We start from the raw sequence: 72,089 nt of genomic DNA, 5'->3' as shown, positions 1-72,089 counted from the left end.
CTTAGAAATTTTTGGATATTACATCTATTCCCCCTTAAAAAAAATCATCCTCGAAATTTGGTTAACATTACGTACCGAAAAAGTGTGGATAATTAGCTCTCATATCGGCCTCGGGCTCCCAAGAACACTCCTCCAGCCCGTGGTGCTGCCATCGTACTTTAACAAGTGGAATTGACTTATGTCGCAACACTTTTTCACGTCGATCTACTATCTCTACCGGTCGTTCCTGAAACGTGAGATCTCTTTGAACCTCGACCTCGTCATACTGAATAACATGAGTAAGATCTGGTACATATTTCCTCAACATTAACACATGGAAAACATCGTGGATGTTGGAGAACTGAAGGGGAAGTGCCAATCTATACGCGGTGCCTCCTATCCTCTCGAGGATGAGGAACGGTCCTACATACCTCGGACTCAATTTCCCTTTCTTGCCGAACCGAAATATGCTCTTGGTTGGTGATACTTTGACAAACACATGATTACCAACCTCAAAAGAAACCTCTCACCTCTTTGGATCTGCATAACTTTTCTGACGACTCTGCGCTGTTAAAAGCCTCTTACGAATCAACTGTACTTGATCCGTATAATGCTGCAAAACTATAGGCAATTCAACAGTTCGATCACCTACCTCGCTCCAACAAACAGGGGATCTACAAGGTCGCCCGTACAATGCCTCATATGGAGCCATGCCGATACTCGAATGATAATTGTTATTGTAGGTAAACTCAGCTAACTTTAGGTGCTTACTCAAGTCACCTTTCCACTCCAATGCACACGTTCGCAACATATCCTCGAGTGTCTGAATAGTTCTCTCTGACTGACCATCCGTCTGGGGGTGAAAAGTTGTACTAAACTTAAGCTTCGTCCCCAAAGCTTTCTGAAGTTGTCCCCAAAACTTTGACGTGAATCTAGGATCCCTGACTGAGATAATCGAAATAGGTACCCCATGTAATCTGACAATCTCGTCGACATGTAAATCTGCCAAACTCTCCAAGGTTTGATTCGCCCTAGTCGGTAAGAAGTGTGCCGACTTTGTAAGGCGATCCACAATCACCCAAATGGTGTCATACTATTGGCGTGTCTTGGGTAGACCTACCACAAAGTCCATGGTAATGTCTTCCCACTTCCACTGCGGAATCTCAATCGACTGCATCATATCACCTGGTCTCTGGTGCTCTATCTTGACATGCTGGCAGATTAAGCATCTTGACACGTATTCAGCGACATCCCTCTTCATGTCGGGCCACAAGTAATTCCTCTGAAGATCCTTATACATCTTGGTGCTTCCGGGATGTATAGTGAATCTGGTACGATGTGCCTCATCCAATAACTCTTTCCTCAACTGGGGATCTGCGGGCACTCAGAGCCTCTGGTCGTACCAGATGCTTCCATCCTCCTCTAAGTGCAATGTTGACTGGTCTTGCTTGCATGCTACAATCATCTTATTGAATTCGGGATTATCCTTATGTTGGGTGATGATCTGATCCATGAGTTCTGTCCGCACTGCCGTGCTAGCGATCTGAATCTGACCCGATTCTGCTTCAAAGGGCTTCTAATCTATCAGGTCTTCGAGTAATTTCCATTTACTGTTGATAAAACTCGCAAGGCTCCCAGCCTTTCTACTTAAAGCATCAGTCACTACATTGGCTTTGCCTGGATGATAAGAAATGGAGAAGTCGTAATCTTTTAGAAATTCTAACCACCGTCTCTGCCTCATGTTCAAATCCTTCTGTGAGAAGATATACTTGAGGCTCTTATGATCTGAGAAGACCTCAAATTGCTCACCGTACAAATAATGTCGCCATACCTTTAGTGAAAAGACTACTGCAGCAAGCTCCAAGTCGTGAGTGGGGTAGTTTCGCTCATGCACCTTCAGCTGACGTGATACGTAGGCGATCACCTTGTCGTGCTGCATCAAAACGTATCTCAAACCAGTACCTGATGCATCATTATAAATCACAAAGCCTCCTTGCCCAAAAGGCAATGTGAATATAAGGGTTGTAGTAAGCCTCTTCTTCAGCTCTTGAAATCTTTCTTCGCATTGCTGGGTCCAGACAAACTTAATTCCTTTACGAAGTAGTTTCGTCATAGGTGAAGCGATCTTCAAAAAATCCTGAATGAAACGACGATAATAGCCTGCAAGCTCGAAAAAACTACGTATATCTGAGACGCTCTTAGGTTGTCTCCAATCTATGACTGCTTCCACCTTGGCAGGGTCGACTGATGGTTTAGAGATTACGTGACCCAAGAACATAACTCGATTCACCCAAAACTCGCACTTCGAGAACTTAGCATATAGCTGATGTTGTCAAAGTGCTTCGAGGACAATTCTTAGATGCTCCCTATGATCTTCCTCGCTCTCGGAGTAAATTAGGATATTGTCTATAAATACGATCACGAAAAGGTCTAGGTAAGGCCGAAAGATCTGATTCATCAGGTCCATAAATGCCGCAGGGGCATTTGTTAACCCAAAAGGCATCACCAAAAACTCGTAATGGCCATATCGCGTCCTGAATGATGTCTTTTGCACGTCAAATTCTTTGATCTTCAGTTGATGGTACCCTGATCGAAGATCAATCTTGGAGAAGACCTTGGCCTCTCGAAGTTGATCAAACAAATCATCGATCCTGGGAAGAGGATATTTGTTTTTTATTGTTACCTGATTCAATATCCTATAGTCAATGCACATACACATTAACCCATCCTTCTTTTTGACGAACAATACTGGAGCTCCCCATGGTGAAACACTAGGCCGAATAAAGCCTTTATCCATCAATTCTTGCAGCTGCTTCTTTAGCTCCTCTAACTCTGTTGGGGTCATACGATAGGGTGCTTTAGATATCGGGGTCATTCCAGGCACCAACTCTATCGCAAAGTCCACCTCTCTAGCAGGTCGCACCAACGCGAAGGGGCAGGGCGCTACAGTCCAGCGCCTGCCGCAAGGGTGCCAACGCGTCCAAGCCATCCCGGGTAGAGGGCTGGCCGACAAAATCAACACACACCCAGGTTTGCCCCGAGCGGACAGGGACCTCGGGGGTATGGGGTTTCTGAGCAGACCCTGGGGCGCTGGGCTACACAAAACCTAGCCAAGGCTGCACCCAACTCAGCCCAACCGAGTGGGTGCGCCAGCCAAGGAAAGGCACCCAAGCAAACACACATCAGCCAAAGCGGAAGGGCGGTTAGGTCTTGTTCGAATGGGCCAGACCAAAAGCTAGGTGACCCTAGTTATCAAACCAGGTCTGAACCACGAGTTCAGACCCTGATTAGGGCTATTACACAGACACCAAGAGAAACCTAAAAGACGAAGTGTGAGCAGCCAAATGTCTTGAACACATAGAAAAATTTTGGAAACAAGCATGAGTGTGTGTGCGCGCATGGTACATGTCACATAATGAAACATGGAATAAAGCATGAGTCTAATCCACCAAATCCATCATGCAACGCAAAATATATGTGTGGTGGAATGTCGGTTTCATGGAAGAGTCAAAATGCTATACTTTCAAAAGACGCCACACAATGGAAGAAAACTCACATGTACATACATTTTTGATAAAAAAAAAAATCGTAGACATGCAAAAACAATTGGAAGGTGGGAAGAAACCTCACCTCCGAAGGCTTTCAACTAGCGTAGAGGAAGCTCCGGTTGAGAGGTTTGGGGAGCTTCAACGTGAATGGTGCTTGGCACCCACACTCACACACCCACGGTTTGGGAGAGTGAGAGGAGAAGGAGAGGGAGTGGAGGAGAGAGAGGGGAGAGCAAGAGAGGAGAGAGACAGGAAAATCACCCATTAGGATTCTCCTCCTTTCTCTAAGGATCAAGTAGGTAGGGTTTTTAATCGAATGGCTAAGATTAGCCTAGGAAAGATGGAGGGCTGGGGTGCTCTACGCCCCCCATAGCCTCCCACTCCACCTATCAAAAACCTCTTTTCAAAACTTTCAAAAGGACTTTCAAAAATGCAACTCCTTGAGGTTTTAAAATGCCATAAAAGTTTTGGCAAAATTACAGGAAGAGCCCCAAGGTTGCCGCCACTTACAACCAATGCATGTGCACCCTTTTGGCTGCACTAAAATCCTTTCAAAACTGTCATGGGTTGCCGCCCACTTGGCCAACCCACGACTGGGATTCAAATGAAAGTTGGGGTTTTTACACTCCTGCCACCGCCCAGCTGGTCAACCATTGACCAACTGGTCCTCTAGGACCAAAAATGTCCACCAGAGGGGTGCCATATGGGTATGGGTCATCCCATGGGTCTGGGCCATCTCCAGATCCAAAAATGATAATTAAATATTATAAAAAAATGCTTATTTAATGCTTTAAAAATAAAAGTTGTCTTCATCACATAATATATTCATTTTCAAATTCCCAATCACCACATAATTTTCAAAGCTTTATAGAGAAATTTTTCATCGTTTGCGAGAAATGCTCTCGTTACTATTCATGTACTATCAATATGAAATTCCAGTAATTCACATGCACTAACGAAGTTTTTTCGTCGTATAGGTCCCAAATTTGAAGACAAACTAAATACATATATTATGAACTTACCCTTAAATTTTCAAACGTTAATTCGTCCAGAATTGAGCTCTTCTAACTCACATACTGCACTTACGTGATTTCAAACCTCGCTTATTATGAACCGAAATTCAAGCATAATTCACATAATATCTAATCATGCGTGCTACAACCTCATAAACATACTAAAGTATACACCTCAAAATCATGCAAACATTGAATTCCTCAGAAAAAATCGTGGGTCGTACATTTTTTGCTCATCATTTTTTTTGCACCACTGATCAGGCTCACAATCAACCGTGCAAAACCATTCGACTTGTGTTGCGCTTTTTGGGTATTTTACACTAAACCCTACTCTCTCTATACATATACACGCACACACACACAAGCTCTCCCAAGCTAAGCCAAGCCGAACACCCTATGTTTGAGCTCGCTCTGTTTATGCTAAATGAGCTGCTCATGGCTCGACTTGCTAATTATGCTAATTGATCACAAACAAGTTTGTGACAAGCCAAATTGAGCAGTTCATTTACGAGTCTTACAAGGGGTTTGGGTAACAGGCTCCACGTTCTGACTTTCCTAGCCTGCTTTACGGGTTAAACCTTGACCTTCTGAGCTGAACCACAAGCAGCTCATCTCATTTCGGGGGATAGTGCAAGAGTTGTCAAAGGAGAAATAAGTGGCTCTTGAGGAATTGATATAAACATTCTATATCTGATCTCAAAGTCTTTTGCACATGTTAGTTCAGGAAAGCCATGATTTTTTTTTTTTTGGGGGGGGGGGGGGGGGATAATCCAAGAAAATAACCCCTCATCACCGACTGCACATTGGCTGGCCTCCAGTTAGTGAAACCCTTGAGGTCGTCTTTGCCCACCGGAGACTACACCCAGTTTCTACCTTACTGCAAATGATGCCACCCATGGGTTTCCAACTTGTGACATCCCATCAACTTGGTGACATTTCACAAGTTACCCTGCCATATGGGCAAAAGCTAACCGCGGGATTGGCCTAAGGAATGAGAAGATCATCAACTTCTGGGCCCCCGCGATCGCTGCAATTGCGTCGGCCAGACGCTCTTTTCTTCTTCGTTAAGAGATATCATAATACTACAACGTGAAATTAAATGATGGCTTACCACTATTGCAACACCTTTTTGCATTTGTTGTAAAAAAGGCATCTGACTTGCTCTGTCTGCTGCACCACTTTAGCACAAAAAATGAACGTAATCTCCTCGTTTCACGCCTTAATTGGTGGTGGGTTATCACGCTACCCCATGATATGTCATTTTTTTAGCTGACTTCATTGCATTTATAAAGAGACTGTCAAAGTTAGAAAGTATCCATTGCCTCCTTGTAAAGTTTACCTTATAGTTGGCAATGGCATCTTTGGCCTTGGAGGAGTTTTTTTTTTCATTCTTTTTTTTGTGAGCTTTAAGTAAAAAAAAAATTATTGCAGGATGACAACAGTTCGGGTTTGAGTGGGATATCCAAATGAATCTGAATCCATTTTCAGCAAAGTAAACAACTTGGATTTAGTATGGAGTTTTACATCCCAACCGCAAACTCACGTAAGGCTGGGTGGCCTATTAAGTAGCTTGGTTCTAGGTGAGGGTTTTCCTTCATCATAATACACACACGTATATATATATATATATATATATATATATATATATATATATATATATATATATATATATATATATATATATATATATATAGATATAGATAGATAGATAGATAGATAGATAGACTAATGGGTCCATGCTAAACCCATTTGGTGCTAAACAGGCTAAATGGATTTTTGGGGCTTTTTTCATTTTATTTTTAAATTTTGACATACATATGTGATCTATGTACTTGATTTGATTTTTTAGGGATCAGCTCTTGAAGAGTTCGATTCCAACACATAGGTGGGTTTTTATAAAGTTTGAAAAATCAACGGTCCAAAATCTTTGTAAATTTTTGAAGCTCCAAACATTATTTTTTTCATCGAAAATGCATGATCCAAGTATGGATTCTTAGTAAATCCACCATGACCAACACATTTATGGGGCCATAACCGCACAAAAAGCACCAAAGAAGCCCGAAAAACCCATTTAGCACGTGGTTTAGCACCAAGTAGGTTTAACATGGACCCATTTTCCTATATATATATATATATATATATATATATATATATATATATATATATATATATATATATATATATATATATATATATATATATATAGTTACTAGAATATGAGAACTAAAAATATGGGCATTTTCAACACTTTTTTGCAAATCCAACCGCCTGGATGTGCTTGGCATGATGAATTTGCTAGGAATCAACCATTGGACTGTGTATTTTCGATAAAAATTTGTGATTTTTGAATGCTTCAATATTTATGAAGTTATGAGCCATTGATTTTAAATCCTTAAAAAAATCTCGTTTGTGAATCAAAATTGGATGATTCAAGAGTGGATTCTTATAAAACCAAGCACATGTAGATCACGTACAGTTAGATTCAAGAGAAAAGAACAAAAAATCCATGAAAGTGGTTCACACCTTAGTTCTCATATTCTAATGACTTATATATATACATATGAACAGAGTCATATTGCATGTAAAGGCTATATTCGTGTTACTATTTAAACTAGAAAAATCCAGATTTTATATTAGGTTTTTCTATTTGAATGCTAACTACTAAACTAATTAGGTCAGATTCAGTAAAATGCTTACATCAAAACCGGACCCACCCTTTTGATATCCCTAATTAGTAGGGGTGGAAATGGGTTGGTTCTGGGAGATTTTTAATATGAATCACTTGCCTTTTCTGGAATACATGTTGAAAAGTATGATCCATTGCAGATCCATTTCGGATTGGATTCAAATGTATTTAAACGGGCGACATCTGGATCCATATCTGATACAGATTGACTGGATCAAGCAGCCCATTTTATTTTTTTCATGTAAGAGCCGTTATTTAATTTGGACCAGTGTTCACTTTTTCCTTTATACAACAAAAAAACTGAATCCATATCCAAATCAGTTGTGGATTAAATTTTATATAATAATGTGGAACTTAATCAGGACTATGGTAGGAACAAGGTTTGGTATAAAGTAGTTCCATTTTCTAATGGATCTCAAGGGTCCAACCCAGTTAGTTAGTGGGACCTCTTTTTTGTTGTCAAACCCTGACTCTACTGGATCAGATACGGGTTTAGATCAGCTCATACCCGACCCAATGTCACCCATAGATGAGGATAGTGTGGCTGAAGGAGGGTAGTTTCGTCACTTGGTGGAACTTGAGACTTGAAGACATCCCTCTACTGCACCGAATAGGAAAAGCATTGCACGTTCAGCCATGATTAGGGTTCCAAATCGGGTACACCGCGTGATCCATGGGCCCATACTCATGGTAGAGTCAGAATATCCTCCGACTCTAATCAAAACTTATGTGACTCGGCATGAGCTCAAGAACTTAATTTAGAGTATCTCGGACCAACTTAGCAGTGGCCAATAAGGAGTACAAAGGACTCGGATTAGGGCCAGATCCAGATCCGATTATGAAATGCAAACAGTAAATCCAATTCTGATTAGAGATCCAAATTATATCTGACGAGGTAAGGCCGAATCTGGGTTCAACATATATGTGGCAATACTGTATCCGGTGAAAAAGATTAACAATAATCTCTTTACACGTAAAAGAAAAACGAATTTTGATGCAAAACCAAATTAAATCCAACCTAAAATGTTGATTGGAATCCGAAAACAGTCAGATTAAGCAAATCTGAATCATGAAGTAATGTCAGATTTGGATCAGATATCTGACCATATCCGGTCATTTTGGACCCAAATTGCAGCAAGTGGGTCTACTTCGTGCTGTACCAACGTGAGCTGTGATGAACCGGACTTGACAAACTATCCGATCCGATTTGATGGCCCCCAACGTGCGTGCCACGAAACCAATCGATTGGGAAAATTTGCCTTGGCCACTGAAATGACAAAATTACCCCTGTATTAATATTGGTCAAAACAATCTAAATACATGGTTTTTACCCGGCATTTACAGCCAATTAGGGTTGGCAAATAGATCAAGCCGTTCATAACTCAGCTTGGTTTGGTTCGGCAATAAGCTCGTTAAAGCTCACGCATAAAAACTCATACTGGGCTCGGTATGAACTTGGTTTGGTTCGGCAAGATTGCATGAGGATTGTGCGGCTTGTAGGCTGGTAAAAGAACCGAACAGGTCATGTTCAGGCTCAGCTCGTTTACTAATGGATTGAGCTCATGGCTAGGCTCGTGTTCATGTTCATGTTTAGCAGCGCTGAGCTCGAGCTCAGCTCGTCCCTGAATGAGATGAGACGAACACGAGCTGGCTCTTGTAAAAACATTTCATGTTATTTATACATAGTATGTATATTTCTATATATTATATTTGAAAATATATATAACTTTTTATAAATTACATTTAATAGTTCATATTTTATTTATATATTTTTCATTCATCCTTTTTTATATATATAGTTTATGCATTCTTTCTTTTATATATTACACAAAATATATATTATTTATAAAAAAAAAATATTTTTTTAGAACTATCGAGCTGAGCTGAGCCAAGCTGAATACCTTGTGTTAGAACTCAACTCATTTAAGCTAAACGAGCTGCTCATGGCTAGACTCAGCAACTATACCAACTGAACACAAACAAGTTTGTGAAGAGCTGAACCGAGCCCAGTCATGAGCTGCTCGGTTTATTTGCCAGCCCTAGCGGCTTGACCAGGCGTGTGTAAGGCCATAAAGGCTCAGCCTGTCTCGTTAAGGGTGACCGTAATTTGACACCTACGTGGGACAATCATGGTTCGAAACCACAGTAGGGGACTCATGTCACAGGGTCGAAGCTGACTCAAGGGTTTTATCAACTGCACATTAATGACCAATGAGGGGTTTTCTCTTAATCTATCAAAAAAAAAAAGATATATGCATATTTTACCGTATACATGTTACGTATAATAATATAAAAGCAGGTGCCATGCATGATTTGGAATACAAGAGATTGGAGCTCATTTATTCTGTTCATCATTCATTGAAAAATAAACGTATACAAGACACAAGGGGTTTGACGGGCAGTTAGGTTGAAATCTCGTGGACACCCCCTGCGTAAGCCGAAGCTTGGTCGAGGGGTAAGCCTTCCAAATTTTATGTCTACAGGACAACTATCTCGTAAGTACGGCAGACTGAGTCAGGGGCGACTAGGTCTATGTGCCAGGGCAGTTTCTCCGAGTAAATATATATATATATAAACAAAACTCAAAGTTCAAATTTGTTGGCTGCCCTTTTTGTAAAAGTCATTTTTCTTTTTTAATTTCAGATGAGTCAACCCCAGCTAGGCTCATTCTAACAATGAGTTTCCGGGAACCCATCTTTGGGTCATGAGATTTAGTCCTGACTCAGCTTCAAAGCTTAAGCTTCCAATCTCATTCTTGAGCTCCAATCACTTATCTTGTAATTTTAAGATAATTTAGGAAAACATATTTTGAATTATCACTATAAGTCTATAAATTGCCATTTTTTTATACGAAAAATGACACACATTTTTTGAAATGCTTTGAAGCTTTTCAAATCCATCTGAAGTTCAAAATCGCAATTATTATTATTTTTAAGATCATTTTAGCCTTCACACCTATCATTTTCACACTTATTGTTAATTTTATGACCATTTTAGCATTCATACTTATTTTATGTGAATTTTATAAATTTTTTTATTGGAGGTAACTCAAATATTTATGAGGTATGTAAGGAAGAGTTTGTAGCACATTCTTTCTTGTAAAAAGTGAATGGCTTTGGTTTATTCTCTCAAGTCACCTCACATAAAAAATATAATATTCTTGCATGAAAATTTTGTGAATTTATTTTTTAATTCAAACTGACAAACCTTGCAAATATTTGAGTTACCTCGCATAAGCAATTTGTGAAATTCACATAAAAGTGAGAGAACTTTCTTTTAAATTTGAATATCCAAACCTCGCAAATAATTGAATTACCTCACATAAAAAAATTACCAAATTCGTATAAAATATATATGAGCAAACTTTATTTTAAACTTTGAACCTTCAAATATCACATATATTTACGAGGTAACTTAAGGGAAGAAACCCAGGTCATTTCCTTTTGACAAGAAAGAAGGTGTTACAAAATTTTCCCAACAAACCTCACAAATACTTAAAGTTACTTCATATAAAAAAATTATTAAATTCGCATAAAATAAGTGTGCTCTAACTTTATTTTAAATTTAAACTTTTAAACATCACAAATAATTACTTCACATAATTTTTTTTTAATTTTCATAAAAAATATGCATTTTTTTTAAAACTCAAACCAAGAAATATAGCAAATATCACAAATACCCGCATAAAAAATTCAAAAATACTGACAAAAAATTTTAAAAATTTATAAATTTATGATGAAAATGAAAAAAAAATCATAAATAAAAAAATTTGCACAGAAAAGGATAAGTACGAAAGCTAAAATAATCCTAAAAATAACGTGATTTAGGATTTTAGACAACCGTGTCATTTTTGTCGTGTACACTCAGATATACCGTGTGAGCTAAACTGAAGGGCAACCTCAAGCACCACTCAACGCTTTTATACTTCCAATATAGCCGAAAAGACTATATTACCTTATAAGAGAAGATTCCCCTCACGTACCATACTGCTCATCTTTCATATTCATGCAAACCGTTCAACTTATTAATAAGCTGTTTCTTTTGCAAAGTCAAATAATTTCGCCAGAACTATAAGGTTTGTTCAAACAGGGACAATTTTGTTAATTAAAAAAATCCGTAGGAACAATATCGTCGTCTCTTAAGGGGGTCTGTTTTAGTAATTTAAGACCAATTAAATTAATAATTAAGTATTTTTCGTAAACGCGCAATCAACGCTCCAATTTTGATTGGCGGTACACGCAAACCCTTAACATGGACTAGGTCCAAGCTTTTCGTCGGTGCCCCAAATGAATCTCGACCGTACGTTTCCCTTAACCCCTCTCCATCCGACGGTTGACATGAGAAACGTGCAGTATGCTTTGGACCCGCGTATTAATTAAGTAGAGAGAAACCTGACTTGCGGGTGTTGACGTGAGCCGAATGCGTCGATCATGGCCGTTCATCTCCACCGATGAGAGAATCATCGACGACTCTCGGGTAGCTGGAGACCACGACAGCCGCGGGCCTCGCGTCCTCTAGCCGACCTCGGGACCCCGAGTCGCCACGTCATCGGTTCCACCCGTGGATCTAGGTGGGCCCCACAGACCGAGATCGCAGTGAGGAGCACGATGCTCATGGGCCCCACTTAAGGGAAACGGACGGATTCGCCGCTGGAGGTTTTCGGCGTACTCTGAACCGTCGGATGGCCCGACCAGGAGAGCGATGAGATAATGACGTGAATGTCCCCCGATTATTAACATAAACTACTTAGATACCCCGATGTTAAAAAATGTCTTCAGGGTTAACGATGAAACGACTATTAAGTCCATTTGTTTTTTATAATTACGGTTTTTTTGTGCTTAACACTCCAACCAGCTAGTTACTAAACTTCCACGAGACGGTTATGTAACCATTTTTATCTTTTCTAAAAATGACAATCATATCCCTCATTACTGAGGGCACACCGTGTGGGACATTGGATCCATGAATGCCGGTCCAAAATTGTGGTCTTAGATAAACTTTGAACCTGATCCGGACCCATTGCCTTTTAGGCCGATATTGACTCCAGCTCGAACTGAACCGACATATGGCATATACGAATTTTCAGCAAAAACAAAGAAGACTTTGTCGGCTTTGCAGACTTTTTTCTGGATTGTGGGCATGGTGGGTCAAATTACAGATGGATCTGGATCATTTACTACCAGTGTTATAGGTCTCCATTTTAGGATAAGACTGAAATTTAGTTAGGGATGACAGTGGACCGGGGGGAAAATAGGACCCTGCCATGCCTCGTCCCATTTGGAACAGGGATGAAGGACATGAAACAAGGATGAAGGTTAAAATCAAAAGCAGTGCAGGGATGGAGGTTAAAATCAAAACCTGTACAGGGATGAAGGCGGGGATGGACTTACACTTTTCCCTGCCCCACCCCGTTTATGATTCCCTTTAGTAAAATAACTAAAATACCTTTAGGAATGACAGTGGATCGAGGAGAAATAGGGTCCCGCCTCACCCCATTTGGACCGGGATGGAGGCAGGGATGGAGGCGTGGATGAAGGTTAAAATCAAAACCTGTGTGGAGATGAAGGCGGAGATGGAGGGTAGAATTTTGAGACAAGGCAGGGTAGAGACCTTGTCCCCCACCTCCACCCCGGTCCACTGCCATCCCTAAACTTAGTATCATGGGATCTTTTTCATTTCAATGTTCTTTTCATGTAGAAACTTGAACGATTGGATATGGGTAGGTTGCATTCATTGCTAAATCTTGCATGATTGGATATGAGTCAATTGGATATTAAACTGAATCTGGATGAGAATAGGAAAATCTTTTTGCTATACCAGGATTTGATTGCTATGTTTTTAATGTGTAAATTACTATCCCACATTTAAATCAGATTTGGATATGCGATCTCTAAATCATACCCAATCCATTTAATTATATGATATTTGATTGTTGGACCCCCCCAAAAAAATAGTGTACATGTCCACAAAACATGTATGTAAAAATGAATTTATAAATTATAAATAAACATAAATAAAGAATGCTTGGCAGAATTACCAATAAACAAAAAAGAAAGTGCTATCAACAAACCGTGCATAAGACCAATGACAGCAACAATCACAATGGTTGAAATTATGCAAGCAAAATATTATTAATAAAGTGAAAAAAAACAAAAGTCCATCAGATATTCTGAAGGCAGCCTTAATAAGTGAAGTAAAGAAAATAAGACTCATAAGATTAAAAAATGAAAGGTCCACAAGCAGTTTGGTACAAAAAGTGGCTACTATCAAGATCCAATACCCAAACTGGTATCTCCGTGCTGACAAGCAAGAACCAAACCCGGCCCGATCCGACCACAATCCCTTGACACTTTAACTAGTAGGAATGGTAAACAAGCTGATCCAAACTGAGATTTACTAACTGATAACGAGCTTGGCTCATTTTCTTAATAAAAATGTCTTTAAATTGTTTTTTAAGCTTTATTTATATATATATATATAATAATAATAATAATAATAATATTAACATATCCATGATACATATATAATGAGTATATATTCAATACAGTCAATTATAAGTACACTCTAATTGGAATCTCGTGATACAAGTTGTTTGGATTCAATCTAACTCGGTTCCATTTTATGGGAAACGACACTTGGATCATGTTTTTTCAATGCTCTACTTACTGGCACCACATCTTAACAACTAACCCAAACCGTTGAAACTCCTTATGTTACCTCTGCATCCCGGTAGGGGTCTCAACGGGTTTGGTTCAGATCCAGGTGAAACCAGACCTGGCCATGATTTTCGATTATGGTATGGAGTCCGGACCTGAGTTTAATCAGACCCACCATAAGAGAAACCATACATGAACCCAATAAAAACTACATGAACCAGACCTGAGTCATACCCAGTAAAACAATATTTTTTATCATTTTTACATAAAAAAATCACAGGTCTTAATCGGAATTCATATCGGCCCCGAGTCTGGTATAAAATTTTACAAACTATACTCGGGTCCATGTATTAATCGGAATTCATATCGGGCCCAAGTCTGGTATAAAATTTTACAAACTATACTCGGGTCCATGTATTAATCGGAATTCAGATCCGGACCCAGATCTTAATTGGGTCTTCTTATTTATCACCATACCGGGACCCTATAGGGTTTGGTTCGAATTGAGTCCTAATAAATCCGACCCGTTGACACCCCTACATTTCGGGAACCATATCCACGACCCGAAAAAAACTAGCGTCTAACTCCACTGAGCCTGTACAAAAAAACCAACGAGTAATCTTTCCAACAAATGACAACCACGTCCCCGACCGCAAGTGGTCTATGAGGACCGGGGCGGGCTTTCGATTCAATTTTTAGAGAAATGGTGGGATATTCCAGGAGGAGGGGCAATACGGTCAGAAACAAAAAAAAAAATAAAGGGTAGTTTAGGAATGAAGGGAATCTATTACAGGGTGTAAGACTAAGCAACAGCACAGGCGCATTTCTCCGGTCAGGGGAGGTCTTTTGGGAGGGAAAAAGGTCTGTTTTTTTTTCTTCACCACGCCGGTCAGTTCGATCGCCGGACGATCGATCGGCAGGTGAAGAAAGCAAGGAATACAGAAAGGGGAAAGTGAGGGGATTTCCGTTCGCGTGACCACCTGTCGGTCTCAATAATCAAGCTAAAAAAAAAAAGAAAATAAAAAAAAGAGAGAAAAAGCGAAGAAGGAAAGGAAAGCCGATCTGGAAATCTCGATTTTGAAAGTTTTCCTTTTTCCTTCCGCTCGAATCTTTTGATTTTTTTTTTCGTACATTTTCTATTTATTTTTTTCGTTATTGGAATTTCTTGGGTTTTCTTATTCGGGCGGGGAGGAATGGAACCCTAAGGGCCAGGGATTGGAGTTCTGGAATCTGGGTCCTTTATTTTCTTGTTTTTTTTGGGTTTTTCGGTGGTGTGAGGAAGGGAGAAGGGAGGATTCGGATGCCATTTTCGTCGAAGCGGAGGTGATCGGATCGAGCTGCCGGAAATGGTATGGAATTTTGTTTTTTTCCCTTCTTTTGTGACTGTTCGAAGTTTTCGCATGTGTCGTGGTTTTGGGAATTTAGGGTTTCTTGAACAGATGGGGAGTTTTTGCGTAGTTTTTCTTCTTTTGATGATTTTTTGGCGTGAAGGGTGTGAATCGAATTAGAGGGACGGGGGAATGTTGTGTGCTGATGGAATTTCAAGCGTGAAAATTTCTTGCTTTTGTTTGATATCAGCTGGATTGAATTGGAAAAAGCTGAGGATTTCATGTTTTTCGTGAGGTTTTTGCGTTGTTGCATGGTTTCTACCAATTTTCCCTTTTTGTGATCCGCTATGTGGGAGAAGTTAGAAACGAGGCAGTTGTTATATGGATGAAATTAGCAGCTGCATCGAATAGTTGTAATCTAGACATGCATGGTTAGTTCACGGGAGTTTTGATCGAAAATGGTATCAGCGGCCTGAAAGATTTTGAAGTGCTCTGATCAGACAGAGCAAGGTTTGAAGATCGATGGAGCTAATCGGAGAATGGAAACTGGCAATGTGGACTTCGGGAGTACCGACTGTGTACTGAATTATGGTTCTGTCTAAAGGTGGTTGAATTGAAAATTGCGCTTGTAATTGTTGTCAAGATTTAATGCAAATTCACTAGTTATGTTTCTTGTGATGTGAATCAAATCCACTTCACATTGGTTTCCGTCTATTATGGCTGTATGGTCGTGCGTTGAACTTTACATTCTCACAGTTTCATGGTCCTACATGTTTTTATTCTGCATTGAGGGCTGTGGTACCTGTTGTTTTCTTTGACTATTAAAGAAGCCTGACGTGCGCTTGGTGGACAATACTGAGCTTGCTAATATCGTTGCTCTGCAGTCTGGTTCTGCCAATATTACCGTTGGGTCTCTTGCGTGGGTGGAGGATCCTGATGTTGCTTGGATAGATGGGGAAGTGATCGAGGTTAATGGGGAAAATGCCAAGATCAGTTGTACTTCTGGGAAGACGGTAATCACTCTTTGTTGATAAATTACTTTGTTGGACAAAATTGATGTTTCTGCTTGATAGTTCCATTTAAGATGATGCCATAGAGCAATCCTATACTGCATGTACCTCTTTTCCTTATGTGATTTAGATTGTTTTGGACTATTTCTGTGTATCTGGTTTCTCTTACCTAGTATCCAATATCTACCACGAGTGTTAATTTCCTTGAATGATCAATAAGTTCAAAATTTTGAACATTAACAAAGGTTTAAAATGTTGTTGTGTAAGTCGTCATTTCAATGTTTATGGACATATTTGTGGTGGATCCGTGAAATTGCTCAATCTGGTGCACAAGGCATTGTCCTGCTTCTTGAACCAGTTTTTCCCTTGAGTTTTGTTTGTTTGTTTCCAGAAGGTTGCATCTTCAAAGCATTTCCAAGTTTGAGCAACTGTTGGCTGTACTTATCAGCATAAGCATCTTCGATTGAACTGAAAGTCGAACATTCATGATCCATGTTATTGGTTTCCCATCTTTGTATGATGAAAAATTGTGTGTGGGACATTCTTCAAGCCTGGTCAGCTGTTCGGTCTGCATTTGCATTACTTTTGTTGTCCCTTTAAGCTCGTTAATTAACATTTGCATTCAAATTGTTATAGTTGTCAAATAGATTTGTCACACCAATGCCAACATTGGTGTTCTAAATCCTTTCTCACTGCTTCTGAAGATTGTAAACTTTTGTATTGTGGTGCACAGGTTGTTGCCAATGTGGCGAATGTATACCCTAAAGACGCAGAAGCATCACCTTGTGGAGTGGATGACATGACGAAGTTGGCTTATTTGCATGAGCCAGGTGTTCTTCAGAACTTGAAGTCTAGATATGACTTAAATGAAATTTATGTGAGTATAATTTTAAGGCTCTACTCTTGATTTAGTTGTTACTGTTCTAGATGTTTTTTGGTTATATTCTGTAACTTAATATGGCTTAGTTCTTCACTGTACAAGTACAAAGTGCTAGACTGAATCTGGTCTAAGGTTGTGAATTTCAATGGTACACGCAGACTTACACTGGCAACATATTGATTGCTGTGAATCCATTCAGAAGACTACCCCATTTATATGATGTCCACATGATGGAACAGTACAAGGGTGCATCCTTTGGTGAACTAAGTCCTCATCCATTTGCTGTTGCAGATGCTGCATATAGGTAAGATCCCTTGTTCCTTGATAATCGATTAATCTTGGACTTGCCTTTTACATTGTGGAATTCATGGGTTTGCAACAAAAATACAGGCTCATGATCAATGAGGGGAAAAGCCAGGCTATTCTTGTTAGTGGCGAGAGTGGTGCAGGGAAAACAGAAAGCACAAAGATGCTTATGCGTTATCTTGCTTATATGGGTGGGAGCACTGGGAGGTCTGGTTCAGATGGAAGGACTGTGGAGCAACAAGTACTGGAGGTGAGAAACCTCTCCATTTTATTTTCTAACAATTAGGATTTTACTAGTATTTACATCTTTGAAGATGAATTGTTGCTTCACTTGGTGGTTGCTTACTCTAGAACATTTTCTCACACCAAGTTTCTCTTGCTTTTTAAATTGTTATTTGCAGTCAAATCCTGTTCTAGAAGCATTTGGCAATGCTAAGACTGTTAGGAATAACAATTCAAGGTGAGGTGCCTGTTACCGGCTGATATTTCAATTTATCTTGATGCTATTTTCTTCCTCGGGGTAATTTGTAGATTACTTGGACTGGCCTCTTTTTAAAACTTGTGGATTTTGTCACAGTCGTTTTGGGAAGTTTGTTGAAATACAGTTTGACCGAAGTAGAAGAATATCTGGTGCTGCTGTGCGAACCTACTTGCTGGAACGGTCTCGTGTTTGTCAAATCTCTGATTCTGAGAGGAATTACCATTGCTTCTATATGCTTTGTGCTGCACCGCCAGAGGTACATAGAACTAGTGGATTTCTGGCGGGGGTTCATGTTCATCACTTTCTGTTTCCATTGTTCTGACTATGTGCTGTTAGGATATTGAGAGGTACAAATTGGCGAATCCAAGGTCATTCCATTACCTCAATCAATCAAACTGTTTTGAGTTGGATGGTGTAAATGAAGGTGAGGAGTACCTGGCCACCAGAAAGGCCATGGATGTAGTGGGAATTGGTTCTATTGAACAGGTTATTCAATTATTAATTATGTTCTCGTCACAAAATTATATTTTGTTTTCATAATTTTATTCTCCACTGTGGTGTAATTATCTATTCTTGTAGCGCTGTGTCTAATGAGCTTATGATTTATCCAGGATGCAATTTTTAGAGTTGTGGCAGCTATCCTCCATTTGGGCAATGTTGAGTTTGCTAAGGGTAAAGAAGCTGATTCTTCTGTGCCTAAGGATGAAAAGTCATTATTCCATCTCAGAACAGCAGCTGAGCTTTTCATGTAAATGCCAATTAGTAAAATGTTTCATAATGGTTCCATGAGATAGTCCAGACTTATTAAATAGTCCTGCACAGAACTCTCTTGACCTTTCTTTGTTGGTTAGGTGTGATGTGAAGGCTCTTGAAGATTCACTTTGCAAACGTGTCATTGTGACTCGTGATGAGACTATCACAAAATCTCTTGACCCAGATGCTGCAACTCTCACCCGTGATGCATTGGCAAAAGTCGTTTATTCACGTTTATTTGATTGGTACGTGCTCAGTTTCTGTTAGCATGTCTGAAGAGATTGTGTGTGCTGATCAATTTATGATATTTGTGTAGTTATTTATGTTTACCGCCTATCCTTTCCGACTTCTTGCTCTTATAATCATTACGGTGCAGGCTTGTGAATAAGATAAACAGTTCAATAGGCCAGGATCCGAATTCAAGGTGCCTAATTGGCGTGCTGGATATTTATGGTTTTGAGAGCTTCAAGACAAACAGGTGCTTATATATGTGCTTCATGTGTATGGACTAAGTGAAAATATTTTGAATTATTTTGTATCGAGGACATGATTGTCAAGGAAATTTTCATCATTAATATTTGGGTCTATAGGTTGCTTAAGACCAGTAAGCTGACATTTGTTACATGGATGTTTATGGTCCTTTGATTACATTGCTGAAAGGGAAATTCTGTTCTATGTTGTAGCTAAATAAGTCTGGCAGTTATTGCCAAAGTTGCCAAGAATAGAAATGGAAATGGGAAGTAGGAAACAATAGGGAAACAAATCAGAATCGTTGGGAAATATGTGGGAAGTGTAAATCTTTGCATTTGACACTACATTTTAAATATCTAACTCTAGTTTGTATAGCTCATTAGCTTATGTTTTTTTTTCTTTACTTTATCTAAAGACTGTAAAGTCCTGTCCCTTTACAAATATATAAGTGCAAGTACGACTGCATATACAAAAAGGGTTATAAACAAACTTTTAACTGTTTACCAATATTTTGATAGAGATGATTTTTTCGTAAAATATTTGAGAACACTGATTACAATTATAACATAAAACTAACTTTATACGTCATACAAACAAATGTACAGAAGGTAACATAAAAGAAAGTGTTAAATGTACAGTGGGTTTTCAAGGTTATAAGGGGCAGATTCAAGAAATATGGTAAAAATACTGTGGTTACATTAAATTATGAAATTACCCCCTTCATCAAGCATATTACATTATTCTTAAGTTTAAGAAAATCAGAAGAAAAGATGTAAAAGGTGGAAGTTTTTTACCACAACAAATAATTAAATTTTTTAAATATCATGTATCCCATTTCTTTTCCATAGAGGAAAAACATTTTCTTCATCAAAAGAAAACTTGTGAGGAGCACATTTCCCCATGTAAAGGAAACACATTTCTCATGTGATGGGGAACACATTTCCCACGTGATGGAAAATTGTTTCCCACATTCTGGAATGTTGAATTTCATGTTTGGTGTTTCCGGTGACCCTGGTTATTGTATGACTTTTGTGTTAGTGTTTCTTCACAGCACACCTTGGAGTTCTCACATCCAAAAATCAAAAAAATCTGGCATATTAACCATGTGATATTTATTTTTTCATAACAAGGCATTATTTCTAAGAGCATGCTTGGAAGTGAGAAAACAGTAGGAAAAAACAAATTATGACATTTCCAACTGTTCCAAACAAGAGAATTTTTGAAAGGAAAGATTTTCTAAAAAGTCTGATTTTGATAGGAAAAAATTCTCCACCTGGGGGAGGGGGAGGAGGAAATTTTCCTATCAAAAATTCTTTTTGCATTAGGGAAACCATTCACACACAACACATCTCATTGCATGGGCTGCCACAAGAAGAGCTTCCTCCATTTTTGTCTTCCTCCCACCCACCACCATTTTCATCTTTCTCTCTCTCTCACACACACACACACACACGCACTTTTCTCACATTTTTTCACTTATTTTTCTCATGCTACAAAAACAATCAAAAATTTTCATTTGGAAAAGTTATCATATCAAAACTTCTCATAGGCAATTTTTTTTCCTATGAGATTTTTTATTTCTTCCAAACATGCCCCAAGTTTCTTGAGGAAAAAACTACCATAGATTGAAAAAATGTAGACATGTGACCTATGTAACACTGACTCTTTTAACAGGGCACCACACCCGCGTTGCACCCGCACCCAAGCGGGTGCAAGACTTGTACATGGCTTCCTATGTGTTAGGTGAAGTCAACCACACTGAGATCCATTTCTGTCCAAAAGTAGATTCAGTTAACCCTAATCAAGTATAGATTTATCTATATTATATATAAATACATAAATGCACACATACATGTAATGTTAACTTAAAAATGTTAAATTTTATATATATATATATATATATACCCTCCCTGCACCCCTGCACCCAAGTTTTTTTTAAAGTGCCGCATCGCCACACCTGCACCTATGTCATAGCATGTGACCATAATGTGTAATTAGCTGCTGAACTTGTGGGTTGTACATTTCTGAAATAAACTGTTTGAATAAATTGAATCTAGACTGTTTTTAGGTGCCACTTCATTGGGTTCATGATACTAGTGGCCAAAGTACTTTTTCTGGGTATAGAAGAATGTGGACACTGGATGCCAAGTTGAGAGGATTTGGGATTTTGGGTTATTGAAACTTCAGGCGGCAGTGATAGCTTCATTCCTACCCATTTGAAAGGAGCCCAGCAAATCCAGAAACCACTCCATCCCATTTGTGGTGGGAAAGCTGAGTACTATTCCTAGTCACCTGACTTTTATTCGTGTATTAGAGTTTTGTTGCTTGAATCTTGTTGGGAGATCCTAGTTACTATTTTTTGAGATTTGTCTATGTAGGAGCTAAGCATTTAATTCTTTGCTGTTTCATTTTATATTCTTGGTTTGACTCCTGTATGTGTGCATGTGTTGCATGGGTATGTGCATGTGCGTTTATGATGCATTATTTTTTGGAGATATTATACTTGCATCAATTTGATAATTTTTTTTCATGGCACAGCTTTGAACAGTTTTGCATTAATTTGACAAACGAGAAATTACAACAGCATTTCAATCAGGTTGGTTTTCAACATCTCATATTGTCTTATTCATTTCTTTAATATTTCATCAAGGATGAGCTGACACATCTCAATGTCATGTCTTGCAGCATGTTTTTAAGATGGAACAAGAGGAATATACTAGAGAAGAAATCGATTGGAGTTATATTGAGTTTATTGATAATCAAGATGTGCTGGATCTCATTGAAAAGGTTGTTCTCACCTAACCATTTTAGTCTGCATCGGTGATCTTATGAATTAGGTTCTGGCTAGATGCAGAATTTAATTAATTATTGGTGAAAATTAGCCCCAAGCTTTATTGTTAAATGATGCCACACTTAATTGGAGCTGCATCTCGTTGTGTAATAGAAAGTTAAGAATCTATTCATATGTAAATACCTACAGAGGTGGACTAGAAAAGATTTTTTCCCAGTGAAACAGAGGGTGAAAGGTGCTTACAAACTATTTTGCATCCCCCATGCCCAAACTTCTTGGCCCTTTCCCTAATGATGTTATGCCAGTCCTATGTGGAGGTCCTGGTTCAATTTTGGCCATCCACATGTTTGACTCTCTGTTGGTGACCAGGTGTGATGAATACCTTCTTTTGCCCTTGCTCCTTGCTGTTTTTCCATGGTGTCTACCAGTTCTTAGCTGCTAGATCCTCCTTTTGAAAGAGGACACCAAGCCAAACATTTCTTATTGTAACTCCTTTAATAGTTGCATTGAAGATGCTTATAAGATACTGCAGTTCCTTATACATTACAGATCAGAGGCTTAGGATACACTTACCAAGTTGAAGGCTCTCCATGTTCTTTTGGATTCCCTTGCAGCTTATATTAGTTCTGCAAGTAATATAAGGACTTGTTTTGCTTTAAAATAATTAGTGGCCTATGTAACAGAGATTCGGCTAGCAGGGTGCCGCACCCGCGTTGACGCGACTCGACGCGGGTGCGGCCAACCCGACCCTGGGTGCGTTGACCGCACCCAGGGTCATTTCGGTCCATTTTTTGGATTTTTTTTTAAATTTGCCTATGAAATGGGCTGCGGAATTTAAAAAAAAAAATCTGGGGGGGGGGACCCACGCCGGGGGGAACCCCCGGACCCCCCCTTCTCTCTCTCTCTCTCTATATATATATATCTATATATATATACATTTTTGCCCCTGCCGCACCCGCACCCGCACCCATGTGACATAGTTAGTGGCACTACATTGAGTAGGAATTGCATGTGTATCACCATTGATCAATGCAAGATTTCTGAGTTCTTGGGCATCTCCCACATAGCTTGCTTAGCAAGAAAAGATAGAAAAGAAAAATAAAGGCATTCCATTCCACAATAAAATTGGAAATGTCCTTGACTGTTACTAAGTTAAGCTTTTCTGGTAGAATATATCAGCTAACTAATTCTTTCTGCTTGTACAAGCAACACAAATAATGTGTAGAAAACTTGGGTTAGTTTTATGACTGGTTTGAATCGGTGCTCAAAATTTTTTCTCTTAACTCCAGCTTTAATTTTGAAGTGGCTTCTAGATTAATAACACCGTTCTCAGTCTTCTCTCTGGGCCTTATTTTAAAATTGTTTGTTTTCCCAGTTACTTCAGTTAGTTGCAGCACTTCAAGCTCTATAGGTGATCCTTCCTTTCATTTAGAAAATCATTAGCACAAATGAAGGCATTGAACCCAAATAGGTGCAAAATATACAACTTATACTTTCATTGGATTCATTCACATTATTGCCTTCACTCATATGTTTTATTTTTTTCTTAGATATTCATCAGTTTCATGGATTGTAGGAGCTGTTAAATATTTTGATGTAGTCAGTTGTATCTTCATTTTTTAATCATTGCCTCTATTTTTTTGTTTAATGGTTCGCAGAAGCCTGGTGGTATCATTTCACTTCTGGATGAAGCATGGTATGTATGATCTGCATCATTTACCATTTTTGCTCTTCTTTTCTTTTGCAGTTACTGAAGTTGAGTTATTAGATGAAGCATTTGACTGGTTAAAATGCCCTGATGACTATGGTGTATGTATGCAGCATGTTTCCAAGATCAACACATGAAACTTTTGCCCAGAAGATGTATCAAACATTTAAAAACCATAAACGATTCACCAAGCCAAAACTGTCACGTACAGATTTTACTGTCTGTCACTATGCTGGTGATGTATGGAACTTGTTTCCAGTAATGTTCTTAGTTTCCAATTAATCGTCACTTTCAAACCAGCAATCTCACTTTTAATTGTTCAGTATCATGCATATATTTCAGCATATGCTTTGTTTTTCAGGTTACGTACCAAACAGAGTTGTTCCTAGACAAGAACAAGGATTATGTTGTTGCTGAACACCAAGCACTTTTGAGTGCTTCAAAATGTTCCTTTGTTTCAGGTCTTTTCCCCCCTTTGCCTGAAGAATCTGCCAAGTCATCAAAATTTTCTTCAATAGGTTCTCGATTTAAGGTATTGTCACATTGCAACCTTTGCCTGTTACACTTGTGGATGTAATTACTAAATAAAATGTTCTGAGTGTAAAACTTTTTCACATGCAGCAACAATTGCAACAATTGCTTGAGACTCTTAGCTCTACTGAGCCACACTACATTCGTTGTGTAAAGCCTAATAACCTGCTTAAGCCAGCCATTTTTGAGAACAGTAATGTCCTTCAACAGCTTCGTTGTGGAGTAAGAATGCTTCCAGTTGCTTCTTTCATGCTGGATGTCCTTTGCATGTTTTAGCTGTGATGGATCTTTTCATGTGTAGTATATTAAGGATAGATATCTTGTTTCAGGGAGTTTTGGAGGCCATTAGAATAAGTTGTGCTGGATATCCCACAAGACGAACATTTGATGAATTTATTGATCGCTTTGGCATCCTATCACCTGATGTTTTGGATGGAAGGTATGACTTCTGATAACATTGTGAATTCTAGTTTATCATTTTGGCATTATCTATATGCTGTCTTGAAAGTATAATCTGTTCTTGCACCCTGATTTGTAGTTGTAATGAGGTCACTGCATCCAAGCTGTTGCTAGAGAAGGTGGGACTGAAGGGTTATCAGGTATGAATTCTTTTCATATGTCAAAATGGTTTGAGCTGCTGCTTCTGGTTCTTAATGTTCTCACAGCAATCAGATTGTATTCTTGTCTGCTGTGACTTGTGGCCATGAATATTCTATTAATAATCTTACAAATAACTTTATAAAGTGAGTCTACTCTTGGTATTAGCCCCTATGAGAATAAAAAGAGAGTTGACTATTCTGGACCGTGCTTATTGACAAATCTATTTCTGTCTGATGGTTATGTCTAGAATACCTACCTTTGATTGGTGAAGGTCAATATGTACAAGATTGCATCTCATTGGGAAGCACAATGGAACATAAAGATATAAAGACAAATGGCGGAACTTGTCTTTTATATATGTTGCATTTCTTTGATCAACTCTTTTCTAAGCTCTTTTAAGAAAAAACTTTTCTAAACTGGTCTTTTAAGGATTAAACATCAAATTGGATCTTGTCTTTTAAATTTCAAGTTTCTCTTGGCGGCATTTCTTCCTTTTCGTTTTTGTGTTATAAGTGGCATGTTTCCCTTTTGAAAGATTGGTACTTTAGGCCTCTGTTAGTATGAATTAGAGAGTCACATTTACAGGTAATATTTTGATGGAGTTTCTAGTTAGCAACACCCCATTACTTATGGCTTGAGCCACTTTTTTCCCCTAAAATTTCCTTTGGTGTTTCATTTGTCATAAACATGTTCTGTCGTTTACCTGAAGTGACATAAAAATGTTCAGGTAAACTGTCATTTACCTAAAGTGACATAAAAATGTTCAGGTAAACTGTCATTTACCTGAAGTGACATAGATGGTAAAATTCTATTGTCAGTCCACCTTCGAACTGTCTCTGATGTTTCCCTGACCAGAAAGCTTTGGTTCTGTCTTGTCTTTGATTCTAAATGGGATGTTCAGGTGAGAGTTTGCATGGGCCAAATGTCATCTATGTTGTGAGAGTTTCCGGTTTTCTGTTGGCAAAGAGCCAATGTATCTGAGGTCTTCTCACTATCATGGTTCCAGTCTTCTGTTGGCACAAAAGACCCCAGGGTGTGGTCTGTCTACTTTAGTTTCAACTTTCAAGTAACTGGCTCATGATTTGAGATTCCTGTGTATTGTTCTTTGTTGTTCCCGTGCACCTTTTTAACCATATAGAATGTCCTTGATTCTTAAAGCTACATTGTTGCCACATGTGGTGCAGGGTATATTGTAACATGTAACATAAAGGTGGAAGATACTGTTTTTTGGCATCATTTCATATCATGTGCGATATAGATGAAATTAGTTTAGATTGTTAGAGTTAAATTTTTTAGTGTTAATTTTATAATTTGTATCCTAAGGGGCTAAGATACAGATTTACTGCATCATTTCATATCATGTTGTACAATTCAGATAAAACTAATTAATTTTTAAAACTTCAACTATTTAATGTTAATTTTTATGTATTACAAAATATTCAGATAATTATAAAGTAAAAAATGAAGCATTTGAAAATTTGATTTGGCCACTTCAAAAAAGAAAATAAGTGCATGTAAGGAAAAAAGCAAACTAATTAAGGGGCAGATGGAATGATGTGTACTAATAATGAAATAGCACCTCATACTTATGATAAAGATGGCCACAATCTATAAACCTACTGCAGTGGAAATGACTTAATCACCTATTTTTAAAGATAGGTAAAATTCAAGAGAAAGTAATTGGACACATACCATATGATGTTGCAAATACAACCACCACCAAACGTGGATCCTAGAAAAGTCACTACCACCATATATGAAAAAACCACATCTAGCCCTTTCATTGCATCTATCTACCAAGCACAATATGTTTCTGAACTATGTCACATAGGTGCGGGTGTGGCGACGCGGCACATTAAAAAAACTTGGGTGGGTGGGTGGGTGCTGGTGGGTATATATATTATATATTTTTTACCAGTTTTAAGTTAACAGTTAACACTAACGAAATAAAAACAATTATCATATCATCAATTCATGCATAAATTCATGCAATAAATCAAATTAACAATCTACAGTTGCTGTTCCTCGTGAATAAAAAATAACACCATAATTAAATCAACCTAAATATATTATGACTACGTTAAGAGAATTAAGAAAACATAAAACAATCAAACAAGTCAAACAGAATAGAAGTAAATTATACTAATAAAAAAGCAAACAATACGTAATTGCATACCAAAAGTATATCCTACACAATGTATATGACGATGAGGTAATAATCTTAATAATTTTCTGCTTCATCATCAAATTCATCATAAGAAGGAGCTCTTATAAGTCCATGTTTCTAGTGTTGAAATCATGCTCTCCCTCTAAGTCACATTCTTTTTGGTTTATATTCCAAAATTTGGATGATCCTTGTCTTTATTACAATTAAAATTTAAAAATGTTATATACTTGCATATTTAAATTAAGGAACTAAAAAATAGTCAAATAACTATGAAAACAATTAGTATATGTGTTTCCCATTGGTTCGCTAAAGTAATCGAAAATTAGAATGAATAAAGACTAAATCCTCTAAATGCTTGTTGGTGAGTTTGTTTCTTTTCATGTTGTGGATTTGTGCATACTGGGATAGCAATCTCAATGCAAGATGTTGGAGAAGAGGTGTTTTTGATCTATATGTTAACCACTATGTGATAGAATCTATATCATCATCCTTTCTCACTAGTAATGTCTGTCCATATAATCTCTCAATTTTTTTTTAAATTCTTATGTGGCTTGCTTTATAATATATTTTCGATAAATTCTTGCCATACACATATTCTTAGCTCTGAGTCTAGATTTGGAGGGACACAATCAACACCTCTTTCTTGCCATTTCTTTGCATAATATTGATATTGAGAGAATGCTCCATGCAATGCAAATGAGTGTTGCTCTTATCGTAAATTTTTAACTAAAATTGAATGTATATAATTAAAATTTTTTAAATCATCAAGTGCAGGATTTTTTTCCTCATGCTTGAAAACTGCAAGTTAAATTTTTTGTGAAGCATACACTCATCATTGTCAACTTCTCTCAACATTTCTCAAATAGGTTGCATAAACTCAAAAAAATACACTACTCTAACCCAAAACTCATCATCAATAATGATGTTCTTAATTTCTTTTGCCTTGACAATATCATCGGCATAATAGAATATCCAATTATCATCAATCACCATGTTAACAAAAACATTTTTGACTTCTTTAATTATTTTCATCTGTCACATAGGTGCGGGTGCGGTGATACCAGAGTTATCGAAAGCGCCTAGCCTAGTGGGGAAGCGTGCTTCCCCGAAACGAGTTTCGAAAGCGCAAAACATCGCGCTTCCCCGAAGTGCGTTTTGGAAGAGCAAAACATCGCACTTCCGAAACGCGTTGGGAAGCGCTGATTTTTTTGGGAAGCACGCTTCCCATTTATGGGAAACACACTTCCCATTTATAGGAAACACGCTCCCCCCCTTTCATTTGTTTTGTATTTTTATTTTTTTCGCTTCCTAGGTCGCTTCTTGATTCGCTTTTAAGTCGTCCCACGCATCCCACTTCCTAAAATTTTGAAAGTGCCACGCTTCCCGTTTCTCGCTTCCGCTTCCTGTATTGCTTCCCGCTCCCGCTTCCTCGATTGGCAACCATGGGCGATACTGTACTTTAAAAAAACTTGGGTGGGAGAGGGTATATATATAAAATCTCGGACAGACCGGGCTTTGTATGCCCAAACTGATTCAAATCTGGGTTTACTTTGACCCAGGCTTTGTATACCTAGATTGACCTAAGTAGGACTTCAAGGACTAGGACCGATGGCCAGGGGTGTAAAAGGCTGCATTGCGTTTGGGTGTGGACACTAATGAATCCTACCTAATTGGCTTTGGACTCAGATTCATATTCGAATGAGCGATGCTAACACCTGATCTGGATCCCACTTTGATAACTTTCTTTTTACAAGTGTTCCTTGCATATCAACCAGATTCAGTTTGGCTTCATATTCAAATGTCATACTTGTACCGAATCTGAATCCAATTATTAATCAAATAATGTTGTTTCTACTGAATCCGATGGATTTAGACTTAGTCATACCCGAGTTTAATTCAAACCGTTGACATCCTTACTGACCATGACCTACCAACCACTGGGGCAAATGGATTGAATTTAGTCCAAGGCCTTTTATCAGAATCTGCTGCATTGTTCTAGGATATGGATCTTAAAGTAAGATCCAAATATGTATATGGAACAAATTTTGGGCTTATATAATCAGACTTTTCTTCAATCCAAGGTTTTATTTCGGATCATAGTTCCTTTATTTGCCTTTGGATCTTAATTATGTTTTACATGTAAAGCTTTTTGTTTTCAACTAGTTTTAATGTATACATTATTGCAGTCTAGATTAATCTACTTGATGCTGCTATAGTTCATATTTGGATCTATGATGATTCAGATTTGGATATGTTGTGACCTAGCCCATATCCTACTGTTCGAACCAGAGTTGCCAGTCGAGGAAGCGGGAGCGGGAAGGGAGGCATTTTCAAAATTTTAGGAAGCGGGAAGCGTGGGACGACTTAGAAGTGAACTAGGAGTCGTCTCAGAATCGACCTAGGAAGCGAGGGGGAAGCGAAAATAAAAATAAAAAAATAAAAAAAGGGGGAAGCAAGCTTCCTATTTTTTTGGTGCGCTTCCCAGCACGTTAAATGCACTTCGGAGAAGCGTGCTTCCCCAATCCTAAGGATGCTTCCGGTAACTCTGGTTTAAACCTTAGTAGCATAATGGATCTCTCTCCCTTGCATATGTATTTTGTATGTCTGCATTCTCTCTGTAGGTTCTGGGGCAGCCATTGGGCTCCATGTGACACCTGGTAAAATATCAGGTTAGGGCATGGGCTGGTTCTGATCCAACAGGAACCAATCGATCATGTTCAAAACGTTACTGATGCAAGACTGGAAGCAAAAGGAGGAGATGGAGAAAGGGGCAGAAAAAGTGGAGACACAAAAGGGAGCAGGAGAGGAGGAAGAAATGGAGTAGGAGTAGGAGGCAGAACAAGAGGAGAGCGAGAAGGAGGAGGACGCCCCCCCCCCCCCCCCCCTCTCTCTGTAGGTAGGCAACCCTCTTTCTCTCTCTATTCTTGAAATCACGGCTTCGCCATTCCCGCAATCCTCGAAGATCGCTCTCGTTCTTTGGGTTTGACCCTCTCTCTCTATTGATCATTTTTCTTTACTTTTTTTATGATATTTAAAATATCTATTTATTTGGGTCGATCGCGATTCGAGGTCGAGAGGGAAAAATCTCGAAGGAGGAAGAGGCGTAACAAGAGAGTGAAATGGAGGAGGAGGACGACTCCAACCCTCTCTCTTTCTCTCTCTCTCTCTCTCTCTTTTTCTTGACGTGTTTGCCACACTGAGTGCGGCACTCGCATCGCGTCGACGCAGGTACAATGGCCCTTTTGCCAAGTCCGTGTGACATAGCTTTTCACCATCACAATGATGTACGCAAAATGTGTTTCAGTAACCTTCAAAAATTTTAGATCAAAATGCTTATTAAATATGACATTAACATGATGGTGGTTGACGACAAAATTCTTTATGCTATTGACATCAACAACAACAACTACTACACCATCCCAAAACAATTGGGGTCGCCAAATGAACCAAAAAAGAAAATCATTCTGGGTCTTCCACATGAATCCTTCTCCTCAAATCATTTCTATCCAATGCCATGTCCTCGGTGAGGTTCAAAGCATTCATATCCTTTCCTATCATCTCCATCCAAGTCTTCCTAGGCCTACCCCGACATCTTTTAACTAATATATTTTCCCATTTCTCCATCCTTCTAACTGGAGCATCATTAGGCCTTCGCCGAATATGTTCAAACCACCGTAAACGATTCTCTCTCATCTTATTTTCAATGGGTGCAACGCCTACCTTCTTATGTATCTCCTCGTTCTGAATCTTATCTTTTATTGTATTTCCACACATCCATCTAAGCATACGCATCTCAACTACACTCATTTTTTGAATATGATGTCTCTTGGCATCCCAACAGTCCGTACCATATAGCAAAGCGGGCCTAATAGTCGTCCTATAAAACTTTCCCTTCAACCGCAATGGCATTCTACGATCGCACAACACTCCGGTTGCACTTTTCCATTTCATCCACCCAACCTTTCTCCTATGATTTACATCTCCATCAATTTATCCATACTTTTGAATGATAGATCCCAAATATTTGAAACAATCATCCACCGGTATTTCTTGCTCACCAAGCTTCACTACACTCTCGTCACTACTTTGTTGCTTACTAAACCGACATTCCATATATTCTGTCTTACTCTTACTCAACTTAAAACCTCTTGCTTCCAATGTCTGTCTCCATAATTCTAACTTAGCATTAACCCCAACTCTAGACTCATCAATCAAAACAATATCATCAGCAAACAACATACACCACAACACAGTTTCTTGAATTGATCTCGTAAGCTCATCCATCACTATAGCAAATAGGAAAGGGCTTAAAGCAGATCCTTGATGTAACCCAACCGTTATAGGAAAATTGGTTGTCATCCCTCCACAAGTGCAGACATTGGTTACTACTCCTTCATACATATCTTTAATTATACTAATGTACTTGAGAGAAACACCTTTCTTCATCATTGTCCACCAGAGAACGTCCCTAGGTACTCTATCATATGCCTTCTCCAAATTAATAAAAACCATATGCAAATCTTTGTTCCTCTCTCTATATCTCTCAATAAGTTGTCTAAGAAGATGTATAACTTCCATAGTTGATCTTCCAGGTATAAAACCAAATTGATTCTCCGATATCATGACAACCTTCCTCAACCTAGACTCAATCACCATCTCCCAAAGTTTCATGGTATGACTCATGAGTTTTATACCACGATAGTTTGTGCAATCTTGTATATCACCCTTATTCTTATATAGAGGCACCAAAGTACTCTTCCTCCACTCATTAGGCATCTTATTTGTCCGCCAAATCTTGTTAAAAAGATTTGTCAACCATTCTAAACCTTTCTCTCACAAGCATTTCCAAGCCTCGATAGGTATACCATCTGGACCAACTGCTCTTCTTGATTTCATTTTCTTCAAAGCCTCTGCAATTTCCTTCTTTTGAATCTTGCGTATGAAATCACGATTCATCTCATGAAAAGGAATGGAGAAGTCTCCAAGATCCTGAACATGACTTTCATTAAATAGCTTATCAAAATAATCTTTCCATCTCTCCTTAATGGAGCTCCTCATCTTTGACTAAAACCCTTTGCGTTTCATCTTTGATACATCTAACCATACCCAGATCCCTCGATTTCCTATCTCTCATCTTTGCAAGCCTATAAATATCCTTCTCGCCCTCCTCTTTGCTATCCAACTTGTCATAAACCTCCTTATATACCTTATCCCTTGCGCTTCGAACTACTTTTTTAGCTTCTTTCTTTGCTATCATATATTTCTCCAAATTCTCATTATCACGACTCTTACTTAGATTTTTATAACACTCTATTTTAACCTTAATAGCTAATTTGACATCCTCGTTCCACAATGATGTATCCTTACCTAGCGGTGCACCGCCTTTAGACTCACCCAATACCTCCTTAGCCACCTTTCTCATGCCACTCGCTATCTTATTCCACATTGATTCTGAATCATCCTCGAGACACCAATCAACTTCCTTAACTACCTGCTCTACAAACATTCATTGTTTAACTCCTTTCAGTGCCCACCACTTAATTCTAGGATCTATCACATGTCTATCCCTTTTGCGACATTGTCTAATTCTAAGATCTAAAATTAAGACTCTATGTTGTGTAGCTACACTTTCTCCCGGTATAACCTTACAATCGATGCAACAACCCCTATCTCTCTTTTTAAGTAGGAAAAAATCTATCTGACTCGTATTAACCCCACTTTTAAATGTTACTAGGTGAGACTCCCTCTTCCTAAACCAAGTGTTTGCTAAGATCATATCATAGGACAAACCAAAATCTAAAATCCTTTCTCCACTTTCGTTTTTTTCTCCTATACCATAGCCTCCATGGATACTCTTAAATCCATCCCTACTAATGCCTACATGTCCATTAAGGTCATCGCCGATGAAAAGCTTTTCTCCATAAGATATCCTTTGTACTACTCCATCTAAATCTTCCCAAAATTGACGCTTAATGGAATCATCTAAACCTACTTGTGGTGCATAAACACTAATAATATTAATAATATTCGTACTTAATACTAATTTAATAAGTAAAATCCTATCACCCTTCCTACGGACCTCAACTACATTATTTATAAACTCACGACTCATAACAATCCCTACTCCATTCCTATTCCTATTTATTCTTGTATACCAAATCTTATATCCCCAAGGTTCTATCACTTTTGCTTTCTCACCTACCCATTTGGTCTCTTGTAGACATAAAATATCAATCTTTCTCCTACACATAACATCTACTGACTCTACCAACTTACCAGTTAAAGACCCTATGTTCCAAGTGGCTAACCATAAATTTATGGTCTTGAACTAACTTCTTTACCCCCACCCGTCCAACAAAGTGAGGGAACCCTTGCCTATTTGACACCACACCCGGGCGCCGGTGTGACGCGTCGCTTTTATCACTGCCTCCGGACCTATAGAGTACAACGCGTCGCTCAGTAGGAAACGCCCCAACAAAATTCTCATATTGGTTCATATTCATAGGGTATGACTAAGTTTTTATGCTGGTTGTCACTAGCCTACCGCAACCCTCCTCCTTTATCCGGGCTTGGGACCGACAATGTATAACTAAACAGTTATACACAGGCGGAGTATTACACTACTTTCTCTCACCCACTTCTTTTATTACTTTTATAAACAACCCATTCAAATGCTCATTATTTTTATCTTCTTCAGATGTATCAACTGCTTTCAAGAATACTGGGTCACTAAGCAAAGAAACAATGAAATTAATCGGGTGATACTTTTGAATATCCGTCTACCCATCAGAAATAAGTGAAACTCCATTTTATTCCCATGATTTTTTTTAATGTCTAGCAATCTCTCAACAATTTTTTGAGCTTGGAGGTACATAGTCAATCAAGTTACAATTTTTTCAGTGAAGTAATTAAATTCTTCCAATAAGAATTTCTAGCTACATTAAATGAAAGTGAACTAGAATAAAAATATTTTTTTACTTTTCTATCCATTTATTCCCTTTCATATGTATTGAATGATGCTTGTATTGTTCCTTTTCTTTCTCTACTTCTTACATCCACTTTTTTTTTAGCATCTTTTTGGTGGCGTGAAAATGGTACATGATTACACAAGAATCACTCATTATCTTTCTCTTCTCATATTTATTTTGTATTTTTTTTACTCTCTCTGCATTGCTTCATCAACTCTTTTGCATCCTGAAATGCAATGTTCTGATATTTTCAGCAAATGAGCATTAACTCTTGTGTAAGATTCAATATAATCTCTCTTACAAAGCTTGCATCAAAATCTCTTATTTCTCCCACCTCCTCTAGCTTTTTTAAGTTTATTAATATGTGTCTGTAGTGACCCATCATCATATGATACAACCGACGAACGAGAATCAATACTATCACTACCAATATCAACAACACTAACACTAACAATAGAACTTACATGTGGAGATGAGGATGACACAATTCCTTTCTTTTTGTTTGTGAACCCTTTATCTGTCATTTTTGTCCTTAAAATAAAAAATTTATTTTTTTATTAAAATAAAATTCATGTGAGGTTCTTCGTAACCAAATAAAATAAAATAAAATTCATGAGGCCTTTATCTGCTATTTTAAGCCTGGGTTCTGTAGAGCTGAATCCAGGGGTGGATGGGTTCGACACTTGCGGCAACGAGAGAGAGAGAGAGAGAGAGAGAGAGAGAGAGAGAGAGAGAGAGAGAGAGAGAGAGAGAGAGAGAGAGAGTGCCTTGCAGTGGCCATCGCTGCCATCGGAGGAGGAGAGGAGGGGTCGGGTAGGTTTGCCATGTTCTTGTGCAGTATGCACTAACTAATTTTATTTCATTATATTTTGTCATCAAAAGAATCAATTTTTATATGTAACTACTATAACATCCAATGGAATAGTGTTGCTGGAAGTTTTTTGTTTAGTATCAATGCAATTTCCACTTTGTTCTTTCACAATTTGCACTTTTAAAATCTATTTGTGGCGTTGGTTCCATTTGCAGATCGGGAAAACAAAGGTGTTTCTAAGGGCTGGTCAAATGGCTGAATTAGATGCACGTAGGACGGAAGTCTTAGGGAGATCAGCCACCATTATCCAAAGAAAAGTTCGTTCATATATGGCTCGTAAAAGATTCCTTTCATTACACCAGTCTGCTATACGCATGCAGGCTTTGTGGAGAGGTATTATATCTGTCTTTCAGCCTTAGTTTTCCTATTTTCTGCGACCTGCATAAGTTATCTGAAAGATTAATTTCTTCATTCTAGGAGATGAATTTTACAAAATATAGTTGATGACATGATGTGCATCACTGTTCTGTGCTGCTTGCAGGAAGGACTGCTCGAAGGCTGTATGAAAGCATGCGAAGAGAAGCTGCCTCTATTAAGATCCAGAAATATGTCCGCAGACACATTGCAGTCAGTGCCTACAAGAACATGTTATCTGCCACAATTGCTCTTCAGGCTGGACTTCGTGGCATGGCAGCGCGTAATGAGCTACGTTTCAGACGACAAACAAAGGCTGCTATTGTCATCCAGGTATAGCCTCTGTTTAGGCTTTGACTCAGCTTTGCTCACCTTTAAGTTTTGGTACTAGAGGACAAGTGCATTCATAGATTTTGTTTATATTAAGATAATATGTTTAATTGTCTGATGTAGATGTGTCCTATCTGGAACATGAGCGAGGTTTCTGATGGGTTTTGTTTCTGGTTGTCTCCCCAGGCCCAGTGGCGTACATTTCTGGCTTCCTTGCATTATAATAAGATGAAGAAGGCTGCAATTACTACACAGTGTGCCTGGAGAGGAAAAGTTGCAAGAAGAGAATTACGGAAACTCAAAATGGTGTGTTGTCTATTTTGTTTATCCTATTATCATTGTGTGATGTACCCTGTATCAGTTCGTTTAATATGAACTCAAAATGCCTTCATTGCATTATAATAAGATGGAGAGGTTTTTGGTGTTTGCTTTTAAAATATTATTCTGGGTATCAGAAGCCATTGTGATCACGAAAATTTGATAGTACTTGTCTTAAAAATGAAGATAAATATTTGATCTTCTCAGTTGTTTATCATAAATATTCCATGTTTTCTTTTTGTTCAATTTGGTGCATTTAGTTGTTGATCTGCTTTGCTTAAGTATGCTTAAACCATTTCTTGGATTTATCTGCCTATGTTATGTTGAGGATTTTGTCTTCCTACATAAATATTTTCCCAATTGATGTCCTAAAAATGTTTGCAAAATCTGATGCCGTAGTCAGATTGACTTTTGATATTATCATTGTTCTGTATGCTTTTATTTGATTGGTTTGAACCACAACTTACAAACCGTTTCTTGGAATTATCTGTGTATGTTATGCTGAAGATTTTGTCTTCCTACATAAATATTTTCCCATTTGATGTCCTAAAAATGTTTGCAAAATCTGAAGCCGTAGTCAGACTGATTTTTTATATTGTTATTGCTCTGTATGCTTTTATTTGATTGGTTTGAACCACAACTTACAAAAGTTTGTGGCCTATCTACTTCAGGCTGCAAGGGAAACAGGTGCACTCCAAGCAGCCAAAAACAAATTGGAAAAACAGGTTGAAGAACTCACATGGAGATTACAGCTGGAGAAACGCATGCGGGTAAATTCTGTGCACAAATTCAGTTTGGAAATTCATAAGATTATTTTTCTTCTTTGCGAAGTTTTGGCTCCTGATGTAATATCATATCCTCTATGAAGGTTGTGTGCATATATCAGTGAGAGGCCACTGGATCTCATAGAAAGTTTGCATTTTGATGTGCAATAGGTTCTTGTTTGGCATGTCAATATGGCCTGGCTTGCTTTCTGTCATGCAGATACTAAAATGGAAGATGTTTAGTTAAGGGTGCTTGAACTAATTTCATAATTCACCAATTGATAAAGCTTCTAGTGTGCTTTTAGTAATATTAATGCAATGGCTCCGCTCATCTGGTAGGGGCGACTTGTGAATGTCACCAAGTTGACGGGTATCACAAGTTCAAAACCCACAGGTGGCATCCCTTGCTGCAAGGTTGAAGCTGGGTGTATCCCCCCCCCCTTACACCCCCCATGGGCAGGGGGGGGGGACCTCAAGGGTTTACCAAGCGGAGCCAGCCAACGTGTGGTCGGGGGGTGGTTTCCCTTGGATTATCCCAAAAAAAAAATACAATGGGAGTTTTATTATCAACATGCTTGGCTATGCCAGGTGTATATACTATATACTTCACATTGGGTTGTGAGCCTCTGGGGCACTAATCCTCCATATATAGTGTGTTTCTTCAGAATTTTGATAGAAGAGCATATAACTAACGGGATTACTGATCTTTATCTAGGAGCACTTTCATACTAGAAATGAAATGTGTGTTTATGGAATTCTCATATTGGTTCTATTCTGTCATGCTCTTGTCCAGTGATTTTCGAGTTGGTTTTGTTTCCTTGTGGCAGGAGCCAATACGTTGAGAACCTATCAAGCTGAGCTCCGTATTTGGCCAGAATTCATAAACTGTTATTTGTTGTTTCAGCATGTCATGACGGGTGCTCATCTTAGTTAATTTGATGCACAAAATGCCTTGTATTTGAGCGAATGAGAATATAAGTTTGCTTTTAATTTCTAATCGTTGGATGCTTAAAGCGGTTACTGACCTCTACCTTTTCGTCAATTTTTATTTGACTTAAACTGTAAGTATGATGCCCTTTGTGATATCTTGTGGCCAAGTAAGATTCTAGTCTCTAGACCATATTTGCTCCTTAGTTTTTTCTTTCGCTCTTATATATGTATCTATGATGCTCTTTGTGATATCTTGTGGCCAAGTAAGATTCTAGACTCTAGACCATATTTGCTCCTTAGTTTTTTCTTTCGCTCTTATATATGTATCCATGCTAATATTCCTTTTTTTTTTACTTTCACCTTTCTCTAGTGATCATCATTGATGGTAAAGTAATATGCTTTTTTATTTTTGATAGTCTTCCCATCTTCCTGCAATTTGGTGTCTTACGCATTTCATTATCTCAGGCCGATGCAGAGGAAGCCAAGGCACAGGAAACAGCTAAATTGCAAGCTGCCTTACAAGATATGCAAATTCAAGTCAAAGAAACTAAAGTAATGTTGTTGAAGGAACGCGAGGCAGCGAAAAAGCTATCTGAGCAGGCTCCAGTCATAAAGGAGGTTCCAGTTGTCAATATGGCAGTCGTGGAGAATCTTACTTCTGAAAATGAAAAGCTCAAGGTTTGTTCTAACTCCAGTTTCTATTACACTTTTTGTTTAGGCTCATCGGTTTGCTTCTTTGTGCTGTGTATCTCCTTTGAGTTTTTGTTCATTTGTTCATTCAGATAATATATTGGGATTGTTGTTTCAGGCCTTGGTGAATTCTCTAGAGAACAAGGTCGATGAAGCTGAGAGAAAATATGAAGCAACACACAAACTTAGTGAAGAAAGGAAGAAGATGGCTGAGGAAGCAGAATCCAAGATAATTCAATTGAAGTTTACTGTTCAAAGGTGTGTGTGTGTGTGTGTGTGTGTGTGTGTGTGTGTGTGGTTTACATGCTTATATCTTGTCACAGGCTGGAAGAGAAACTTTTTAACATGGAATCTGAGGATCAAATTCTTCGGCAGCAGAGCTTGTTAAATTCACCTGCAAAGCGCATGTCAGAGCATTTAGCAATTCCAGCACCTAAGGTACATTCCTTTTGAAATATTAAACTAGAAAAAAATGTAACTTTTTTTACAGGTGTCTTTAAGTATGTTGTCTTTGAGTTCTTCCTTGCAGATTTTGGAGAATGGAGTCAATGGACACCATGAGACTGAAGATACAAAAACTAGTAATGTAAGATCTAATGTTCATTAATGTTGTACACTGTTATTTGTGCATCTTTGTGGAATGTACCCACAATGTAGCTTCTGCAGCAGGAACCACAGAGTACACCCCCTACCAACAAGGTGCTTGCACAATCTGACAGCAAATTGAGGAAGTCCATTCTTGACAAGCAGCATGTATGTTCATTGTGTCAAAACGCAGAAGAGATTGAATAAGTACTTCAATTTTCATGTGCATATCTAGTGGTTGCTCTTTCTAACCAGTCAGCTCCTTTGTTAACAGGAGAATGTGGATGCTTTAATCAAGTGTGTGCATCAAAATATTGGTTTCAGTCAAGGAAAACCTGTTGCAGCCTTCACTATATATAAATGTCTTCTCCACTGGAAATCATTTGAAGCTGAGAAGACAAGTGTTTTTGACCGTCTTATTCAGATGTTTGGTGAAGCAATTGAGGTATATAATAATTTCTTGATAAGCTTTTTCCCCTAGTCAAGTTTCTAGAATCGTCCATTGGAACTTTTTGTTTATAACCTTCAGATTTTGACTATAAGGTCTCCTGCAATTCATTTCTAGTCATGGGCTAGTAGCCTATCTTTAGTCATGCAAGTCTTCATTCTTCAGTTATTTGGTCCTGCAAATGACATGTGGAAGTCCATTATTTGCTTTCTATGTGATCAATTAGTGTTATATGAGATATAAAGATGCTAGCCTTGGTAAAAGAATCACCATTTTTTGCAATCACCATGAACTAGTCTGTGTCCTCCATTCATGGGGTATTTGCACGCTTCTTATGTGATGCATTATGTTATGAGGTGTTGCCTCTCGATGAGTACCTACTCTCTTTCCCCTCTGTGAATAACATTTATCCAAATGCAACCCCTTAGTTGTTGTATGCTTCTTTTGGGTTTGATGCAGGAAGCATTTCTGACAGTCTTTCTCAAGAGACATTTCCTACTGTCTCACTTCTTTCCACAAACTTTATATAGATCTCACTATCGTACGTAATCCAATTCTTGCAAGATTATCCAGTGCTTGGAAGTGCATAAGCCAAATTGAATTCAAAAGTATAACTAGGTTCTAGTTTTGTATTTTTTGTAGTTATTTTAGGTATTCACAAATTGAATGTGTTTTGGTTTTTCATTTTTTAGATGGTTGTCAACATTTATTCGACTTGCTCATCTGTGTGGACCAAAAACCACTGGAAGTATGAAGTCATCATAATTCAGTCAGATGTTTTTCATGAAAGGCTTTTAATTTTTTTAATTTTTTTATATGAGCAGAATGAGGAAAGTAATGAGTATTTGGCCTATTGGCTGTCAAACACATCCACATTATTGTTCCTGCTACAGAAGAGCTTAAAACCAGCTGGTTCTGCTGGAGCTACTCCTCAGCGCAAGAAACCTCCACCTGCAGTGTCACTCTTTGGGAGAATGACTCAAGTAAGTCCTTTCATTTTTTTTCACCCTGCTTCCTTTCAGATGATGCATGTTTTAATTTGAATAAACTGGCACTTACAAATTTGTCAAAGTATGAACAACTTAAGGTTCATTATTCCCTTTCCCTTGATATGCTATAATTTTTAATTTTCAGGGTTTCCGTTCTTCTCCTTCTTCTGCGAACCTTGTAGTTTCTGTGGATGCAGTCCATCAAGTTGAGGCAAAATATCCTGCTTTGCTTTTTAAGCAGCAGCTGACGGCTTATGTGGAAAAGATATATGGAATTATCCGTGACAATTTAAAGAGGGAATTGACATCATTTCTTGCACTGTGTATCCAGGTAGATGAATATTGTTTTATAGCTGGTGGAATAATTCTGTGGATTTGTAAGATTAAAGCATCCTTATACTGCTAAATTGTTTGTTTGTTTTGTAGGCACCTAGAACGTCAAGAGGAAGCATGGTTAGAGGATCTGGGCGATCTTTTGGTCATAATACCCCTAGTAGTCACTGGCAAAGTATTATTGATAGCTTAAATAGCATTCTCAAAATATTTCAAGAGAACTTTGTAAGAGAATTTTTTATTTCTATTGTTTTGATTTGATTTGTCAGTATTTTCTGTGTGCTTATGTGCTGCTGTTGCTTCAGGTGCCTCCAGTTCTTATTCAGAAGAATTTTATGCAGATATTTTCTTTTATCAACGTACAGCTTTTCAACAGGTCAGGAGAAAAGGTCATATCTCCTATTATCTATGTAAACTGGAACTGCTTATGACTGGTATTTGTGCATTTGCAGTCTCCTTCTGCGTCGGGAGTGTTGTTCATTTAGTAATGGAGAATATGTAAAAGCTGGTTTAGCCGAATTGGAGCTCTGGTGTTGCCAGGCAAAAGAAGAGGTACCCCAATAGCTCACAGACCTCCACGACATCCAGCTACTTTACACATTAATCATTTCACGTGATGAAAATCCTCTACTTAACTGATTCATGCGTTGTTAATTTTCTTTGTGCAGTACGCAGGTTCATCTTGGGATGAACTTAAGCACATAAGGCAAGCTGTGGGGTTCTTGGTATGTAAATTTTTTTGTAGTATCCAAGAAATTGAAGTCACTAATTATTTTATAACATTTTATTTGAGACACACTTTACATGCTTTGGATTTTGATGATTGTTTGAATTGGAAGTGTGCTTTTGTTAGCCGGTACTAAATGACCAGCTATTGTTTAGATGAAAGGTGATTTCGTGGTTCAATTTGTTGAGAAGTGTAATATGCTAATGCATCATTGGTGTTACTAGCATTTTGTTGTTGTTTGGAGACTAAGGTTCTGTTTTACTAGCATCTTTGTGCAATTTTTGTGCAATGTGCCTTTGTATCTGAATTTTCTGTCAAATTGTTTACATATTCATGAGCTGCACAAGATTGAACTGGATCAGCTAGAGTTTCTAGCGGACATGATGTTTCTCTTTTATTTATTTTTTTGTTCATTAAATGTTGTCTGGAATACAGTCCTTTTGGTTTCAGAAAAGAATCTGAAGCTTTTAGATGGTTTTACAATTTGGAAGGGGGCGATCTCTTCTTTCAAATGATTAATCCTGAGGATGATTCTTGGAACTTTCTGATAATGTTTTGATGCACTGCCACATCTAGTTTTGTGACCTTAGCTGCTGAAATTTTGGCATGTTGATGTGGTAAAATAAGCTTATGAATGTTGGTCTTTTAACATAATCCTTTGTTTTCAGGTCATCCATCAGAAGCCAAAAACATCTTTTGATGAAATCACCCACGATCTTTGCCCTGTACTCTCTCTCTCTCTCTCTCTCTCTCTCTCTCTTTGTTTCTCACTGTTGCATACTCTTGGTTGATTTTGGTTACAACAGATCCTAAGTGTACAACAGCTTTATCGGATATGCACTCTGTACTGGGATGACAAATACGGCACCCACAGCGTATCTCCAAGTGTAAGGCTCTTTCTCAAACAAATGTATGGCTTATGTTTCCTTTTGATCCTAAAGTCTTGAACTTCTGCTGTTGTCATTTTGTTACAGGTTATTTCTAGCATGAGAGTCTTGATGACAGAAGACTCTAATAACCCTGCCAGCAACGCCTTTTTGTTAGATGACAACTCCAGGTAAAGATTTCTTTCACTTTCTACGTCCAAAGTAGCTCGTATAAGCAAATTTATTGTGTTCAAGTAATTATCAAATGTTTTTGTGCAATGCAGCATTCCCTTCTCAGTGGATGACATATCGAATTCTCTTCAAGAGAAAGACTTCACAGTTGTCAAGCCTGCACAAGAGCTTCTTGAGAACCCAGCCTTCCACTTTTTACAGGATTGATGCTGCCAAATCTTGAAGCTTTTAGATTGTGGCCATGGGTCAATACTCTGTAGAAATCGCCCGGTTATCGAGGCCAGGTTTCCTAAATTTCTTTCAATTAAATTCATGTCGTGCTGTAAAATTATTTTTTGTATGTAAGATCCGTCCTTGATGTAGAATGTCCGAAGGGGGGACAGATCTTTCCAGTATTTAGGTACTTTTTCCAGTGTTTAGCATTCTTTGTAGTTAGGAGAAAGTCATAATCATCAAAGTTTGGTGGTTGGAGCCATTGAAGTCCTCCCCATTTAGATTGTAAAGAAATGATGTTTTCCTTTTTGTAAAGATAATTTATATATTTATAGGAGATTCATTGTGATTTTTTACTTGTGCCAGCCAGCGTTTCATATCTTCTCATTTTCCGTCTCCTGCCCTTTGTTTTACTACATTGGAATCATTTACATGCATTTTTTGTAGCTTATTTAGTGGGAAAGATGTATAGTTTAGTTGTTTTTCATGTGCCCTTGTATGGGGAGATTTAAGGATCAACGGCTTATATTCTCACAAAACCTGAAAATTGGAAAAATCAAGTTCTTTAATAAATTGTGTGTGTGCAGTGTGTGGGTGCATTGAGCCAGGCGTGTCTGTGTGTCTCAACAAGTTGTGAAGCACGCATGCTTGCAGTCTGCCTTGGGCTTGGACATACGAGCCCTTGAAGCAGAAAAGGATGGGACTGGTGGTGGTGGTGGGTGCCTTGCACCTGGCCACCTTGGTCTGCACTAGCCCACTTTGTGGTAAGTATGGCATTGATGTGATCATTTTTTGATCTAATAACTGCCTCTAGGATCATTACTTACGGTCATTGTCCTACTAGCTTAAAACTCTGTGAGCTTATTTCTTGCCATCAGGGAGTCACTTTACTTCGGATTGTTCAAGGTGGTGATGCCCATGAGATTTGAACCTAGATGTCTAGTGGCCTTAGGCCCCATCTCACTATGCCAAGCCACTTGCGAGGGTCACTTTGCTTCGGCTTGCTCAAGGGGGTTGCCCATGGCATTTGAGCCTAGACTGTGCCCCATCTAGCGGCCTAGACCCCACCCCATTATGCCAAACCCCTTGGGGCTGTGCTGATGTGATCATGCATTCATTTCAAGTTTACTCGAGCGCTCCTTTGACCCTCTTGCTGGCAAAGTGCTTGGCTTTGCTGCCTTCTCCATATATTGGGTGTTTGTCGTTAAACCCGATCAAATACTTTATGAAATGGGTGGAATATCAGAAACCGTAGGCAGAGACGCTATGGAACTAGCTGTGCAGAAAATACCTATATGAACTAAATTTGTTATTGAGGACTATGGATATCGGACCAAAGGGATATTTATGAATGATGAAAAATATAATCTAGCTGTCACCGTGCTCAAGTTCATTAGTGAGGAGGTTGGGTTTCTAACCATACCAGAATTTTTTATTTTTTTTTTCAAAGACAAGCTGGGGCTAGGCCGACCCCTACCAGTTATACAACTATACCATTGGGTTTTGAACCTGCAACGTCCCAATACAAAGTGACGTGCACTAGCTGCTCCTACCAGACAAGCGGAGACCCCCTTGGTCCATACCGGAAATCTTGTTCTAGAGATTTTCCTGACAGGGAAAGTCTGACAATTTTTTTTCATTGATTTTGGAACAAAAAAAGAATCCAAATAGATTTTAAGAACAGAAACTCTAAAAGCAAATGAAACGCATAAAAGTCCAAATCACTATGTAGTAAAAATGCTCAATAATTAAATCTTTTGTAATTTCATGTGAATTTGCACGTTTGGTGAAATTATTATAACACATTCTCTCGAGTTTTGGCATCAATATTTGCGTATATTTTTTACTAATGATATGTACCAAATACAATCACGGATATATATATATATATATATTTTTGTTTTTTTAAATCCACATTCAGTCACTCTCCAATAACTAATGGAGAATAAAGTGAATTTATTTCTTTTCTTTTCTTTTATAATTAATGATCAACATCAGGCACTACTACACTTTACAAATATCTCAATAAATTCTGGATGCTCATATCATATGATTGGTCATGCCCAATTTGATGCTTGTTCTACCTCAATAAAGCCTCCCCCTTCAACTGTTTTTTTTTTTAGATCACCCATCAAATTGTTCTTGAAGCATGATATTGCGCGTGATAAGTTTTTGATATTCAACAACTCAACTCCCATTAAAAGTAATCGCAAAAAATCTTATTTATCTGTCCAACCGTGAGGTAGATCAGCAGCAACCCGTGACTAACTGCTCACCTTCTATATATATATATATATCATCAAAAGCTAAAACCGTGTGTAATTTGCAGGACCAATATCTATGCAGCAGCGTCTGGGATCCAACCCTCCTTTCTAAAATCACAAAACCTCAAATAGACTGTATCCCTAATAACAATGCCAAAACCTTGTTCTTGAAAAAAATTTCGTGATATTTAAAAAAAAACGAGTTTTTTCAAGAAATTCATTCAACATATTAACATCATATATAAAAAATGTAAAAGCTATAAAAGATGATACGTGCACTAGCTGCTCTACCAGACAAGTGGAGCCCCTGTTGGTGAATCATATGAAACAATTACGTGGCCATAATAGTATATAATTTTACAAATGCTAAGCGCATAAATGTAAATACACGAAATGTTGGGTGTGTTTCGAGATTTACTGTGGTTAAGGGGTGGTATTTTAAGAAGCACCCACGTATATCCATCAAAATCAGGAAAAGTGGGAAACTCCACTTCCAACTTATCCCACTTTTTCTAGATAATTTTGGGCATCAATCCCCACCCTAGAGGAAGTAAAAAAGGTAACATATGGGACATGGAGAAAATTTTCCCAAAAAGGGAAGGAGAGGAAAGGAAGAGAAAAAGGTGGTGGCGACAGAGCGGTGTTTCTGTTACGCGCCTCCCATTCTTGGTGCCGCTCTCTAAGCCGTGTCCTTCTCCCATGCCCCTCCCGAGTCCCAACCCCAATACCATCTCTCGTTTTTTTGGGGGCTTTGATCCCTCGATCGACGTGGGGTTTGTCTGATCCAGGCCTTCCCCAACCCTCTCAACCATCAAAATTCAGGTGCTTTTGATCGATTCCTCACCTTCATTCCTTGCTTCCTCAATTCTCCTGAACTGAATGCAGTCAGAATTCAATTGGGTTTCCTATTTGGAGATTTGATCTTGATGGGATCTCTTTCTTTCCCCTTGTTGTAGCTCTCTCCCTCTCTCTCACTGGGATTCTGTTTTTCTTTAGATTGTTGGTTTGCAATATATTTGTCTGATTGGTAGCCAATTGAATTGTGGTAGAGCATGTGTTTGGATTTGTTAAATTTAGAAAGATCATAGGGATTTTGGGTCATCACTAGTTCTTGGTTTTTGTTTTTCAGGTTGTGGGGAATGATCCATTGCTGTCTGAATCGAATGTCTGGGAACTGGATTTTCTGAATTGCGAATTATAGGTTTATAATCTTGGTATACATAGTTTTGAGCTTGTGCTGTAGTTCTTGTAACTAGGTTGGTTTTCAATTGGGATTGCGTGTTTTCTGGGGTTTCAAGAAAGAATAGTCTGGAATTGTTTTTGTTACTTAAGATTGCCTTTTGTGTTTCTGAATATTGATTGAGGTGCCTCACTGCTGATTGTGTTGATTGATGAACCAACATGGGAATTCAGAACGATGGTCTTATAATTCTCTAAGAGATGCCAAGGCTACCTTAAATAAATCACAAGAAGGCGTAGAAGTTATGGGAGGTTCACCTTTCTGGAGAAATGAGTCAATTTCAATTCTGAAATTCGAGGGATGGAGAGATAAGGCAAGGTTAAGAAGTAGGAAATTATCCGTAGCAGGCGGTTAAGACTAGGAAGCCTTGTTATCATGATGAGCGAAGGACCTGGTCATTCACGCAATCGGTCGGTTCCATGGATTCCTAGGTTTACTGATGCGAGGCCTCCTGACATTGTTATCCCCGGAAGAGCCATACCTGCACAAAATTTCTCTCTTAAGAAAGGTGAAGAATTATGTTCAGAGGTTTTGAAGGAACATGGTGCATTTAGAAATCCAACTTCCAGGCTTGAATTGTCTGGCAACATGAGCATACATGCTCGTGGCCAGAATGCTCTTCCTTCTTATGAGGATCTCACAGGCATTCTCGGTCTCAGACGAATCGAATCTGGTTCTGATATTTCATCTACCACTGATGAAAGAGGACATATTGTTGAGAATGAAGGTTTTGGCTTGGCTACAGGTGCAAATTACAAGGAAGCAAGGGAGAGAGCACCGAACAATTTCAATGCCATGCCTAATTTGTGTGGAACAGTTTTCGGGCGGTTTTCTCAATCCTCTACAATATCTAAGCCACAGCATGGATGTCAAGCTGATCTGTTAGGAACTTCAGGCCGTTCTCACTCTGAAAGGACAAAGTTCCTTTGCAGCTTTGGTGGAAAAATTTTGCCACGGCCTAATGATGGTAAGTTGAGGTATGTGGGTGGTGAAACACGAATTATCGCCGTTAAAATGGATATATCCTGGAAGGAATTAATGCAGAAAACATTTGTAATCTTTCCCCAACCTCATATTATCAAGTACCAACTTCCAGGTGAGGATCTTGATGCTCTTGTATCTGTGTCATCTGATGAGGATCTTCAGCATATGAGGGAAGAATATGGTGGCCTTGAAAATACTGATGGATCTCAAAAGCTTCGATTATTTCTGATATCTTTGAATGAATTTGAGAATAATTCTTTTGACATGGGAGACCTGCAGAGTGATTCTGACTACCAGTACTTTGTTGCAATTAACAATATAGCAGAGCCAAGTCCTAGGAGAACTATTGTTGGAAAAACCTTGGAAGGTGCAGCAGCATATCACTCTGTTAACTCATCCAGGAATGATGTAGGGGATGAGACATCCACTTCGACAGTTTATATAGATCCGCCTGCAATATTCTTGCCTCATAATTACTACCATGGTAGCGGTATGACTGGTCCGATGTGTGCTAGTTCTCAATGTATGTATACACCATCCAATGTGTCCACGTTGCCCTTACATTCATCTTTTTCTCCTCTACCATCTCAAGAAGATCATGTTGAAAATGCTCAAATTCAGTCATATGATAAGCAAAACTATTCATTGTTCACTGACCGACTGAATGAGAGTTCTTATGCTGCAGATTGCTTAGCCTCAACACCCTCATCTGCTTTAAGCCAATATGGTCTCATTCTTGAAAACATACCATTTGAGAATGTTCAAAATAGACCCGGAGATTTTTACCAAGATTCACATCTCCCAAGAGATACAGGTGCTATGGATTTGCAGGATGGCGGCAGGGTGACACGGGGATTTGAAGCACCTTGGTATTCTAAGCTTAGAGAAGATGAAATTAGGCACAACATTATGCAGGAATGCAGGAGTGCATTGCTGGGATTTGATGGGTCAATGCACTCTAATTTTGTGCAAGACGGCATAGAATCGTCATCAAATAGAGATACAGGTGCTATGGATATGCAAGATGGTATCAGGGGGACACGGGGATTTGAAGCACCTTGGCATTCTAAGCTTAGAGAAGATGAAATAAGGCACAATATTATGCAGGACAGCAGGAGTACATTGCTGGGATTTGATGGGCCAATGTGCTCTAATTTTGTACAAGAGGGCGTAGAATCAGCATCAAACAGGGACAATCATGGTTCAGAAGGTTGGCTATCAGAGGAGGGTCCGATAACTACCAAGTATCTGCCGCATGGACGACTTTCAAATCATTATCCCCAAGATCATATTGATAGCCAAGTTAAGGCTCATGGGATGCAAGGACACATTCGTCAGCCTAGCCAAGATTTACACCCTCTAATGTATGTTCGTAGTGATAGTGACCTGGAAGGTTGCACTTTTTATGAACCTCTGCATCAGGACCAGGCATTTCATTCTGAAAACTTTCAAAGTCAGCAAGAAGGCTCACAAAACCAACAGGCAAGATTAAATGATTCTCTTAGTTCCCATCACGGGGTGCCACATGCTCTTTCAGATTCAGTGCTGCAAGAATATGAAAAGTCTTTTTGCAACTTGCGTGGAGTCTCTACCCTTCTGGATCATCAATCAGAAGTTTCACATCCGCTGCCACAATCTCATATTCAAAAGAAAAAAGGAATGTCTGATACAAGTTTTCAGGACAGCAGCCTTCAACAGTCTATGAACACCACATCATCAATACCAAATTCCTTCAATAATGATTCTGAATTCTCAGGCGGGCAATGCAACCACGGTGATCTTGAGGAAGCACATGAAGCTAATGAAAAATGTTATGGACCTAGTTATGGCCCAGGCAGCCATCACATCAAATTAGAATCTCTCCTGAACAAGTCAGCACCAAACTGTGTTAGTGGGGATCTATATTTTTATCAGGCTGGAGCTTATCCTGGAAGCAACATTGATAATTTACTCTCGCATATGGCATGTGAGGGTGATATGCCATCCACTTCTCATTATCCTGGGAATGATGGTGCTCTTCACGCTTCACAATCCTCAGAGATGCAAAACAGTTCTGCATTTCCTTCCGCTTCTGTTACTTCAGACTCTAGAGTAAACGTTAGCCTTAAGGATCAATCCCCAGACATGGGGAAAGTAAAATTTGAAATTCCCAGCTTTGTCCAAAGAACTACAGCAGATCATCTTGATGTTTCATCTGACCAACAAATTGGCGAATTGGATGCAGATGCGAACAAAGTTACTGCACCACACATTACCAGTCTTTATGTCAAAGCGTTGGGAACATCTGGGAATAGTGATAAACAGCACTTTGCCAGCAACCATTACAATGGTGAAGGATTCCCTTGTGAACTGTTTGTAGGTGCTCCTAGTGACATGGTTTCTGTCCCGTCCACCAGGTTACTGCCTGATGTACTTTGTGACAAAGACGACTTCCATAGGTCTAAGCTTTTGATCTCTGTAAATGATGGCCCTCTTGTAGCAAATGATGAAAACAGCTCAAGCCTTCACCTGCATAGTGACTATCAACCTGGTTGGTCTTACATTCAGAATCTTGATATAGAGGAGGTTTTCAAGAGGCAGGTTTCTCTACTGGATGAGGACCATGGGAGTTACACACTCGAACCTTCAAAGGTCAAGGTGAACCCTGAATGCCATAAAAAATTAAAGTATGCAGAACCTCATAATAATATGGTTCCACTTCCACAAGGCCTTGGACAGGAAATAATTATTGAAGATGTAACTGGTAAAACGTCTTTGGATATGGACTCTTCCTCGGCTTCTGTTCTACATGTGTGCCATAAAGTTCTAGATGATGTTCGAGCTGAGAGTATCATGCCCCCAAAGGAAACAGATATAGAAAGTGTGACTGCATACTCAGAGTATGAGGTACTTCTCTATTTTTGCTAATTTCATACATACACGTGCACATGCACACAGACATATCAATGCATGCATCCAGAAGTTTCAGTTATTGAGTTGAATGGTAAGGCCATATTGCTGACTTGGCACGCTCATCATTAGGAAGGTAGTGCTGATGACCGGGATATGGATGCTGCTGCCATTGCTGAAATGGAAGCTGGTATCTATGGCTTGCAGGTAAATGACCAATTCCTATCTATCTTAGTATCTGAAAATCAATATTTGATTTTATTATTTGACATTTTATTGGTGGAGAACACATCTGCATTTTAGTCATTTAAGTTCTGTCTCATATTGGAACATGGAGAAGTTCGAAGTAGTGATTGGTTATTTAGAAGATCTTTGATACATTGGATGCTAAAAATATCCATCCCATGATGTCTGACCTACCCAGTTGCAGAGATGTTCTATTACCTGCTTCTCCATCAAGCTCTTGGTTAAAGTTTATTATATTAACAGAATGCTTTCAAATGGTATACAGATTATAAAGAATGCAGATCTTGAAGAACTAAGGGAGCTAGGATCTGGTACATTTGGGACTGTGTATCATGGAAAATGGCGGGGAACAGATGTTGCCATAAAGCGTATAAAAAAGAGTTGCTTTTCTGGGAGATCATCTGAGCAAGAGCGGTTGGTGCGTTATCAACTTAATTAGATTCATTGTGTCAAATATTAATGATTCAGCTTCTACTGTGTAATTGCATTGTGTCTTTCAGATTTAGGTGTTTATTCACAATCCCAATATATACGTCTTGGGTTTAGTTTTGTGTCAAAATTCAGATTGTTTTGGATGCTGATGACGTAAATTCCCATTACAATTCCAAGCAACATCATAAATTTGTCAAGTTTTCATTTTAGGCAATGATATTTAGTTTTATTAATTTAAAAATTGTCCGTCACATCCTTTTTTATGCATAATAGATGGTAAAACATGAAACTTCAGTCAAGGCAGATGCTTGCTGAATGTACCTAATATATTTCTGTGCTTGTAGAGTATATCTGATCGTGATTCTCTGTGTTGGAAGACCTGAAAATGTGATTTGGAAGCAACCCTACTAGACCAGTGATTCAAAATCTCACGTTGTATGGATTTGAATGCTATACGAGCTTGTTTTCTATGAGAGCAACAACTTGTTGCACACCTGTGCCCAATGTTGTTAAAAATGCACCTCAAGGAGCAAAAAGCATGCCTCGCCTCAAGGTGAGGGCCTTTTTACCTTGGGGCACAAGCCCAAGGCCCAACTATTGTCGAGGTGCACCTCAAGGTGATGCGCACGCCTCAAGGTGAGGCGCATACCTCAATTTGACAAGGTCAAAACCCTCATTTGACCGAAAATCCATGTAAAAAAAACTAAACAAAAGGGTGCCCAATGTTAGGTCACTCCCCTTTCTTCTCCTCTCCCCCCTCCTCTTCACTGTCAAAGAAGAAGAAGAGAGGAGCAACTGCATGCATCCTCTCTCTCTCAGGTACGTACGCTCTCTCTGTCACTCCTTCGACTCTTTGTTCTTCTTCTCCTCTGCTTCTCTCTCTCTCTCTACTCTTTCTTCTTCTCTCCTCTGCTTCTCCCTCTTGCTGTCTCTTTCACTCCCCTCTCTTGTCTCTCATTTCTCGCTCTCCCCTCTCCTTTTCTCTGTTAAAATGTATTGTATATGTGGCATATATATATACCCCTCAGGGGCATTTCAGTAAATTCATCTTGTAACAGGTGTCATTCCACTAGGTAGTGATGACCTAATGCTTTTAGTTCTTTTATTTCTCTTTCTTATTTTGTAAAGCTGACGGCTTTTGTACAGCTGAACAACATTGGGTGCTGGTCCAACTAGCCGTTGGGGCTGGCCCAACAGCTAGTTGGGCCAGCCTTTTAATACATGGAGTGTGTATTTAAAGACACTCCTTCCCCTTGTAATATGTATGCTTGATGCCAAGCTTATTTGAATAAACTCTCTTTTTTTTGTGTTTTTGCTCCATTTTGAGAGTTTGTGTGATTAGCCCTTAGTGGCTCTTTGTATTTGGCCCATTAGTGGCTCTTGTAATTGTTAGTGTGCACCTTTGTAGCCACTTTGTGGCATTGTATTTGTGCACTTGTTGCTTCATCACACTCTCTCGTCTCTCGCTCCTCCCTCTCAATGTCTCTCTCATCTCTCACTCTCCTCTTTCTTTCTTTCTTTCTCATTTCTCTTTCTGTTTTTTTATAACCCTTTAATTTTTTCTTCTCTTTTTGTTTTTTCCTGCACAAAGTTGGTACCCATCTCATTGTCGTTTTCTAAAAGTTATATGGATAAAAAACAGTCTTTAGTTGAAACTTTAAGAAGAGTTTGGAACCCAAATGGGTGATCTTTTCTTTTTTTCTTTTTTGTTCTTTCTCTAAATTTAATCCTATACGAGTGTATTGATGAAATTGACACGTATTTCTTTGCATATAAATAAGTTGTTGTCTTTATCTCTCTCTTTTGTTTAAATGCATCGAATTCTAAAATTTCTCAAGTTAAACCATAGTGGTACTTGATTTGTCAGATATCCTTTATATGTTTTAAACCTTAGTCAGAAATAATATTAAAATTTAAAGAAGAATACACAAATAATAATGAAGAAAAGAAATAATAGATTTTATTGACTGTTAGAGATTTTGTTATTTAATTTTTTATTAAATGCTGATATTTTATTTCTTAGATACATAGATTAAGTTGTTGCATTAATATTACTGTTACATGTTAATATCATGTATTTATTTGAGATTTTCTATTTCTTATTAGTTATTGCTTCATCAATAGAACATTTCTTTTATTTATTTGTATTTTTAGATATTTTTTAAAGTTGTTTTAAGTTAAAATAAAATTGAGGCTTACGCTTTACGCCTCGAGGCTTACGCCGCACTTCAATTTTTGGTGGAGCGCCTTGATACGCCTCAATGCTTTTCACAATATTGGTTGTAAGTATCGTATTGTACCATACAATACAGTATGATACATAGCGTTACTTTTGGGTTTTGCAATACGATACACACTCGTATCACAATACGAGTGTGTATCATACCTATATCGGGCGTATCGTACTATACATGAGCATATCGTACTATACATGAGCATATCGTACGATACATGAGCATATCGTACGATACATGAGCATATTGTACGATACATGAGCATATCGTACGATACATGAGCATATCGTACGACATAGGGCATATAGTATGATACACTTTCAACGCACTTTAAAAATGCCAAAAATTACTTTTTTATTTTGGGTTTTAAATACCTTTTGTTGGCTGACTTCTCCATTTGTCTAGATGTCATTAAAAGTGCATTTCCACAATTTTTTCACCCAAAAAAATGGGTCAAGGTAAAAAATCTTTATTATGAGTAAAATTACAAAGCTAGTCTCCAAAAAATTTTTGCGAAAATTAAAGATTTATATCAACGTAGAAATCAGGCTCCACAGTCCTCCAACAAAGATTGCATAAGACGATTCGACATGACAATGACGCACTCAAGTAATGAGTGAAAACCAATTGAAAATGGAGTGCAACTCTTGTCATAATATTTTTGTTTATGTAATATGGAAGGATGAGCCTTGTGACATGTTCTTAATTGCAAGATATTTAATATTTTGCATTGTTCTTGTGAGGTATGCATGCAATATTATGTATGATTCTATATTAGTTGATGTTTGATGATGTCTTGTGCGGCTCATAGAGACATAAATGCTTTATATGTGATTTTATGATTGTATTTTGTGCAATTCATCATTGTTTCATGTGATATGATTTTTTTAGAATTTTTGTTATTTTTTTCTGATTTTTCTTTTGTTTTTAGAAATTTTTTTATTAAAAATATATAATATGTTTACGATACGATACTGTGTTACTTTAGGCCCGACCAATACGGGTAACAATACAATACTTACAATCTTGCCTGTGCCCTAACGTGTCCCATGTGTTACACTCCATTTAACTCCCCTCTCTAAAAATTTTAAACCCTCTCTCAAAAAAACTCCATTTGACTCTGATGTCATTGACAGTGCAGACAGAGGACTTCTGGAGGGAGGCACGGATCCTATCAAAGCTTCACCATCCAAATGTGGTTGCCTTCTACGGTGTTGTGCCTGATGGTACTGGAGGAACATTGGCAACCGTTACTGAATACATGGTGAATGGCTCCCTTAGGCATGTTCTGTTGAGGAAAGATAGGTTGGTGCCTTTTTTGAACATTTTCCTTCAAGAAAGAGTTGTGCAATTAGCAATGAAGATGTTCTTTTGCAGAGTACTTGACCATCGGAAAAAGTTGATAATAGCAATGGATGCAGCTTTTGGCATGGAATACTTGCATTCAAAGAATATTGTACATTTTGATCTGAAATGTGACAACTTACTGGTCAATATGAAGGATGCTCAACGCCCCATATGCAAGGTAAAGAACATGAGGTACCTTTTTTGAATGGATAAAACCAATAAAATCTTAACTAGGACTAGAATACTGGTGCTTATAATATTTTTTATATTAAAACATTATGAAAAAACAAGTTTTTTTTTATTTCATTATGGTCTTATACCAAACTCCTTAAATTGGTCAAGCCTTGTACTGTTTCAAACTAGTAGAGAATCCATGAAAATAATATCTCCCTTTTCTGAAAAAAAATAGTTTTCTGATGTAGAAATATTGTTGAATATTCTATAATTCCAAATTGTTTTTGCTTCTGCCACTCAATCCAATATAAGCTGATCAGGTGATCATTTGGGTGGAAGCTCCACCTAGAGTTCATTTCAATTCTTGTTCTGTATGAAAAAATTGGAAGTATCAAGTACTAATTGGTTCTGTCCTTGATTCAATTGCAAATAGCAGTCCTTGATAATTGTAGATGACTTCCAAGTAACTTCTGATCTGTTTTTTCTAGGTCTTTCTCCTGTTCAAAACCCCTTGTCTAATCCTTCTGGAAGTATCATGAGTTCTCAAAATGTTGGCTTAATTGACTTTGAAGTTGTGCTGCCGTTTTTCAGGTTGGTGATTTTGGATTGTCAAGAATCAAAAGGAATACTCTAGTTTCAGGTGGAGTAAGGGGGACACTTCCCTGGATGGCACCAGAATTATTGAACGGTAGCAGCAACAAAGTTTCAGAAAAAGTATGTGGCCTTTTTCAGTTTGTGTGTTGGTTTTGAGGGAGTCATATCACAAGAAGATCTAATAAATCTCAAACGTGAAAATATCCCCTACCCATTTCTAATAGTGAGAAGGAATAATATTATTGTCATCTTCTTGAAAAAAAAAGTGCAAGTCTTAATAATCTTACTGTTTCTTTTCTTGTGTACAAGTGAATATTGAATTACATTTGCTGGTTTTCACAGGTTGATGTTTTCTCCTTCGGGATTGCTCTTTGGGAGATTTTAACTGGGGAGGAGCCTTATTTTGATATGCACTGTGGTGCGATCATAGGTAAGCCTTTCATTTACTTCCTGTAAGGTGGTAAAAATTTGAAACCTCTTGGGCCCTGTTTGGATCTATTTTTATTTATTGCTTACATATATAAATTTGAGCACATTTTATAAAAAAGAGTCTTGCCTTTACTTTTAATTAAGTAAATCTTTGGATCGTCACTATTTAAATTATAATAAAGAAGAAAAGAAGATTAGTGAGTATGGGTGATGATGGTGATGGTGGTGGCCGTGATGGTGGTGGTGGTAATGGTGGTAGTGATGGTGGAGAAATGGTGGTAGTGGTGATAGGGATGATGGAAGAAAATTAGTAAACAAAAAGGTAGGCCTCCCCTACTTTTGATAAAAGGGGTGAAATTTATAAAAAAAATCATTAGAAAAGTAATAAAAAAAAGATCCAAACACCAAAACTTGCTCTTTCAAATAAGCATAAATGGCAAGGAGCAATTTATAAATTGATCCAAATAGCGTGATAATGTGTTTCCAGAGATCCTTGTTCTTGCTTCTTCAAATGTAGTAAAATGCTTTGATTTGTTTGGACTCAGACTAGAAACTTCCGTTGATGTTTCTAAACTAAGTAGCCTCATCAATGAACTCTATTCCATCTGAACATCACAGTATTGGTTTGTGATTATTCTGTCCAGCTTCATGTTTTCAGGTATTCATTTTTCATTTACTATTATCAATCTGAGAAAAGCGAATTTCATGTTACTTCAAGATTGCTGGGATATGCTACAGAACCTCGATAACGAGTTTTGAGATGCGTGTGGCCTGAAACACTTGTAACTCCACAAGTACTCATCATGGCTAATGTAGTCTCCTATACCACTGGCATCATGATTTCAGTTTTAATGCTTTTAAAGAAACAGTGGTTCAACTCAATTATGCCACCAGTCATTATTTTGTGTAAAAAATGGTGCCTCAAATCTGCAAACAGCCTCACATTGTTGCTTTCATAACACTAGTTTAGTAGCCATCAGCTTTTGATAACATGATCAACTGTTCACCCAATCTTTCTAATAAAGTCAAGCCACTTCAGTTCTAAATTTGAGCTGGTATTCCTTCAGTATGATTAAAGACTCCACTGTCTTTGTTATGGACAAGATATCCAAATCATTATAACTTAAAATTCGGTAAAATAATTTGATTGCACTAGTTTTGGTAACCCCCATTTGATGATGGACATGCCCAAAAGAACACGGGATACACTGTTTTTGTGGTTTTCCATTAGGAATAGTATAAAAGGGGACACAGTGCGGGCCCAAATTGAAGTATCGCTGTGATACAGCTTGGAAATACTTAAGATCCTGGTAATAATGTTGAACAATACTTTTGTTTTATCCTAAGTAACTAATGAGGTAATGATCTGAAGTTCTCAAGTGTAAACCTAATGATAATGTTGTTTTATACATTTGAAGGGGGAATCTTGAATAACACGCTTCGGCCAGCAATTCCAGATTGGTGTGACCCAGAGTGGAGAAAGCTTATGGAAGAATGCTGGTCACCAGAACCAGAGTCTCGTCCTTCGTTTACCAAGATAACTTGTCGTCTACGAATAATGGCGGCAGCTCTTCAGGGAAAAGGGCCAATTGTTCATAATTCAACAAGTAGATGAAGATTGCAGTCTTCCATGGTACAGATGTTTGTAGAGCTGCTTGTCCTGATAAGGCTAGCTCCAGATGGTTCTGATGAATTAGAACAACTTAATTCTGAGATAATAAAGTATGTTCTGTGTAATATTCTTTCTTGCAAAATTAATAAGTCATTCATATTTGTTTTATTTTATTCAATAATTTTGTTAATCATCATACACAAATATAAAGCTTAGCTTCTTACCAAATTGATTTTCCCTTTGTAAGCACTACATTAATTAATTCATTCAATCTTCCAAATGCCAATGCAGCAACTTTTTGTTTTTGAGCCTTTCATTTATTTCTCAACCAAGATGCTTGATAAAGGCATGCCCTGTTCTTGGGATGAAGGGATGAGGTGGAAGTGGAAGGGAATGGCATATCAGGTCATTAATCACTTGTATTCAATCTCCACCGCACATCTTGCTAGGAAATCGTGCATTTAACATGGGTAGTGTGAGAGTGGATCCCATGTATATCTCCATCAAATGAAATGTGATGTGGGAATTTGAATATAACCAATAAATTGGTTGTAATTATCATTGAAAATTTGACCTTAAAACAGAAAATGTTTGAGTGCATTAATTGTGAAGAATATAGAAGCAATGGGAAGAAACATAGTAGTATAAAACTCATGAGTCATACTATGAAACTTTGGGAGAGGGTGATTTAGTATAGGTTGAAGAAGGTTGTCATGATATCGAAGAATCAATTTGGTTTTATGCATGGAAGATCAATTATGAAAGCTCTATGTTGAGAATAGGTGGTTCTTTGTTTAAGTTATTTTATATTAGAGGCTTTCTGAAATTCTGTCCTCATAAGGACTTAGATGTAATTTCCTTTTTTGCCTCTCTCTATTTAATATAGAGAGAAGCCCTAATTAATTGAGTTATCGAGTTCTATTCTCACAGCCGTCTCTCTCCCCTTCTCTCTCTCTCCCTCTCTCTTCTCTCTCTCTCTCTCTCTACCTAGGGTTCGGGTCATCTCTTCTCTTCTTAAACATGGTATCAGAGCTGGCGATCTCAGGAGCGTGATCGGTCTGATCTCAGGAGCGTGATCGATCTGATCTCAGGAGCGTGATCTACACCAAACATCAAGTACTCGAACCAGGTGTGGATTAAATTTTTGCTGAGATCTGATGACAGATCTGGCCTAGATCTGTTATCAGACCTAAAGAGCATCGTGGAAGTGAGCCCTCAGGTCTGGCAATCGTAATTTTTTTTTGAGTTTCATATGCCGTGACTTCTGGGTGTAGCAGCTGATAACAGATCCTATCTTCGTATGGCTATGACTGCTGCCATAACATCGTGTCCCTGTCGTGACTGTTTTTGTCCTTTGAAGAAAGGAACTTCCTGTTTGTGGCTGTCGTGATTTACAACATCTGTCCATATGATTTCAGCAACTGCTGTCGTGATTTCAGCATGCTGTGCCGTGATTCTTCATGCTGTCGTTATTATTTTTTGTCGTGATTGCAACTGTTGTCGTGAATTCAGCATCAAACCCACATCAGCCGTGATTCTTCATGATGTCGTTATTGTTTTTTCATGCTGTCGTGATTAGTTTCAGCATCAGAAGCTCTGTAGTGGAAACAACAACCTTGTTTTTCTCTGCTATGTTGAAAATCATCATGTTTCCTTGAAAGTTTTTTTCCTGAAGGAGTCTGTGTTGAATATAGGTGCTGGTTGTTGGTTCTGGCTAATGCGTGATTGTTATGTGTCTGGGCTGCTGTCCAATACTGTCGTGGAAATTGCAGGCTTGATTCCTACGGTGCTGTCCAATCCTGTCGTGGAAAATTCTCCTTTTGTGGGCTGCTGTTCCTTTCTGTCGTGGTTCCTTTTTTGTGAACATCTGCTAGGTTTCTTGAAATCTGTCCAGATTTTTATCTCTGCTGAAACAGAAATATTTTGTTAGTATGGATGAAACGTCAAAATGTGATTCCAAATTGGATCATATTGGAGAATATAAAGCATTTGCCAACCCCTTCTCGTATGGCTCTTCCGTAAGGTTGAATGAAACCAACTATGCCAGGTGGTCCAGAACTTTTATGATGTCGGTATCTGGACATCGTCGAAAACATATTTTGTTGGAAGGCGAACCAACTGAGAAATTGGGAAAATATGTTACTTGGGATGAAGATAATGACATAGTTATGTCATGGATCATGAATAGTGTTGAACCCTATATTGCAGATGGATTGATCTACTATAATACAACCAAACTGATGTGGGACAATCTTCGTGATACATACTCACAAGAAACGAATGTGAGTTGTATCCTGCAAGTCGAACAGGAAATATATAATTTGCAATAGGGAGATCAGACCTTGGCCCAGTACTATGCCTCTGTCAAAGCTGCGTTTGAAAGACTTAATGCTCACAGGCCCCTTTGTTGCTCGAAGCAAAAGGATCATCAAGAACAAACCATGGTTGCTCGTTTTCTTACAGGTCTTTCTTCAGATTTTTCTGTTGCAAAAGTTCAAATGTTGACTGGATCAGATGTTCCCACTCTTGCTGATGCTTACAATCGTCTGAGTAGACTTGCGATCTCTCTGCCACAATCTCAGCCTGTGACTCAGTCATCTGCTCTTGTTGTTCCATCTAGTTATGGGCGTGGAAATATTCAGAATATCAGAGGACGAGGACGTGGTATGGGAGGCAGAGGAAAGCTTCAATGTACATTCTGTGGAAAATCTGGACATTTAGAAGATCGTTGCTGGGATAAGCATGGTAGGCCAACCTCTTCTTCATCAAAGTCATATACTCCTAAAGCAAATGTTACTACTATCGAGGCAACAAATGTACAAGAGAATATCAATACAAATGAAAGCAGTATCACCCTTAGTCGTGCGGAATATGATGAATTGATCGCTCTTCGACCTTTGAGTTCCACCCTTCCTGTAGCTGGTGTTGCCTATTCAACCAGAAATCATCTTCATCCGACTGATAGTAAGTGGGTTATTGACTCTGGTGCATCCAGACATTTGTGTGGAAATTCACGTGTTTTTTCAGATCTAAAGGAAATTAAGGCTCAGCTTGGAGTCTCATTAGCCGATTGGAGCTCCTCCCCGGTTGTTGGTCAGGGAAATATTTCTATATCCTTCTCATTACAGTTGAAAAATGCTCTTCATGCTCCAAACTTTCCTCAAAGTTTACTTTCTGTTAGTTGCCTTATAAAAGAACAAAACTGTAGAGTAATATTTGATCCAATGGGTTGTCATTTCCAGGATTTGCTGACGGGGAAGAAGATTGGTGGAGGCTATGAAGAAAATGGAATTTACTACCTACATCATCCAATGGGTTCTGTTCATGCTGCAGTGGAACATTCATTCAGTCCTGTTCAGTGGCATCGTCGACTTGGTCATCCTTCATTGTCCAAGCTTCGGTCGGTATTTCCTCAGATTCCTTCCACCACATCCTTTCAGTGTAAAGCATGTCAGTTGGGCAAGCATCATCGAAGTTTGTTCCCTTCGAGTCAGAGTCAGTCTAGTAATAAAGTTTTTGAACTTCTTCATGCAGATGTATGGGGTCCTAGTAAGATTCTTACTAGGACTCAGTGTCGTTATTATCTTTTATTGTTGATGATTTCTCTAAGTTATCATGGGTATTTTTAATAAAAGAACGATCTGAAGTTCCAAGTCTTATCAAATCCCTCATTCTTGAAATAAAAACTCAGTTTGAATCTATTGTCAAGATTGTTCGCACTGATAATGCTCTCGAGTTTAAATCAAAATGTCTGTTACAATTTTACCAAGATCATGGCATCCAACCCCAAACTTCCTGTGCCTATTCATCTCAACAAAATGGGGTGGCTGAGCGAAAACATCGGCACCTCCTTGATGTTGCCAGGACCATTATGATTCAATCCAATGTTCCTGCGTTATACTAGGGTGATGCGATTACCACTGCTTGCTATTTGATCAACCGCATGCCTTCGTCTTCTGTGGGTGATCAAATTCCATTACATATCCTAAAACCTAATGCCCCACTTTTTTCTTTCTCACCAAAAATATTTGGATGTGTTTGTTTTGTACACAAACTTGGCCCTGACCGTGATAAATTAGCCGCTCAAGCTACAAAATGCATATTTATCGGTTATCCAAAAAATCAAAAGGGCTATCGATGTTATGATCCTATTTCTCGCCGAGAGTATGTCAGTGCAGATGTATCTTTCCTGGAATCCTCTCCATATTACTCTAGTTCCGGTTCCCCGCTGCAGGTTGATTCAACTGAGTCTTTTCCATTACCTATACCTCATTTTCCTTTGGAATCTGTGCCCTCCTTATCGAACCAGACTTCATCCTCTTCCAGATTTAATAATCCTCCATTGGTATATGTGCGTAGAGCTCCACTTCCGCAAGAGCCTTCATCTTCTTCTTCTCCTGAGGTAAGTTCTACTGACAATAGTGATCTTCAGGATGATGATAGCAGGCCTATTGCTCTACGAAAGGGGACACGACAATGCACCTTATATCCCATATCTCATTTTGTCTCCCATGCCAGAATTGGACATCAGATGAAGTCTTTTATTTCAGCCTTGTCTGCTGAAACAATTCCTTTGAACTACCAACAGGCACGTGATAATCGCTGGAAGCTGGCTATGCAAAAAGAAATGACAGCTTTGGTATCTCAGCATACCTGGGATCTAGTTGATTCCCCAGCAGATGCTGACATTGTTGGATGTAAATGGGTATATACAATAAAGTACAAATCTGATGGTTCTATTGAAAGGTACAAGGCCAGATTAGTCGCGAAAGGGTATACTCAGACATATGAAATTGACTTCTTTGAAACTTTTTCTCCTGTTGCACGAATGGGTACCATCCGTCTTGTTCTCTCAGTAGCTGTTCAACATGGTTGGAGCTTGTGTCAATTAGATGTGAAAAATGCATTTCTATATGGGGATCTATCTGAGATCGTTTACATGCAACAATGTAAACACCCCAACTTTTCACCCTCATCCAGTGTTTGTCCATTTCATGTGTCATTGCATATCATTACATGTATTCTGCATATCATTTCATCGCATTGCATAGCATTGCATGTCGTTGCATGTCATTGCATTTCATTTTCGAGATCTAGCACTCCTATTTCAAAACATTCAATCCAGATTTGAATTTTAAAGCTTTTATTTCAAAATCAATTTTAAAACCTGGGTTTTTATTCAATACTCTGTCATTTTCCAACCCCAGAACTTTATATTTCAAAATATTTTCTCAAGGAAACAATCTGGATTCATTTCAAATTCAAATTTTAATCGATTTCAATTCACAGATGAGACCCATTGAGGTGGTGTCGCTTCTGAATTCCTCTATTCATCAAATTTCTTAAATTTTTGAAAGTTTCAGTCCGATCAGGACTCTATCTCAGAGTCCTAATCCGGTCAGAAGTCTGTTTTACTTCCATTTTCAGTCTTTTTCGATTATTGTCAAAATTTAGGTCATTTTACAGAGTCCAGTTAGTTCAAAACTCTATTTTAGAGTTCGGTCGAGTTAAGAGTCTAACCCTGACTGTGTTTTCTGACTTATTTCATCATTTCTTGATAAAATCTTTCAAAAATTTTTACATTTGAATTCTAAAATTTAAAATCTCAGAGTCCTAAGAGTTCAGGACTCTAACTCGGAGTTCCAGTTCGCTTGAGACCATGGTTGCCAGTTGAGGAAGCGGGAGCGGGAAGCGATACGGGAAGCGGGAGCGGGAAGCGAGGCACTTTCAAAATTTTAGGAAGCGGGGAAGCGTGGGACCACTTAGGAGCGATTCGGAAAGTGTCTCAGAAGCGACCTAGGAAGCGTCTCGGAAGCGACATAGGAAGCGTCTCGGAAGCGAGGGGGAAGCGAAAAAATAAAAATAAAAAATAAAAAATACAAAAAACTTGAAAAAAACAGGAGAAGCGAGGGGGAAGCGTGGGGGAAGCGAGGGGGAAGCGTGCTTCCCATTAAAGGGAAGCGCGTCCCCTATTAAAGGGAAACACGTCCCCCATTAAAGGGAAGCGCGCTTCCCAAAAAAGGGGGACGCGCTTCCCAAAAAAGGGGGACGCTTCCCCCCACGCTTCGGAAGCGCGACGTTCCGCGCTTCCGAAGCGCGCTTCGGGGAAGCGCGCTTCCCCTTTTAGCTAGGCGCTTCCGGTAACCCTGCTTGAGACCCTATTTTCAAAGATCTTGAATTTCAAATGTCGATTTTAACCCTTTTTCAAAGCCATTTTCAGTGTTTATTTCAAAATTTCCAAAACTCGATGTGGGCCCACTCAGTTGGCACCATATCCAGAGGAATTCTAATTCAGTTAGAACCCTATGCCATTTCAAAAATTCTAATTTTAAGATTACTTTTGAAAATCCTTTTGAAAACTCCTTCAATTTCAAGTTTTAAAATCATCTTTTTGTAAAAACTCAAGTAGGGCCCACTCGGGGTGGCGCCATATTCGAGTAAGTCAGGGCTAGACTAGGGTTAGTCAGTGTCTTGGTTAGTGTTAGAGGTTTAGAAGAGTCAAAATTCATTTTAAAAACTCATTTTGAAGTTTAGTTTTTAAAACTAGTGTTTTTAAAGGTTTTTAAAAGGTGTTTTAAAATTCAAATGTTAAAAATGCCAAGTGGCATTACATTTGGGGATTTTTTAGGAGAGTCTAGGGGTTAATTAGGTATTAAATAGGATAATTTAGGCTAGGGGTAGGATAGTCTTTACACCCCAAAATCGCCCCCATTAGAGAGTCCAAAATTTTTAGAAAACTTGATTTTTTAACCTAAAAAAATTTTCTTTATAAAGAGGCCCCATGGGGGATGATTTTTCCAGCCACCTCCTATTGGATTCTTGGAGCTTCTCTCTCCTCTCCAGCCTTCCTCCATTGCTGCAACTCCAAGGTAAATAATTTCTTCAATTTTTAATATTTTATTTAGTGTTTTTAATGATTTAAACCTAGATCTAGGCTTGGACACCCCTCCTTATGAAGATCCAACCATGGTTTAACCTCAAGAACCATCAAGAATCAGCAAGAACGATCCAAGAAGGTGATCTAACCCTGTTTTATATGATTTACAGGGATTTTAATCCATTAGAATTGATTTTAATATGATTCTTTACATTATTAACCAATAAAATATATGATTTACTCTTTTAATGGGTTAAATCTATGTTTTAAAGGTGATATCAAATTCCAGCCATTGATTCCCTGTTTTTATTTTATTTTCATGGTTTATTCATGTTTGTTTTACGTTCTATAGCATAGAAATAATTTTTATTTACTGTTTTATGGTTTATTTTATTGATCTACATTAGTTAATGCATGGTTTTCCAAGTTTCTTAAATTTCTGTGTGTTCTAGGTTTAGAACAGTAAAGATAATGTTATTTCGGATTGAAGTACTCATTGTTTATTTCTGATTTTTTTATATGTGATGCATGCATGAGTTATTGAGTTACTGTAGAAAAATCAGAGGTTTTGGATCTCGGGAACCCTGTCAAAAAAATCAGACATCAAACCGGGTTTTTAAAGCTTTAAAATCGTGGTTAAAATCAAGAAGGTAACTTGCTGTGATGATATTTCTCTCATCTTATATCCGATTTTAGATCTGTAAAGTGCTATGGATTCACATTGAGTAGATCTGTCTGCTGTGAAATTTTCGGATTTTTTGATCACTGTTTAGTATTTTTCCCCTTTTAAAGAATCTGTTTTTAAATTTAAAACTCATTAGGGTTTACCAAAACCCTAATCAGACTTGTGTTAGTCATAAATCCCAAACTACAGATCCGATTCATGATCTGTAAAACGTGAGTATTGCTATTTTTCTGTCTACTGTTTACTATTAAAATTTCAGAGATTTTTGTTTAGGTTTACTATTTATGTTTGTATTTTCAATCTGAAACAACTGTTTTAATCCCTGTTAAAAGTGATATATTTTAGCTCAGATTGCCGGAAGGGTTTCTCCCTAACCGGAGATGCTTTTTCCGATCTGTAAATTGGGAAATCTCTGTTTTTCTTCTTAGTTAGTCTCTGTAAAATTTCATAAATTTTCATGGAGATTTGACCCCTGTTTCGGGTCTTGGACTGAGACTGGTTAGTGAACTAGGTCAAAAATAGCATATTTTTAGGGTTTAATGCAATTTTCGGGTTAATTTATTGTCAAAAAATTATTTTTATAATTCTAAGTCAAAACTAGGGTTATAACAAGTGCAGTTACCAATTTTTATGGATTTTGGAATCCATTTGATGTCTGAATTAATAAAATTGCAAAACAGGATACCTGAAAGATCCAAAAACACTGTTAAAATAATATTTTTTGTGATATTATTGGATTTTCCTGCATAAACATATATTTTTAGGGTTTAATCATGTTCATAATCATATTAGGATGCTTTAGGTTTAATTTGATGCTCATTTGATTTCATTTAGTGCATAAAACCTAAGTTTTTACCAAAATCTATTTCAGAAAACCCTGATTTCAAGGCCATAGTCTTGCTATCGGGGGCAATTTGGTCATTTGACCTCAATTTCGAAATCCTTAACCCTAATTTCCATATTTTTAATCATGTCACATCATATTTAGCTTAGCTTATTCCATTCAAATTTCAAAACTTGCATTTTATCCAAATATCTTTCTAAAAAACCCTAATTTCAAGGCCATAGTCTTGTTATTAGGGGTATTTTGGTCATTTGGACCCCAATTTCGAAATTTCATATCTTATCTTCCTTATTTATTCCATTTTATTTCATATTTTATCATTTTTATTTAAGGGAATCAAGGAAAATGCTTATATCTAGCAAAATCCAGTAATTTCTAGATATTACTGGATAAATCTAGAAAAGCCAACATATTTTCATTAACCAAGTTTTCTAGTTTTGCAGGTACATTGAAGACTTTATTTTTCATGTATTTAAATTTCAATAGTGATGTAATTTGTAATTAAACTTTGGAATAAGAATTTACATTTCCTGCTTAACTTAGGTTGCATTGCATATAGTTTATTTTTATAATTTTAATGTGTGATGGATGATGATTCATGCATATTTTTACAAATTCACCATGGTCTACACGAATGACACATGCACTAGCTTCTATGAAGTTTATAAACTTAGTGGAATTTGTATTTATGGCCATAGTCAGAATACGAATGATACTTAGATTTATGATCTTCACATTAACCACATTCAGCCTACACTCTTAGGCTAACTTCAAAAATGCACTGCATTTCTCAAAAATACAAAAAAGTATTTCTCAATTCCTCAAATCCATATTCATTCATTTCATGCATTTGCCAATTCCAATTCAAATCTCAATTCAAAGAAGTTCATTTCCTCAAAATCTCCCAAGTCTTATAGCAAAATCGATTTTCCCAAAAGCATTGAATTTCAAAGAATATTTCAAGTGTTTCTCAAGTTCATAAACTCAATTTTCCAAAGTTATGCAGTCAATTTCAAAGTTTGAAGTGAGAATTTTTCTAAGTCTTATTCAAAAGAATATGGATTTGCCAATGATATTTCAAGTATTTCCCAAGTTCCAAATTCAAATTTTCTAAGTTAGAATTTCAATTTCCAAGTTTGAATTCAGAGAAACCAAGTCTCTCAGAATCGATTTTCACCAAATGTCAAGGATTCCTCAAAATCGATTTTATTTCTCTCAGAAGTACATTTCAAATCCCAATTCACGATTTTCCAAGATTTACATTTTCTAAATATTTCAATCATTCAAAGCAAACATCATGTTTTCAAAATGTGCATTTTCTGAAAATTCATAGCACATGCCTGATTCTATGTGCATTTAGAAATTAGAATATGATTTAGACAAGTTGAATAGAATAGAGCATAAGATTGATCCTTGGTTCAATTACCCCTATTAAAGGTGGCAGGAACAGTTGAACCTCGTACCGACAGGCGAGTCCCATTCTACGGAATTTTCCCGCATTTTAAAAACGGAGGCGAGTTATTTTCAAAATCTTTTTCAAAGGTCAGTTTGATTTGCAAAAGTAAAATTTTGCGATGATAACAAACAACCTCCAGGATTCGAGGTTGAGGGGGAGTGTCAGAAGGTGTGCAGATTGAGAAAGGCGATTTATGGCTTGAAACAAAGTCCCCGTGCATGGTTTCAAAAGTTGTTTGAAGTGATGTCCAACTTTGGCTTTAATAGATCAGCAGCAGATCATACACTTTTTATAAAGAAAACTAGCTCTGGCATAGTTGTTATGGTGGTATATGTGGATGACATCATTCTTACAGGAGATGATGTGAAAGCTATTGAAGCCACAAAGGCTCATCTTCAAAAACACTTTGTTACAAAAGACCTTGGTTCACTCAGGTATTTTCTGGGTATAGAAGTTGCTAGAAGCCGTGAAGTGATGGTTTTGTCTCAACAGAAATATGTTCTTGACTTATTAAAGGAAACAGGCATGTTGGGAGCTAAACCAACAAATATTCCCATGGACAATAAAGTTCAGTTGTTTGAAAAAGGGTCAAAACCAGTTGATAGTAAAAGCTATCGCTCCCTAGTAGGAAAGTTATTATATGTAACTGTGACCAGACCGGATATTGCTTTAGCAGTAAGCAAAGTTAGCCAGTTTATGGACAAACCAACTGAGGTACACTGGAATGCAACCATAATGATTCTCAGATATCTAAAATCCTCTCCTGAAAAGGGGTTATTGTTCAGGAAAGGTGAAACTCTGGAGATAGTAGCCTATTCTGATGCTGACTATGCTGGATCTGTAGTAGATAGAAAGTCTACCACAGGATTCTGTGTGTTTTTGGGAGACAACTTGATTTCATGGAGAAGTAAGAAACAAAATGTGGTTTCCAGGTCGAGTGCAGAATCAGAATATCGGGCTATGGCCCAAACAACTGCTGAATTGATGTGGGTTTGCACTGTCCTTCATGACCTCCAGGTGAAGGTCCCCTCTCCAATGACTATGATGTGCGATAACAAAGCAGCAACATATATAGCAAACAATTCTGTCTTTCATGAGAGAACAAAGCACATTGAGGTTGATTGCCACTATGTAAGAGATATAATTCAAGCTGGTCATATCACTACCAAATACCTAAAGTCGGAAGACCAAGTTGCAGATATGTTTACAAAGCCTCTTGCTAGGCCAAATTTTTCAAAGTGTTGTGACAAGTTGAGCATGATTGATATCTATGCTCCAGCTTGAGGGGGAGTGTTGAGAATAAGTGGTTCTTTGTTTAAGTTATTTTATATTAGAGGCTTTCTGAAATTCTGTCCTCATAAGGACTTAGATGTAATTTCCTTTTTTGCCTCTCTCTATTTAATATAGAGAGAAGCCCTAATTAATTGAGTTATCGAGTTCTATTCTCACAGCCGTCTCTCTCCCCTTCTCTCTCTCTCCCTCTCTCTTCTTCTCTCTCTCTCTCTCTACCTAGGGTTCGGGTCATCTCTTCTCTTCTTGAACACTATACATCTTCTTAGACAACTTATTGAGAGATATAGAGAGAGGAACACAAATTTGCATATGATTTTTATTGATTTGGAGAAAGCATACGATAGAGTACCTAGGGATGTTCTTTGGTGGACAATGATAAAGAAAAGTGTTTCTCTCAAGTACATTAGTATAATTAAAGATATGTACGAAGGAGTAGTAACCAATGTCCGCACTTGTGGAGGGATGACAACCAATTTTCCTATAATGGTTGGGTTACATCAAGGATCTGGATTAAGCCTTTTCCTATTTGCTATAGTGATGGATGAGCTTACGAGATCAATTCAAGAAAATGTATTGTGGTGTATGTTGTTTGCTGATGATATTGTTTTGATTGATGAATCTAGAGTTGGGATTAATGCTAAGTTAGAATTATGGAGACAGACATTGGAAGCAAGAGGTTTTAAGTTGAATAATTGTAAAACAGAATATATGGAATGCCGGTTTAATAAGCCACGAAGTAGTGATGGGAGTGTAGTGAAGCTTGATGAGCAAAAAATACCGGTGGATGACTGTTTCAAATATTTGAGATCTATCATTCAAAAGTATGGAGAAATTGATGGAGATGTAAATCATAGGATAAAGGTTTGGTGGATGAAATGGAAAAGTGCAACTGGAGTGTTGTGCGATCGTAGAATGCCATTGCGGTTGAAGAGAAAGTTTTATAGGACGACTATTAAGCCCGCTTTACTATATGGTACAGAATGTTGGGCTGCCAAGAGACATCATATTCAAAAAATGAGTGTAGCTGAGATGCGTATGCTTAGATGGATGTGTGGAAATACAATAAAAGATAATATTCGAAACGAGGAGATACGTAAGAAGGTAGGCGTTGCATCCATTAAAAATAAGATGAGAGAGAATCGTTTACGGTGGTTTGGACATATTCGGTGAAGGCCTAATGATGCTCCAATTAGAAGGATGGAGAAATAAGAAAATATATTAGTTAAAAGAAGTCGGGGTAGGCCTAAGAAGACTTGGATGGAGATGTTAGGAAAGGATATGAATGCTTTGAACCTCACCGAGGACATGGCATTGGATAGAAATGATTGGAGAAGGATTCATGTGGAAGACCCAGAATGATTTTCTTTTTTTGGTTCATATCGCCGACACACCAATTGTTTTGGGATGAAGGCGTAGTTGTTGTTGTTGGGAAGAAACATAGTGACACACATCCAGCCAACAGTGATCACGTCTCAATTGCAGGCTTGAGAGATTGAAGTTTTTTCCTCTTTTTAGTAAAAGCTCTGGATAAAAGATGTCATTATTTATCATAGTGGACACACAGTCATTAACTTGTGATACCACTCTTATAAAACAGATTGGTGGATTAATTACCACTGGATCTTTTTCTTAACCCAGTGTTGTCAGTATCATTGTGAACCGGCAGATTCATCAGCAAAAAATCGATACGAAACGAGCTGAATCATTCTTTTTTTAAAATAATTTTGAAAAATTGTTTAAAATATTTCCTGACACATGTCATCTGCTGGTTAAAAATAGGTTGATTCAGCTCGTACAATTCTGACAACATTGAATTAACTATTAAAAACTTAAAAAAAAAAGTATTATATACAACCAGTAATATTTGACCTGCCTATGGAATACAATACATCTCAATTTTGATGAAGCCACATTATTGCAATCACTTGGAGACAAGGAGCAGCTCATTCATCTTCACACAGGAAAATATGGCTTGCAAAATGGATCTACATTACCTCAGCCATGATTCTAGTGTTCTAAACAAAAAATACAGTCCATTTTATCCTAGATATGGGGAGTTTTGTCCAAAGTGATTTAGGTCAATCCAAGATACAACTTGGTAAAGTTTAGGAAAAAATTTAAATACCCCCCAAACTTTTCAGTCTAATTCATGCGCACACCAAAAGTTTGAAAGTTCACAAATTCGCACCAAAGTTTTTACTTGGGTTAATCAAATTGCCCCAATCATGAATTAACATTGGGTTGTTCTTGGGTTAACACTAGCTCATGTTTTGAAATTACCATTTTACCCCTGTGTGAGATAAAATTATTAATTTATCCTTGTTTTAAAAGTTTGGCTGTAAGACTTACCGTTTAAAATGATACTTGAACTCATGACCTCTTTAACATAAAAGAAAAGCTAACCACTATACCAAATAAACAAATGTTGGCTATTTAAAAAATATATATATGACTGTAAATTCCAGCAAACCAATCAACCCACTAATAGTACAACCAGGTCCGTGTTTGGTATGCATAAAGTTTAAAGTTTCTAAACATAAAATTGGTTGTGCTATTAGTGGGTTCAGTCGTTGTTATGTTAATAGGATTTAGGGCCGGTCTGGTACTTGACCCATCAAAATCTACCCAAACCTGATAAAATAATAATTTGTTGGGTTCAGGTTTTGCCAAGTTATGATCATGCATAGCAAACACAGACCTTAATGTGCTATCAGTGGTTCAGGTCATTATTGTTTGATTGGCTTGCTGGAATTTTTACATGGTTATATACTTTTGTTTCTAAAAATTGTTAACAAATAAGTATTTGGTATAGTGGCTAACATCATGTTTTATGCTAAAGAAGTCATGAGTTCAAACATTATTGCCAGCATTAAGTTTTTTACATTGCAAACTTCTAAAATAAGGGTAAATTAATAATTTTTTCTCACGAGTTGTAGGGGTAAAATGGTAACTTTAAAACATGAGTTAATGTTAACCCAAGAACAACCCAATATTAATTCATGAGTAGGGCAAATGGTAACTTCAAAACATGAGTTAGTGTTAACCCAAGAACAACCCAATATTAGTTCATGATTAGGGCAATTTGATTAACCCAAGTAAAAACTTTAGTGTGAATTTGCAAACTTTTGGTGTGCGCATGAATTAGACTGAAGTTTAAGGGGTATTTAAAAATTTTCCTAAAGTTTATTATCCAAAAGTTAGGAACAGAAAGACATACGAAACATTCAGGAGAGGATCATAAATCTTCAAGAAGATGGCCTGACAGAATATGGGAATGTTCATACCTCAAGGTCTATCAAAAAGGCCACCAACCCCAGTTAAGGAACTTGGCTCATAGGACCAACCTTGGGACAGGAGTCTAAACAGTTAGTAGAAGAAAACACAAAAGAAAATCCAAAGTATCCAAAAATATGCGGTCAACACAAGATTAAATGCACCATTGACAGATATAGGAACCAGAGTTCATGGCTTGAGAACAAGCCCTGTCAAGGACTCAAGGTAAAGAACAAGGACTTCAAAAAAATATAGATCCTAGTAGCTCACATGATTGCATTACAAGGGCATATTGTTCAAGGGGGCAATGCTGTACTAGCACAGCATAAGCTGGAGGACCTTTCAACGGTCCAAACCATAGATACTGGAAACTTATACAAACTTGGATATTGCTTTGGAAGTGAAAACCCACTCATTCATGCTTCCTAAACATTATGAGAAGATACTTTTTCCCATATGAAATAGATTTTTTATGATATTGGAAGTGCAGATTTCTTGTTAGAAAAAATCTTTTTCTTAAGTATTTTTGGTTATAAAAACCTATGTATGGCAGAATGACGGATACTGTTGGGCAAAATACATAAATATGCATTAAAAAAACAAAGGTTTTATCTACCATCTTTTCTTTATGTTACTTTCTACTTGCTTCTACTGCGACACTTCTCGCACCCGTTTATTACTTTGGTTGAATGCAAACAACAAATATGGCATTTTAATGAGAACATGACTC

General features: G+C 37.9%; 2 protein-coding genes across 4 annotated transcripts; both read left to right on the top strand.

Moving 5' to 3' along the window:
• Positions 1-14,698: 14,698 nt before the first annotated feature.
• Positions 14,699-42,851, top strand: LOC149845498 (myosin-6-like). 2 transcript variants are annotated; one of them, XM_089995794.1, is made up of 39 exons: positions 14,699-15,231; positions 16,095-16,223; positions 16,954-17,097; positions 17,259-17,404; positions 17,491-17,656; positions 17,808-17,866; positions 17,984-18,143; positions 18,224-18,373; positions 18,499-18,635; positions 18,739-18,885; positions 19,017-19,118; positions 21,650-21,707; positions 21,797-21,898; positions 23,561-23,598; positions 23,724-23,850; positions 23,972-24,142; positions 24,232-24,363; positions 24,471-24,580; positions 24,680-24,740; positions 34,903-35,080; positions 35,229-35,434; positions 35,618-35,737; positions 36,421-36,519; positions 37,909-38,121; positions 38,252-38,391; positions 38,457-38,571; positions 38,663-38,719; positions 38,803-38,886; positions 38,993-39,163; positions 39,991-40,149; positions 40,301-40,486; positions 40,582-40,713; positions 40,794-40,864; positions 40,941-41,040; positions 41,157-41,213; positions 41,884-41,940; positions 42,022-42,102; positions 42,190-42,272; positions 42,366-42,851. In XM_089995794.1, the coding sequence occupies exons 1-39, from the start codon at positions 15,229-15,231 to the stop codon at positions 42,478-42,480; spliced, it is 4,566 nt and encodes a 1,521-aa protein (XP_089851920.1). In that variant the 5' UTR covers positions 14,699-15,228; the 3' UTR covers positions 42,481-42,851. The 2 variants fall into 2 exon arrangements, with proteins under 2 accessions (XP_089851920.1, XP_089851919.1); XM_089995793.1 differs by having other exon boundaries at positions 38,800-38,886.
• A 2,488-nt stretch (positions 42,852-45,339) lies between these two features.
• Positions 45,340-57,056, top strand: LOC149845497 (RAF-like serine/threonine-protein kinase 20). Of its 2 annotated transcripts, XM_089995791.1 has the most exons (9): positions 45,387-45,572; positions 45,880-49,860; positions 49,996-50,070; positions 50,375-50,527; positions 53,917-54,080; positions 54,153-54,300; positions 54,888-55,010; positions 55,233-55,320; positions 56,738-57,056. In XM_089995791.1, the coding sequence occupies exons 2-9, from the start codon at positions 46,366-46,368 to the stop codon at positions 56,932-56,934; spliced, it is 4,443 nt and encodes a 1,480-aa protein (XP_089851917.1). In that variant the 5' UTR covers positions 45,387-45,572; positions 45,880-46,365; the 3' UTR covers positions 56,935-57,056. The 2 variants fall into 2 exon arrangements, with proteins under 2 accessions (XP_089851918.1, XP_089851917.1); XM_089995792.1 differs by lacking the exons at positions 53,917-54,080; positions 54,153-54,300; positions 54,888-55,010; positions 55,233-55,320; positions 56,738-57,056 and having other exon boundaries at positions 45,340-49,860; positions 50,000-50,070; positions 50,375-50,449.
• The last annotated feature ends 15,033 nt before the right edge of the window (positions 57,057-72,089 follow it).

This window comes from Nuphar pumila, chromosome 2, assembly GCF_984573655.1.
Source record: "Nuphar pumila chromosome 2, dmNupPumi1.hap1.1, whole genome shotgun sequence".
Lineage (NCBI taxonomy): Eukaryota > Viridiplantae > Streptophyta > Magnoliopsida > Nymphaeales > Nymphaeaceae > Nuphar > Nuphar pumila.
Note: the sequence above shows the minus strand (reverse complement) of the source record. Positions and strands in the feature narration are given on the sequence as shown.

Excerpts from the sequence above, each read along its gene's own strand:
- LOC149845498 (XM_089995793.1), top strand. Across the intron at positions 35,081-35,228 it reads CATGCAGGCTTTGTGGAGAG|GAAGGACTGCTCGAAGGCTG; the intron begins GTATTATATCTG and ends TGCTGCTTGCAG. Across the intron at positions 36,520-37,908 it reads AGCTGGAGAAACGCATGCGG|GCCGATGCAGAGGAAGCCAA; the intron begins GTAAATTCTGTG and ends TCATTATCTCAG.
- LOC149845497 (XM_089995791.1), top strand. The coding sequence starts at position 46,366 with ATGATGAGCGAAGGACCTGGTCATTCACGCAATCGGTCGGTTCCATGG. Across the intron at positions 50,071-50,374 it reads CTGGTATCTATGGCTTGCAG|ATTATAAAGAATGCAGATCT; the intron begins GTAAATGACCAA and ends AATGGTATACAG. Across the intron at positions 55,321-56,737 it reads GCACTGTGGTGCGATCATAG|GGGGAATCTTGAATAACACG; the intron begins GTAAGCCTTTCA and ends ATACATTTGAAG.